The 72,089-nt window shown below is 38.9% G+C and overlaps 2 protein-coding genes across 4 annotated transcripts in view; both read left to right on the plus strand.

Moving 5' to 3' along the window:
- The first annotated feature begins 22,114 nt into the window (after window positions 1-22,114).
- On the plus strand, window positions 22,115-39,165 carry LOC115681113 (histone-lysine N-methyltransferase ATX2). Of its 3 annotated transcripts, XR_008816835.1 has the most exons (27): window positions 22,115-23,103; window positions 23,306-23,357; window positions 23,460-23,534; window positions 23,636-23,855; window positions 24,779-24,902; window positions 25,006-25,110; window positions 25,687-25,892; window positions 26,524-26,616; window positions 27,158-27,255; window positions 28,868-29,038; window positions 29,171-29,314; window positions 29,592-29,639; window positions 29,854-29,971; window positions 30,040-30,105; window positions 30,211-30,272; window positions 30,395-30,451; window positions 31,066-31,134; window positions 31,328-31,526; window positions 31,752-32,027; window positions 33,274-33,335; window positions 33,423-33,500; window positions 34,831-34,926; window positions 35,522-35,625; window positions 35,726-35,871; window positions 36,932-37,258; window positions 37,339-37,467; window positions 38,596-39,165. XR_008816835.1 is itself a non-coding variant. In XM_030604951.2 (25 exons), exons 1-24 carry the CDS (start codon window positions 22,391-22,393, stop codon window positions 35,865-35,867), a joined length of 3,378 nt encoding a protein of 1,125 aa, XP_030460811.1. In that variant the 5' UTR covers window positions 22,115-22,390; the 3' UTR covers window positions 35,868-35,871; window positions 38,596-39,165. The 3 variants fall into 3 exon arrangements, 1 of the variants encoding a protein (XP_030460811.1); XR_008816834.1 differs by lacking the exon at window positions 36,932-37,258; XM_030604951.2 differs by lacking the exons at window positions 36,932-37,258; window positions 37,339-37,467.
- Window positions 39,166-68,525: 29,360 nt separating this feature from the next.
- Window positions 68,526-72,089, plus strand: part of LOC115681095 (aspartic proteinase 39) — an 8,093-nt gene continuing 4,529 nt past the window's right edge. Inside the window, exons 1-5 of the mRNA XM_030604937.2 lie at window positions 68,526-68,939; window positions 69,230-69,359; window positions 69,455-69,702; window positions 70,507-70,734; window positions 72,023-72,089. The exon at window positions 72,023-72,089 is cut by the window's right edge and continues 96 nt beyond it. Coding sequence (XP_030460797.1) covers window positions 68,713-68,939; window positions 69,230-69,359; window positions 69,455-69,702; window positions 70,507-70,734; window positions 72,023-72,089 — 900 coding nt within the window. The 5' untranslated portion in view covers window positions 68,526-68,712. The remainder of the gene's footprint in view (window positions 68,940-69,229; window positions 69,360-69,454; window positions 69,703-70,506; window positions 70,735-72,022) is intronic.

Raw genomic sequence — 72,089 nt, forward strand, 5'->3', positions numbered from 1 at the left:
ATTTTATTGTCAGGACGGTTATTTCGTAACACAACATTAATGAACGAAATGATAGACAATTGTAGGATGGTCTTGCGGTGGTTGACATGGTGATGGTATAATGGCCTCGTAATAATGTCCGCGTCTTTCGAAGTTAACTCTTCTGTAGCTCGTCGACAATTGTTCAATTTCCCACGTGACGTTCCGTTACGTATGCTCGTTAACTAAAGTACAAAATTTTTGGGATGTCACATGTATCCTCTTGGGTATTGGATGTTGTCTACCCAATCGAGGTATGGCTTGCGGTATACAGGCCTCGGTACGCCTCCTTCCATACCCATACGTTGCATCACTAAACAAGCAGCTTGTTCAATCATACGTTGGTCTCTTTGAGGATCTTATGCCTAGTATCCCTTATTAACTTGCGCCTTAGGGGGTGACAATGGTCAAGCCCCCAAGTCCCTAAATACCGCTTGTGGCTTATGGGGTTGGTATCCTGGGCTTATGGGGTTGGTATCCTGGAATTAGCACTGGAATTGTCCTGATATTAATGGGACTAGTCATTGGCATACCACTACTGCGGGCTTGTCGAGCAACCTCCTGGATTGACGGTTAGGGAATGAATCCTTGTGTATCCATTCCTGTGGTGAAAGGGTTAACAGTTACCCTCACTGTGTTTGCATGAGTGACACACTCGGGTACGCGCCCAAGAGAACCCATGGATCCGTTCAAACTTAAATGGTCCCCCAGACCAGTCTGATTCTGATCGCCAGCGGTATCAGTCCTTTGCAAAATTCGAACAAGTTGTGTCGGACCCGAAGTACCAGCAACAGTAGGTAAAGCGAGAGCCATTGTTGGGATGATCCCTAGCACAACTTGACTTCCTTGCACTCCGTTTGATCCGCTCGCTGGTCCAAACTTCAAGGCTAATTCCACAACCAGATTGGTAAATAGAGGGGTGAGAATTCCCGATAGATGATTGGCCATGTGATTAGCCAGTTCATTATGTCGTTCTTCAAACATCCTTCTTATAGTGGCCAACACCGCAGAGTTATGCGCCAATTCTCTCATATGTTCCTTGGTCAAATTCCGAGGAATATCTTCAAAACTTACGCCCACGCCGATATCGACGGCTGGGTTAAGGTTCTGGTTAGATGTATCGGAACGAGCAAGCCTTTCTCCCATACGCTACGGGGGATGAGTTATCCTTGCCGGTGGCAGTACAACTCTCCTTATTCCTTGTCTTCGCCATTGACACTTCCTAGAGACGGAACACAATAGTCCCACCAAGCGTGCCAAAGAGATGTTTCGCCGAGATTGGCCTCGAACGAAAAATCTTTCACCAAAGGGGAAGATCTTCGATTTTTTATGAGTAACCGATCCTGTGTTGTTTCGGAAAGGAAGCGACGAAATCTACTCTAACGGCAATAAAAGTAAAAGGACAGGAGATAAAAAGTGTGCGATAAAATGTAAATTAACGATAGCAATCGAATAAAATGAGATTACAAAGACAAGTGTTCTGTAGTGTATTTGGCACAAGGTCCTTTTAATGCTTGCCTTAAGGCTATTTATAGCTAACGTTGATGAATAACCGATGTCGAACGGTTATCATCTCAACTCTAGATTGTTCTGGAATTTTCAATTTCCTTCCCGATAACTATCTCCTCTTATCCGCAGTATTGTCGGCACCAAATGTGGTAACCACTCTTATCTTTATCCTATCGTCTCGAGCGATTATTGGTGCCGGGTTTTCGGTATCCTGTGTAGCGGGCCTTGTGCGACTTTCTCACCCTAGCTATTGTTTTAGCGATTTGGGCCTAATGTACCATTTCTTTCCTCTAGCCCAATTAGCTAAATTTGAGCGCCAACAAGTACATAAATCTCTCATCTCAAACTCAACACTCAACTGCCTTTTCAGCACATTAATATTAGACATATTTTTAATTGCTATCAACATGTCATCAACATATAATAACAGATATATCAAAGACCCATCCTCCAATCTCCTAAAGTAAACATAGCTATTCATCTAATATTTTTAAGTAGTCCTAACTAGCCATGAAAGCATCAAAACGCTTATACCACTATCTAGGATACCGTTTCAGCCAATATAAAAATTTCTTTAACAAACAAGCATGATCTTCCTTATCCAAAATAGCAAATCCCACTGGCCACCTCACGTTAATCTATTCCAACTCATCGTGAACAAATGATGTTTTCACATCTAACTACTTTAGCTCGAGATCTTGTGCAACAACTAAGGCAAGTAATGTACGAATAGTTATAGTCAATGTTCTACCGTTGTATATACCCCTTCGCGACAAGTTTCGTCTTATACCTCAATGCCTCGACATCGAGAATGCCCCCTTTTTGTTTAAAGACCCATTTTGCTCCCAACATCTTCTAGCTCTTAGGTACCTTAACCGACTCCCATGTCTGATTTCGATGGAGTGATTCCATCTCTTCACTCTTGGCCCTTAACCACTACAACGACTCAGAATTAGCCATTGCCTCAAAATAAGACAAAGGCTCATATGTCTCCACATCGTTACTTACAGTCAATGCATAAGCAATATCTTTATAACCATAAAGTACCGATAGTTTAGTTTGCCTTCTTTGTTTGACCGTGGATATAATGTGTTTGCGGCTGTGCTAGTTGTTGAGTATCACTGACTTCAGGAACTGTGATCTCATTTATAGTCTCTACTTTTGTTACCTTCGAGGTCTCTATAGTCTTAACCTGAAACTCCACCTTATTACTAACACCATGATCTGTTTGCTCTTCTGGTTGTGTCTCAAAACTCCTCATTTGAAGCATTGTAGTCTCGTCGAAGATCACGTCTTTGCTTATTTGAAAATCGAGTGATCTGGATCAGTGCAGCACAGTCGGTAGGCTTTCAGCCCAACTACATAACCCCAAAAAATGCATTTCTTCGCCCTCTGCTCAAGCTTAGCATTGCTTGCATGAGCACATGCAGGACATCTGAATACTCATAATCCGAAGTAATCAATATGTTTCCCCGATCATACTTTCTCAAGAGCCTTCCACTCAATAACAAATGATGAAGGTCAATTAACTAGATAACATGCCATTGTGAAAGCATGCATCGAGCTTGCTCAAGTAAAGTTCTATTCTTACGTTCTACTACGCCATTCTGTTGTGATGTCACATGTACTGTGCAGTGTCTCACACTCCCTTCTCTCTCGTAGAACTCGGTAAAACCTTTATCATTAAATTACATGCCGTTATCGGTTATCAAGCATTTGATTTGTTATCCAACTGCTTCTTAATCAATGGCATAAATTACTTGAACCGATCAAACACATCAAATTTGTTTTTCAAAAAGTATATCCATACTTTTCTCGAATAGTCATAGATAAATATTAGCATATATCGAGCACCTCCTTTCGAAGAAACCGAAGACAGGCCCCAGACGTTTGAATAAATATATTCAACCGATTGCTTGGTCAAATGAAAAATTGTAGTAAATTTAATCTGGCGCTGCTTCCTATAGATGCAGTACTCACATAAGTCTAGCTTGACCTTAAATAACCTCTTCTCACTCAGCATCGCATACCTACATCACTCATGTGCCCTAATCGCATGTGCCATAACTGAATCAAGTTAAAGTCTGATTAACCTGATGAAACTATATCAACTTTGGTTATGATCTCTCCTAGTAGATGATAGTGAGTATTCACTTTCTTCCATTTCATCACTGTCATAGCACCTCAAGAGCTCTTCAGTACTTTACCTTCAGCAGTGTACTTACACTCGATATCATCGAGTGTCCTAGGAGAAATGAGGTTTTTGTTAAGCTCCGGTATATGCCACACGTCTGTCAATGTGCACACCACTCCATCATGCATCCGAATTTGAATTGTCCATATCCCCATAACCTTGAAAGCTACATTATTTCACATCAGAACTCTACCATCATCTGTAGTCTGATAAGTAGTAAATTAATTTCTGTAAGACATCACATGATAAGAAATCCAAAATTTACCATCCATTCATCTCCTGATGAGCCAATAGTCACGCACAATACGACATCTGCATCACCGGTGCTCTCATCAGCAACGTTCACCACATGACTTTTGGCATATTATCTGTCACCTCTATTCTCACCTTCGGACAATCTCTCATGATGTGCCCCTTCTCGTGACATTCAAAGCACTTTACGGATTTACTGCTACTTTATATTCAAAATTCATGGCTTCTAGAGTTGACGTCCACTATAAGTCTTATTAACTTACAAGATAAAGCCACAATAACAATTTATTCAATAGCAAACGAGTTCAATTAATAATCTTGATATACATCATCCAATCCAAATCGAGTTTCATACGTGGGATTAAACACGAGATATAATTTAATAGTATTTGTGTTACAATGGCCAAGTTTAGGGTTTTGGTGACATAAAAAAAAAGTTTGAGATATTTGTGTCACAGTGGACTTCGTTTAGGGTTTTTGTGGTATTTGCCCTATAATTTTTAGTTTTCTAGTAATTTTGACATTTTCTATATCACAAGCAACGTTGGCTAAATTATCATTTATTTCATCTAACAAAATAACATGTATGATAACCATGATTAAAGATTGATTACAAAAACAATTAGCAATGAAATAAATAAGATGACAAAGAAGTGGTGGCCTTTTGTTCTAGGGCACAACAATTTAATTATTCTTGAATTTGATGATGAATAATTAAGTTTTTCAAGGATTACTTAAAAAATAAAATTAAAGTGAAAAAGAAAAGTTAAGACTTATAAGGGGACGCTTAAATGGATTGACAAAGAAATATAGAATAATATCTCAAAATGATGTCCAAATGATACCTTTTATCAAAGATACAATAACACTTATCGATTGATCATACGTGAATTTTACAAAAAAAAAATAAATGTAAGGACTAATTAAAAAAATTTAAGTAGAAAAAGGAAACCTTAAGTTAATAAATGGACACGCAAATGGATTGAAAAAATGTGCGTTTGTTTTGGTGAAAGTGTTTTCCGAGAAAGTGTTTTCCGGACTTTCATTCGTTTGGTTATCCAAAAATGATTTGATCAACCGAAAACACTTTCCGATCAAGGAAAATATTTGTGTAAAAATTTAGAAAAGTGAATTCCCTAATGTGAAAACACTTTTCCGGAATTGATTATCTTAAATTTATTAATATTTTATTTTTCTTTTCTTTTTTCCTTTTTTTTATTTCTTTTCTTTTTTCTTTTTTCTTTTTTCTTTTTTCTTTTTTCTTTTTTCTTTTTTCTTTTTTCCTCCCTCCGCCAATCGCCGACCTCTGCAGCGGCCGGTGACCAACCACAAGCGGGGGCCGGCAACAATCGACCTTAAGCGACGCCAAGCTCGCCAGAACCCGGCGAGCTAAAGTCTCGCGAGCCTGGGTGAGCTCGCCCGAAACCGGCGAACTCTAGTCTCGCCGGAATCTAGTGAACTCGAGCCCTGCAAAGATCTGGCGAGCTCGAGTTCGCCGGCTTAGCACAAGGCCCAACCTCGCTGCCTCCACCTCGCCGCCTCCACCTCACCTCGACCTCGCACGAAACCGGTGAGGTCAAGGCTCAGCCGATCCTGGCGAGCTCGAGCTCGCCTGTGGCTGTCATTGGTCGGTCGCGATGAAGGAAGGTGGAAAAAGAAAAAGAGAAAAGAGAAAAAAAAATTAAAAATTAAAAATTCGAATTTTTTTAAAAAAATAAAGAAAAATTATTAGAAATTTTTTTTTTTGCGTTAGATGAAGTCATGAGATCGAAATCATTTTCCGATAAGATCCAAACATTAGAAAATATTTTCAATCATATATCACCAAATAAAGGAAAACTAATCGTATTCCAGGAAAATGTTCTCTCGGAAAGTATTTTCCTTTAGGGAAAAAACCACCAAAAACCCCAAACTTTTCCACTTGTGACACATTTACCCCGAACTTTTTTTTGTGACACCAAAAACCCCAAACTTTGTTATTTGTGGCACATTTACCCCGATATACATTGTCCATGGGCATTTTCGTCTTTTTAGCTTTTTCTTTTTCTTTTTACTTTTTTTTCTTTCCGGCGAGGGGCCCTCGCCGGCGCCGGCGAGGGCCGCCCTCGCCGGCGTCCGGCGAGGGCCGCCCTCGCGGCGCATCAGCGAGGCTCGCCTCGCTCGCCCGGGCAGGCGAGCCCGAGCCCGGCGCGCCGCGAGGCTCGCCTCGCCCTGGGCGAGCGAGGGCGAGCCTCGCCGGCGTCGGGCGAGCCTCGCCTCGCTCGCCCGAGCGAGGCGAGCCCCGCCCGACACGGAGAGGCTCGCCCTCGCACGGGCGAGCGAGGGCGAGCCTCGCCGGCGTCGGGCGAGCCTCGCCTCGCTCGCCTAGCCGGGCGAGCGAGGCGAGCCTCGCCGGCGCCGGGCGAGCCTCGCCCTCTCGCCCGGGCGAGGGCGAGCCTCGCCCTCTCGCCCGGGCGAGGCGAGCCTCGCCGGCGTCGGGCGAGCCTCGCCTCCTCGCCCGAGGCCGGGCGAGGCTCGCCCGAGCGCCGGCGAGCCTCGCCTCCTCGCCGGGCGAGGCGAGGCTCGCCCGGACGCCGGCGAGCCTCGCCCCGCCCGGGCGAGGAGGGCGAGGCCGGCGAGGCTTGGGCGAGGAGGGCGAGGAGGGCGAGCCTCGCCGGCGTCGGGCGAGCCTCGCCTCGCTCGCCCAGCAAGGGCGAGCCTCGCCCTCCTCGCCCAGCCGGGCGAGGCTCGCCCGACGCCGGCGAGCCTCGCCTCGCTCGCCCGGGCGAGGCGAGGCTCGCCGACGCCGGCGAGCCTCGCCCTCCCTCACCCTCCTCGCCCGGGCGAGGGCGAGGCTCGCCCGACGCCGGCGAGGCTCGCCCTCGCTCGCCGGCGAGGGCGAGCCTCGCCGGCGTCGGGCGGGCTCGCCTCGCCTGGGCGAGCGAGGGCGAGCCTCGCCCGACGCCGGCGAGGGCGGCCCTCGCCCGACGCCGGCGAGGGCCCCCCTCGCCGGAAAGAAAAAAAAAAGTAAAAAGAAAAAGAAAAAGCTAAAAAGACGAAAATGCCCATGGGCAATGTATATCGGGGTAAATGTGTCACAAATAACAAAGTTTGGGGTTTTTGGTGTCACAAAAAAAAGTTCGGGGTAAATGTGTCACAAGTGGGAAAGTTTGGGGTTTTTGGTGATTTTTTCCCATTCCTTTATCATTGAGTTTTCCATAAAACAAACGGACCCTAAAAGATACAATAGATAAGTTTGCTACTACAAAAGGATAGCTCAAGAAATAAAACAAATGAAAGTGAAATTTTTTTATAAAATAAATGAGCATTGAAAGCATGCAAAAGGTGGACAAATAGAAGAAATAAGAGAAAGGGAGAGAAATTGAAAGAAAAAATTGCAACTTTGTATATATGAAAAGGTTAAAGCCATGTCACCAATCAATAATTAACCACCGGCGAATACTAATGACAGGCTTTTCCTATTTATATATCGCATTAATGTATTTAAAGATGTTAATAAGAATTTCGAATTAACTTATATATGTAAAATAAATTGGAGATAAAAAAATAAATTCATAAAATGAATTTAAGGCAAGACAATCCATCCTCTCCTTGAAAAGGTAACTTCCTCCCCCCACATTCAATCTCTAACATATTAAATTTTGGTAAAAGAGGAAATCCATTTGTTGCCTTAAAAGTTGTCTTTTTGAATACGAATTGGATATGAAGCACACAGGATAAGGATGAAGGATAGAATTTGAAACTTAAGAAGTGGAATGTACTCATTTATGGTAGCTTCATATTTTCCTACAACCCTATTACTTGATAAGTTATTCAATATGGATATCATCGCCAAATTGGAAATATGGCTAGAAAGAGTTTCCTCAAATCAAATTTTATGAAAATATTACCTTTTATAGTACTAACAATTATTAACTTTCTTTCATATTGTATGAGATTATTGGCCTTTATAGTATTAACAATTAATGACTTTCCTTGAGATTGGATGAGAATATTTTCCTTCATGGAATTAACAATTATCAACTTCCCTTGCATAGTCATATAAATAAGGAAATCTATGGTATCTTGTTGTTGCCATAAAGATTGTCTTATAAAAAATACCATTTTAGAATATGAAGGGGCAATAGAAAAAAATATAAATAAGCGCTTGGACCAACAGAATGAAAGGAAGCATCCGGGCAATGAAACATAGAATAGTAAGGATGAAAGACATACATCTACTCGGGAAACGGATCATTTTGGGCAGAGCCCTCCTTCCACAATTCGCTTCAAAACCCTAATCCCGAAAGTGTACTTCTCAATTCATGCCCTCACTCGCATCGGATTCATACGCTCGCAGAGAGAGAGAGAGGGGTTAGACAGTTCACATTGACATAGATTCGATGGAGAGAGAAAAACCCACTTCGATTGTGGGGACTTTGGTTTTCTTGGGAAGTTGTTGTCGCTCTTCCGTGGCTAATCCGGCAAGACAATCGGAAGCTACAGAAGAGGACACCAATGTTGACGCAGACACGGCTACGCCAGTTTGCTACGTCTCACTGGACAATGTCTACTCGGCCACGACCCCCTGCCTAACCGCCAGGGGATCGTCCGCACTCATGTGGAAAAAGATTAAGACCCGCAAGCTCCCCTATGTCACCAATCAGTCGGATGGGACTAAAGTCGAGATTAATAGGGTGGATGACCACTTATGTAATGGGGACAACAAGGGTTACAACAGTGGCACTAGCAGTTTTAAAGGTAACATGCCACTCGTCCATGTGTACTCTCGGCACTCTAAACGACCCATTTGCGATGTGGATAAGCCCTCATTTTTTGATATATTGGTCGCTCATATTGAGATTGTGATGCGGGAGTATCACGCTATGTTAATTGATTAAACTTGAAGATGTTGCTTATGCAAGATGTCGATTTAGTGGACAAGTTGTTGATTTTATGATTGTCTATGGACTATCTAGATGCCGATTTACAAGCTTATTGTCGATGCCGATACTACTAATCAACTACCTAGCAACTGGAGGCTCTTCAAAACAATTTCCTTTGCTGTTTGTCGATCTTTCAAGATGTCTATTGAGCTTTCCAGGTTGGAGAACGAATTTAGAGTCTAAGTATAATTTTTTGCATTCAGCCAAGAGTCATTAGTTCTAGTTTTATGAGTCTTAAGTGTGTTGTAGGTTCCAAGAGTCAAAGTTCCAGTTCTTAAGTATTTTAAATGCATTTTCTAGTTCTTAGGTCTTTATTGTGTTTTTTAGTTTCTATGTCGTTAATGTTTAGTAGTTCTAATGACTTTGATGTTTGTCCATGTCCTAGGTCTTAGTCTCTCTATAAATAGAGCCGAATTCTCAAATGTAATGCATAAAATTTGAATATTGTGAATATATGAGATTTGTTTTTGTGAGCAAATATCTATCACTAATTTTTGTATCCTTAGAAGGTGAATTCTCAAATGTATCCTCAGCTAGTGAATTTTCTATAGGCCTTGTGGTGAGCTTCTCCTATTCGAAGTCCTGTATCTTTTGTGGGTGGTTCATCCCGTAAGCCTTGCTGGTGAATTACGTCAATCTTGATCTTCATCTTGGCTTGTGGCCCATCCTATATGCCTCGACTCTGATCGTAATCGATCCCGCATTTGCATTCTTCCATTGACATCACTCAAAACATCAACAACCCATCCCACAACTAGTGGCCGGCGAGGTGACCTTGCCGGCAAGGGAAGAAGGAAAGCAAAAATAAAATAAAAAAAGGAAAAAAATAAAAATAAAATAAAATAATCTTTAAAAAAACTTAAAATTTTTTTTAAAATTGCCACGTCAATGTCGGTCAGCCAAAATTGGCCGGATGGACTGAATTGGCACAAATGCAAAAGGTTTAAAACTTAATTGTTAAAAAAAATTTATGACTGAATTAGCGCAATTGCAATAGATTTAAGATTGTTTTGGTAATTTTCCCTTAAAGCATATAACCTGTAATTTGACAATGTAGATCTTCCATTTGAAAATTTTATAAGTGAAGCATGTGGGTCGTAGGTTTTTTGGCCGTTGGATGCAGATTGGTACGCGGGCAGTGTTCTGGGGTACGATTGAGAGACAAACAAACTACAGTTCCTGTAAAAAAGTTGTCGAATCAACAGTCTCTGGAATGTGGCACAGAATAGACATTTTCTGATAAGAGTCGAATAACATGCAGGTCAAGTATGAGGATGGAGATAAGGAAGATATAGTTCTTGCACATGAGAAGATCAAATTTTATTTGTCTCCCAATGAGATGCGGCACTTGAACCTGAAACACAGCATTAAAAGCATGGATTCTTATGCATGTGGTATGAAGAGGTGATCGTTGTGAGATTTCATGAGATCACTGTCAACTGCTTTAAAAGTTTAAATGGTTAGACAAAGGAACTTGGAAAAATCTAAATTCAGGACCTCTGCTGCTCTGATAGCATATGAGATTTTATGGGATAACTGTTCTAAAAGTTTAAACTATTAGATTGAAACGCAATTTAATATTTGATTATTCTATCGATCAGTGTTAGCTGCCAGCTTGGATGATTGCCAAGAGCCTGAACCTAGGGATATTGTGTGGGCTAAGCTCACTGGTTTGTGCATATTTGTTCTCTTCCTTCTTTTGATGCTGTTTTGCGTGCTTATGCTCTTCTGGCACGATAGAAAGTTTGTTTACGACAAATTTGGTAAAAATCCATTTGGGCATTGTGGATAGGTGAGATGCATTTCGCACATTGTGTCACTGTGATTTTAAGCAACTCCTAAATATCTTGAAACCTTGCACTAGTGTAACAGGACACGATTCAAAAATCCCTCGTTGTCTTCCCCACTGGAGCTGCATTAGTGTAATATAGAAGAAAAAGGAGTGAATTTTTCTAAGCTTAGGTCGCATATACAACGAAGCTCGCAACTGAACCAGACATAGAACCACCACGAACGGCGAGTCAAATATGAAGATTCGAATGCTTCTTCAGAAGGGATACTTGCAAACAATCGAGCAACTGGTTCTTTGTGTAGTCCATCGCCGACATCACCCTCAACCCCCCCCCCCCGAACCCACCATCTCTCTCTATCCAGCGCTAGCAAGTCGCAGAGCATGAGAGAGGAAGAACGCGAGAAGGGCGAGGAGGGGAGATAAAGGACACTAGAGGTGCTAAAAGTTTCGTACGATTCTCACTTTAGTGTCAAAAGTTTTTTCGAATCACTTAAGTGCCACTCTTTAAAAAAAACAATCACTTAAATGACCACTCCGATTTGGATCGCTGGAAATCCAATGTGGTCATATTTTATTAATATCCTTGACCGACGTAACTTGCCGGCGTGCCCAGTCAGCATATTACTAAATGACACAATCTACAAATTTTGCCCAAAATATAAACCCTAAATTGCCAATTCAACATAATTCCCAAATTCCAAACCCTAAATTGCCAATTCAATGAAATTCCCAAATTCGAAACCTTAATCGACCATTTAACCAATTTTCCAAATATAAACCCTAAATCGAAACCCTACTTCGCTTGTCTCCAAAATTAACAGCTCAAAGAGCAAGAGAGGGAGCGAGAGGGAGGCAGATTCGGAGAGATTATGGCGGAAGCAAGAGAGCATGGAGGAGAAGTGAGATCTGTAGGAAGTGGGGACGGAGGTGGTGAAGAGGTTGGTGAGCCAGGGAGAGGAGGAGTGAATGGCTTGGTTGAGGATAAAGAAGAAGGTGGAGGCGACGAAAGCGAGGATGAAGCCGCATGTGAAGGATGCGGTTCCCCTCGTGGCGAAGAAGGAGAGCGGCGACGGCTTCTTGTCGGACATGGTTGGGGAGATCAGGTGATGGACTATCCTCTGTGTCGGGAAGGACGCGTCGGCGAGTGCCATAGGCAAAGATCCCAAAAGAACGAAGAATGCTCTCTCTTTATGTGACAAAGTAGGCAAGTGAGAGAGAAGAAAGAAATGACGTTGGCTCATGCAATGTCATTTAGAATGTTTACGTAGACTGGTTTTTAATAATAAAAAATACCAACTTATTTTATAATTTTTATTATAAAAGTCATGTTTTGGCCGAAATTTCTCGCAGGAGGCACTTAAGTAATCATTTTTTCTCTAATTTGGCACACGATGAAAACTTTTTGGCATAAAAAATGAGTAACGTACAAAACTTTTGACAATTCTCATATCTTGTACCTGAGGAGATAGATAGGTTACAGAGAAAGATGACACAAAATGATGTCAAGTGGCAGTGCCTGAATGTCATTGCGTCTTTTATTATTAACTTTTAGTTCTCCAGTAGTTTTGACGTTTTCTATATAACAAGCAATTTTGACTAAATTACCATTTATAACATAAATAATGTCATTTTAAGTTCTCCTTAGATTGTGATTAATGTTTAATTAGGAAAATAATTAGCAATGTAACATCTGATGGTAACATCGAAGTGATGACAGTTTCTTCTAAGGCGCAACAATTTGATTATTCTTAAATTTTGTTTTAAACAAGTTTTTAAAGGATTAACTTTAAAATGAAATTAAAGTGAAAAAGACCAATTTAAGCCTTATTAAGAGACACGTAAATGGATTGATAAGGAAAAGTAGAATAATATCTCGAAATGATGTTGAAATGATACCTTTTGTCTAAGATACAATAAACTTTTATGGATTTGATTAAACTTGAATTTTACTAACAATATGTGTAAGGATTAATTGATATAATTTAAGTAGAAAAAAGAAACCTTAAGTTAATAAATGGACACACAAACGGATTAAAAACTAAAAAAAAATACAATAGATAAGGTTTCTACTACAAAAGATAGCTCAAGAAATAAAACAAATGAAAGTGAATTTTTCTATAAAATAAATGAGAATTAAAAGCATGCAAATGGTGGACAAATAAAAGAAGGAGTAATACCACAAAAAAATCCAAACCGGTACACTTGTGACAAAATTTACCCTCCGTTAAATGTTACCATCAAATTGCTGAGTTGGATGACACGTGACAGTTGACAGGTGTACCAATTTAGGATTTTATCTCTTTGTTTGTCGCAGATTTATTAATTTATGATTTTTCGTGATACTAATCTAATTTAACGGAAGATAAATTTGTCACAAGTGTAACAGTTTGAGGTTTTTGGTGATCAAAAAATTAGTTTTGGGTAAATTTATTAGATGTATATTAGTTTGGGGATTTTTATGGTAAAAAAATTAGTTTGGGGTAAAATTGTTATAGGTGTATCAATATGGGGTTTTTCGTGGTATTAACCCATAAAAGAATTAAGTAAAAGTAGAGAAATTGAAAAAAGAAAAAAAACTGCAACTTTGTATATATGAAAAGGTTAAAGCTATGCAATCAATTAATAACTAGGTTTAATACCACAAAAAACCCCAAACTAATACATTTGTGACTATTTAGCCCAAACTAATTTTTTGACCCTAAAAACCCAAAACCGTTACACCTGTGACAAATTTACCCTCAATTAGTTTATGTCAAATTTTACTGTCAAATTGCTAAGTTGGATAACACACGGACAGTTGACGGATGTACTAATTTAAGGTTTCATTCCTCTATTTATCACAAGTTTACTAGTTTGTGACTTTTCGCGGTATAAATCTAATTTAAAGGATGGTAAATTTGTCATAAATGTACTAGTTTTTTATATTTGATAGTCAAAAAATTAGTTTGAGGTAAAATTGTCACATGTGTACCAGTTTGAGATTTTTCATGGTATTTGCCCTAATAACTAACCACTAGCCTGATGACCACATTTTCTCTCTATATATCGCATTAATGTATTTAAAGATGTTAATAAGAATTTCGTATTATCTTATATATATGTAAAATAAATTGGAGATCTAGTGAAGGAGGCACACTTGGGCAATAAAATGAATTCATACAGTGAGTTTAAGGTAAGACAACCCATCATCTTCTTGAAAAACTAACTTCCTCGCTCACTCATTCGATCCCTAACGTTAGAAAAATTGGTAAAAGAGGAAATCCATTCGTTACCTTTGTTGATGCTTGATTTTTGGTCCATTTTTTTAAATTTTCTTAAAAATCACAAAATTAGGATTAAGAACCTTGGCCATGCTTAGGAACCTATTTCTAAACCAAAATTAAATTTTTCTGAAATTTACCTTATTTTCTTTTTGGCCAAAATGAGTGGAAAATCAAGAAAAACACCAAATGGAATTAAAAAATTCCATAAAAATATCCATTAGTCTTATTTTAAATCCAATTTCATCACTGTAGCTTCAATTTTGGAAAATTTCAATTGGGAATATGTTTTCCCAAAATTGGGGAAAATCATACACAAATTGAACCAAAAATTCAATTGAGTCCTTTTTAGTCATTTTTAGGCTATAGTGTCTTCACAGCAAATGATTCTGGGACTTTGAATTGCATATTGATCAGTCCAATTTTACAATTTAACAAAATAATTGGAAAACCCCAAAAATCAATTGAAAAATTAGAGATTTTAAGTCCAAATTGGGAATCTTAGTCAATTTGAAATTGTCGAACTAGGAGAGCACCATTCCTAGGGTTAATCAGGCATGGATAACCCAATTTTGGCATCAATTTTTCCCAATCAGGTCATATGAATACTGAATTGAACAAAAGCCCTATTAACCTAAGTTCAAAATTTGGGAATTTTGGGCTTAATTGTGATAAAAATTAGTGTAAGTTCCATATTTGGATGCAAAATGTGCCAAGGAATTCAATTTTTGGGGTTAAATTTGAAAAATGGGGTCAAAATAAGAGTTAATTCGCAAAATTTTAACCAACCCGGGTCTGCCGGGTCATTCGGATCGACCCAACCCAACTAGGGTTGGTCACCTTCTTCACCCGGTTCGCTTTACACGTGAGAAACTTGAAAAAAAATATCTTCGACCGGCTACTTCACCGACTTACCCTGGCCGATTGAGCACGTGTTAAACAAAGTTAACAGTCGGAGAATCTCCAGCTAACATCGGAGATTCGTTATAACGAACTCGAAGGTCGGTGGTAACAAGATTTGGGCGGAAAATCGGGCTAGAAAAGGAAGAAAAAAACATTATCCTGCAGAGAGAAGGTGTTCGACGAAATCATTAAGAGAGATAGAGAGAGAAACAAAGAGAAAAGAAGAGAAACTAAGAGAGATAACGAGTTGAGGTTCCATAGGCTAATCGATTGGCGCCATTGCAGCCGGAATAGCGCCGGCAAATTAGCCTCGCCGATGAACTTCCTCATTGGATATCCAGAAACAAAGGCTAGTCGGTAGACCCTGAAAATCGATCTCGGCCAGTGGATCGTGGACTTTCCCGACGAAACAACGATCTCAAACTGAAGAAACTCCGGAGGATCATCCTGAAGGCTTTTGATCTCTCGGAATTTCTAGTTTGAACCTCAACAAAGAAGGTAAAGTCGGTTTATGATCACTATTTTATAAGGTTCCAGAACATGTGTTTTAGCTTAATCTTGCTTGATCATGCTACTTCCTTCGTGATTTTGAGTTTATGGATGTTTAAAATGTGTTTCTGATCATGTTTTTCATTGTTTGATGCAACTTGGATAACATTTTTGCATTTGACCGAGTCGGCCATTCCCATTTCTCCTCGCGGAGTTCCCAAGTCTTGCCGGAGTACCTCTCGTGACCAATAGCCACTCAAGTTAGTAATCCTCAATTTTTTTTTATGCTTTGTTAGTTGTTTTGACCGATGTAGACGGCTACGGTGAACTAGGTAAGGATTTGAAGGTTAGATTAGCTTGTTTAGGTCAGTGATTGTTTAGTGTATTTGGATCAATTTTTCGCCGGCCGGTGATGGCCTGGCGGCGAATCGGTGAGCTGAGGCTGATAGAGGATGATATAAGCTTGGTGTAGAACCAAAAATCAAGTCTTGGAAGTTATCGGAAGGTCACCGGAGGAGGGTTTGAACCGACGGCCTTGAAAACTTTAACACACAGATGTGCACATCATCTGCTCAACAAATTACCCCAATGAAGAAGGGGTCAAACGGCGCCGTTTCGGCGGTCTGCCCGCCGGGGCGATGGCTGGCGCCAGCGCCGGCGAATTGGTTTGAACCAGTCAGCTCGGTTCAATCCCCTCGGCGGGAAAATTTTTAAAATATATATATAAATCAATAAAAATTCAGAAAAATGTAAAAAACATTTAGAAAAAAATAGAAAAATCTAAAAAATTAAAATAAAAATTGAAAAATTAAAAAAATTGAAAAAATTCGAAAATCAAATAAAGAATTTTCAGAAAATTCAAAATTTTCATAAATTCAGGAAATTCTAAGAAATTTTTCAAAAATTGAAAAATTTCTGAAAATTTCATAAAAATTTAAAAAATTCAGAAAGTCAACCAAAAAATGAAGAAAATTCAGAAGAATTCAAAAAAAAAATTATAAAATTGTAAAATTTTCAAAAAATATAAAAAATTTTGAAAATTTCAAAAATCTCATAAAAATCAGAAAATTTCTCAAAAAACCCAAAAAATGAGAAAAATTCAGAAAATTCCATCAAAATTTGGAAAATCCCAAAATCCATAAAAAAAATTTCAAAATCTCAAAATTTTTGGAAATTTTAGAAAATCAAAAAAATTAATTTTCGGGAAAAGAAATTCTCAAGAAATTTTTTTCCGAGAAAAAATATAAAAAAAAATTCAAAAATTCGCAGAATGGCTTAAAAACCTTGTGGCCACCCATTTTAAGTGAAATTAGAATTTTTTGAAGTACCCAAGTGGCATTTTTAGGAAACTCCTAAGTTTAGGGATTAAAAGGGGTTTCAACCCCTAAAAAAAAAAATCTAAAACTATATAATCCATTGAATAAATAAGCATTTAGGGGTTTACTAGGGTTTGGATGTTTTGGACTGATTTTCCTTTTAGAGACAATTTAGGATTGCTTTGGTTGATTGAAATTGATTGCACGTTTTTTTCAATGATTGATTGATTGCTTCTTTGATTAGGATGGTTAGAGTTAGTGGATAGTCTTTGGAAACTTGTGTGATACGTTAGCATACATTATATCGTAGGTACCAAAGTAATCTCAATTTGGGATTATTAATGTAACAAAGTCCCCTCACTCAGAATCTCTGGTTCGCGGAATCGTGATATTTCTCTCGTATCTCGATTAGGTTTCTAGTCAACTTATCAATAATGACTAATGGCGACTCCAAATTGAAAACTTAGATTGAATAGAAAGATAAAAATTATAACCCGCTGTCACGTGAGGTATGGTCTGGGAGAAACCCCCGTTTGTCTAGTGATGGGATGTCTGTGGGACGTTGGGCGAAATATCTGTATCGGATCTTAATAGCCCATTCGGGGACAGTTTTCCATTCATGATAAATGGAAGTACTTCCTTAGCGCACCAAAAGTGCGGCGCGACAACCTTAAAAGATGTCTTTTTGGATACGAAGTGAAATACATCACACAGGATAAGGACGGAGGATAGAATTTGAGACTCAAGAAGTGGAGATGTACTCATTTATGGTAGCTTCATAGTTTCCTACTATTTCTTCCTAAGTTTTTAATATGGATATCATCCACAAATTGGAAATGTGGCTTGAAAGAGTTTTCTCAAATCAAATTAATTGAAATTATTACCTTCTTGGTACTAACAATTATTAACTTTCTTTCAGAGTGTACGAGGGTATTGCTCTTTATGATATTAACAATTATTAACTTTCCTTGAGATTGGATGGGAGTATTTCCCTTTATGGAATTAACAATTACCGACTCCCCTTGCATGATAAAAAAAAGTGGGGGAAATGTATTCTATCTTCCTATTGCCATAAATTGGAGATCTAGTGAAGTGGGCACACTTGGGCAATAAAATAAATTCATAAAGTGAGTTTAAGGTAAGACAATCCATCCTCTCATTGAAAAATTAGCTTCCTCGCTTCCTCATTCAATCCCAAACGTTATAAAAATTGGTAAAAGAGGAAATTCATTTGTTACCTTGAAAATATGTCTTTTTGGATACGAATTAAATATGAATCACACATGATAAGGACGGAGGATAAAATTTGAAACTCAAGAAGTGAAATGTACTCATTTGTGGTAGTTTTATATTTTCCTACAACCCTATTTCTTGGTAAGTTATTTAATATGTATATCACCCACAAGTCGGAAATATGGCTAGAAATAGTTTTCTCAAATAAGATTATATGAAAATATTACCCTTTATGGTACTAACATTTATTAACTTTCTTTCAAATTGTATGATAGTTTTGCCTTTTATCGTATTAACAATTATTAACTTTCCTTGAGATTTAATGGGATTATTTCCCTTTATGAAATTAACAAATATCAACTTCCCTTGCATAATAATAAAAAGGGGGAAATGTATGGTATCTTCCTTTTGCTATAAATTAGAGATCTAGTGAAATTGCCACACTTGGGTAATCAAATAAATTCATATAGTGAGTTTAAGGTAAGACAATTTCTTGCTCGCTCATTCAATCCCTAGCATTAGAAAAATTGGTAGAAAAAGAAATCCATTTGGTACCTTAAAAGATGTCTTTTTGGATACGAATTGGATATGCATCACGCAAGATAAGGATGGAGGATATAATTTGAAACTCAAGAAGTGGAATTGTACTAATTTATGGTAGCTTCATATTTCCTAGAGTCCTATTTCTTGGTAAGTTATTTAATATGGGTATCACCCACAAATCGAAAATATGGCTAGAAAGAGTTTTCTCTAAGCAGAATGTATGAAATTAACCCTTTATGGTACTAACAATTATTAACTTTCTTTCTGATTGTATGAGAGTATTGCCCTTTATGGTATTGACAATTATTAACTTTCCTTGAGATTGGATGGGAATATTCCCCTTTATGGAATTAACAATTATCAACTTCCCTTGCATGATCATAAAAAAGGGCGAAATTTATGGCATCTTCTTATTACCATAAATTGGAGATTTAGTGAAGAAGGCATACTTGGGCAATAAAATAAATTCATAAAGTGAGTCTAAGGTAAGACAATTCATGGTCTTCTTGAAAAAGTAGCTTCCTCGCTCCCTCATTCAAACCCTAATAGTAGAAAAATTGGTCAAATAGGAAATCCATTTGTTGCCTTAAAATATGTCCTTTTGGATACGAATTGGATATGCATTACATAAGATAAGGACGGAGGATAGAATTTGAAACTAAAAAAGTGGAATGTACTCATTTATGGTAGCTCCATATTCTCCTACGGCCCTATTTCTCGGTAAGTTATTTAATATTGATCTCACCCATAAATCTGAAATATGACTAGAAAGAGTTTTCTCAAATCAGATTGTATGAAAATATTACCCTCTATGGTACTAAAAATTATTAACTTTCTTTCCGATACTAGGAGAATACTACCCTTTACGGTATTAATAATTATTAACTTTCCTTGAGATTTGATGGGAACATTTCCCTATATGGAATTAACAATTATCAACTTGCCTTGCATAATCATAAAAATGGAGAAATGTATGGTATATTCCTATTACCATAAATTAGAGATCTAGTGAAGTAGGCATACTTGGGCAATAAAATAAACTCATAAATTGAGTTTAGGGTAGTATGAAAGAGCAGCTTCCTCGCTCCATCATTCAATCGCTAAGATTAGAAAAATTGGTAAAAGAGAAATCCATTTGTTACCTTAAAAGATGTCTTTTTGGATATGCATCACACAGGATAAGGATGGAGGATAGAATTTGAAACTCAGAAAGTGGAATGTACTCATTTATGGTAGCTCCATACTTTCCCACGGCCCTATTTCTCGGTAAGTTATTTAATATGAATATCACCCATAAATCGGAAATATGACTAGAAAGAGTTTTCTCAAATCAGATTGTATGAAAATATTACCGTCTATGGTACTAAAAATTATTAAATTTCTTTCTGATTGTATGAGAGTACTGACCTTTATGGTATTAACAATTATTAACTTTCCTTGAGATTGGATGAGAATATTTCCCTTTATGGAATTAACAATTATAAACTTCCCTTAAATAATCATAAAAAGGGGGAAATGTATGGTATCTTCCTATTACCATAAATTGGAGATCTAATGAAGTAGGCATACTTGGGTAATAAAATAAATTCATAAAGTGAGTTTAAGGTAAGACAATCCATCCTCTCCATGAAAATATAGCTTCCTCGTTCCATCATTCAATCCCTAGCATTAGAAAAATTGGTAAAAGAGAAAATCCGTTTGTTACCTTAAAAGATGTCTTTTTGGATATGCATCACACAGGATAAGGACGGATGATAGAATTTGAAACTCGAGAAGTGGAATGTTATAGCTTCATATTTTCCTACAATCCTATTTCTCGGTAAGTTATTTAATATGGATATCACCCACAAATTGGAAATATGGCTAGAAAGAGTATTCTCAAATCAAATTGATTGAAATTATTATCCTTTATGGTGTTAACAATTATTAACTTTCTAGATTGTATGAGAGTATTGCTTTTTATGGTATTAACAAATATTAACTTTCCTTGAAATTGGATATGAATATTTCCTTTTACGGAATTAACAATTATCAACTTCCCTTGCAAAATCATAAAAAGGGGGAAATGTTTGGTATCTTCCTTTTTCCATAAATTTTGACTTATAAAAAATAGTTAATATCATGAAAAACCCTAAACCAATACACTTATGACAAATTTACCCAAAACTAATTTTTTTTATCATAAAAAACCCCAAACTGGTACACATGTGATAAATTTACCCCAAACTAATTTTTTAACCACAAAAAACCGACAAATTTACTCTTTGTTAGTTTCCAATAACTTATATTAATACCACGAAAAACCACAAACTAGTACACTTGTGATAAAAGAGGGTAAAACTGTCAACTATTACGTGTTATCTAATTCAACAATTTAACGGTAAAATTTAATAGAAAATATAAAAAAATAAAAATAAGTGCTTGCACCAATAAAATGAAAGGGAGCATCTGTAACGTAGAATAGTAAGGATGAGAGACATACATCTATTTTAAAAAAATTTGCGGACCATAAACATCTATTTTACTCGCATAATATTTAAATTATTCTAATATTCTTCCTCGCGCATGAAACTAACACGTAGCCATATAAATAAGAGAGACAAATAGGGATTTAGAAATTTTTGAACTCTGCAACGGCTACTCCAATATCAACTGAAAATTTTGTGAGACCGTGGCCAACAGTTTCAAAACTCAAGTCGTTAAAACTTAAGCTGGGTCAATGCCTTCGTTCTCTCGAGGTGAAGAAAACCTCATCTTTGTATTGCTCTTTTGTCTTAGAATATTGTTTAAGCTAAAGTAGGCATAATAATCTATGCATTACTTGATGAGGTCAAAGACAAAAGACAATATAAGAAACAGTTGGCGTTTGATAGTCTAAACTTTTTTTACGCTGAATAGGATAAGGGCAAAATGCGACAATAAATATTCAAATATAACATGAATATAGACACCTCGAACCAAGTCGCCATCTTCTTAAGTTGTGCAATCGGGGCCGCCATGGTGGCGCGAACGCTGCTTGGTCGTGCGACCACCGTGACGCTAGGGGCACGACGAGAAACAGAGAGAGGGAACAGGCGACGATGGTCGTCATGCTCGCCACACACATCTCTCTCTCTCTCTCTCTCTCCCAGTGCCTTCACGGCATCCATAACCCTGTACTGTCGCCGTCGTTGGCTATCAAGTGACCGCCAGGACGTCGGTGGTGCGACCAGCAATACAGAGAGGGACACAAAGCGCCGACGGCCGCCATGCTCATTAGACGCGCTTCTCTCTCCCCGATACCTCTGTCCGGATCCAGTCAAGCCGCCGCCACTCGCTCAAACCTGGCAGCCGTCGCCGTCGCCGTCGCCATCACCCCACCAGGGGCCTTTCTCTAGCATCACACATTTCCACAAGCCTTCGGCCACAAATTGATTTTCAAGCGATCCACACACATCAGCCTCAGCATCAAACACATTTTCATGTGGAATAAAAAAAAAGGATCATACACAACCTAATCATACGTTGTTCTAACAAAATCTAATTTTCTCCAAACGATGTTCCAAAACACGAGAAAAGAGGGAAGAGCTCTGCCTCCACACGTGCATGCGATTTTCCTCAGGCGCATCCTGCCGGGGGGAACCGCGACAGTATATAAAAATGAGGAGGAGGAGGAGAAGATTGAGAGTGACTGATCTCTCTCTCTCTCTCTCTCCCTCTCCCTCTCCATTTGCACGCGGCGGGAAACGGATCATTTCGCGCAGAGCTCTCCCTCCACAATCCCCTTCAAAACCCTAATCCCCAAATCCTGCTCCTCGATTCCTCCCCCTTCGCTCGCGTCGGATTCTTTGCGCTCGCAGAGAGCGAGAGAGAGAGAGGGGTAGAGGTAGAGGTAGATTCGGCGAAGAGAGGCGAAACCCACTTCGAATTTGTGGTGAATTTGTGGTCTTTCTCGGGAATTTTGCTGTCGCTCTTCCATGGCTTTTCCGGCGAGAGCCACGGAAGACGACACCAACGTCGACGCCCACACGGCCACCCCGGTCCGCTACGTCTCCCTGGACGAGGTCTACTCCGCGACCACCCCCTGCCTGGCCGCCCGGGGATCGTCCGCGCTAATGTCCAAAAAGATCAAGGCCCGGAAGCTCCCCTCCGTCGCCGAGCAGTCGGACGGGCCGGAAGAGGAGCTCGACGACCGGGCCGGTGATGACCACATGTGCAACGGGGACTGCAAGGCTTATGACGGTGGCTTTCGCGGTTTTCGGAGACGGCCCTCGAAAGGTAATGCGCCGCTTGTCCACGTGTACTGTCGCCGCTCTAAGCGGCCCGATTGGGACGTGGATAAGCCCTCATTGTTCGATTTATTGGTCGCTCGTGCCGAGGCCGCGTTGAAATTGTCTATGAAGACAGAATTTTGTGAGGATTTTGAAATGGATGAGGGCATGGAGGAGGGCATTAATTGCTCTAAATCCAAGTCCGAAACCTCGCCGCGCAAGAAGAGGAAATGTGGTGGTGGCGAGCTCGCAAAATTGGGAGTTCGCTCGAGTGACTTGCACAATATGGGTGGACCTCGGTTGAGAGAGAATCGAAAGCCTAATAGCAACAGTTACTGTGACCAGCGAAAGAGGAAGAAACGCGACTCTAGCGTCAAAGACAACGTTAAAGGTTTGCCCACAAAGAAAAGATGGGTGAGGTTAGTTAATCAAACTTTTCCCTTGATGAGATTAGGTTTTCATATGTGGGTCGATGACATGTTGGAAGTGTTGTTCGGAGTTTGCGTCTTAGGTTATTTAGTTGGGTACTTACTAGTACTGCTATATTGTCATTATCCGGTTATCTGTTTACACTCGTTCTTGGTCAAATTTATTGATGGGTTAAAATTATGGCATGACCAGGTTGTCTTTTGACGATGCCGATCCCAAAATCTTCATTGGTTTGCAATGCAAGGCGAGTATCTCCTTTCACCTTGCAATTAAAGCATATAGCCTGTAATTCGATGATTTAGATCTTCCATTTGAATATTTATTAACTGAAACATGTGGGTCGCAGGTTTTTTGGCCATTGGATGCAGATTGGTACACGGGCAGTATTCTGGGGTACGATTCGGAGACAAACAAACATCATGTAGGGTCACTGCAGTTCCTCTAATAAAAGTTGTCATATTACCAGTCTCTAGAATGTGGCACAGAATAGACATTTTCTGATTAGAGTTGAACAACATGCAGGTCAAGTATGAGGATGGAGATAAGGAAGATATAGTTCTTACAAATGAGAAGATCAAATTTTATTTGTCTCCCAATGAGATGCGGCAGTTGAACCTGAAATACAGCATTAAAAGTATGGATTCTGATGCATGTGATTATGAAGAGATGGTTGTGTTAGCTGCCAGCTTGGATGATTGCCAAGAGCCTGAACCTGGGGATATTGTATGGGCTAAGCTCACTGGTTCGTGCATATTTGTTCTCTCTCTTCTTTTAATGCCATTCTATGTGCTTATGCTTTTCTGGCACGATAGAAAGTTTGATTATGACAAATTTGTTAAAAATCTGTCCTAGGCATTGTGGATAGGTGAGATGCATTTCGCACATTGTATCATTAAGATTTTGAGGAACTCCTGTTTATCTTGAAACCTTGCACTAGTCTTTGACCTAATAAGTTTATTATTACAATTACATTGGATCTGAGTCACGTGGTATGTTCTAAATGGGATGCCTAGAAAAGTTTGCATCCTATACAGGTTCTATTATAGCCAAGGTCATATGTCTAATGTGCTGATCTGAGTTGTAACTTAAAATGGTGCTTGGTTTGTTGGGAAACTAACCTTTAAAAAACCTTGAAATTCTGCTTAAGTTATTAGCGTAGCTATACATTTTAAGTACTTTGTTCTTGTGATATAATCGGTGTGCATTTGTACATGGGTTGACAGTCTATTATAAGGGTCTCCGTCAGTGAAGTTGTTTTATGGGACCAGCCTTATTTGTCAATAGATACGGTAGGAACATTGAATCAAATAGTTGTGATAGGAACATTGAAGCTAGTTCATTGAATCTGAACAATTGTAACTAGTATTTTGACAAGTGTTTACACCTGTTGTTGTCAAGTGTTATTGTGGGAAGGTGTTTGGGCTGTTGGTTGTAAAACATCGGTTTATATTTTCAATGTAATACCTTAATGATGCTATTGCTGATCTTGGCTTGTTTTTTTTGCCTTTTAATACTTCATGTCACGTTTGAGAACTGCGAAGTCTTGCTGTTGGAAAAGCTTAGGTTTGCATGAAGTTCGTATTGTTGTACCTTTGCTATCTTTCTATTCGTTAGATGTTGATTCACTAGTTGCCATATAAACCAATCATATAACTTTTCTGATAGGTCATGCAATGTGGCCTGGGCTTGTAGTGGACGAATCCCACATAAGTGCTCAGGGGATTTTAAATAAAACTTCTGTTGGCAGATCAGTTTCTGTTCAATTTTTCGGTACCCATGATTTTGCAAGGTTTGGAATTTTGTATTCTCAAGGACTATTTTTTCAGTGTCGGATATATATGATTTTGCTCACTGACTTGTCTGTATGTTACTCTGATTTTGCTATTATTCAGGATTAAGACAAAGCAGGTTATTTCCTTTCTCAGAGGACTTCTTTCTTCTTTGCACTTGAAATGCAAGAAACCTCGCTTCATTAGAGCTCTAGAAGAAGCAAAAACGTGAGTTATTCTTGAAGTCTTCCAGTTGAATGTTGCACTTGCAGCGGTTTATCTGAAGTTTTCGTTGATCATGTTATGAGATGTTTGAGTTTTGCACATGATTGTTATAGCTGTACAGATTCTTGTTTGGAATGTTAAATAGAGAAGACAGAATACAGGGTTGTTTGAATGTTGTTGCTATATGTGCACGCTTGCATGCATTTTTCCATCCATTCATACATACATACTGTTGGTGTTTCTCTAACACAAATTGAAGGAAGATAACTTGCTTGAATAAATTAATCAATTTGGACATCTGTTGCTTTTCAGTCAATAAGTCTGACAAAATTGTAGAGTGTCTTGATGGAAAAGTGGTTATTCTGTGGAACTACTTGACAAGACTTTCCTGCTTTTGCATTGAAATGATCCACATACTCGAGAAACTCTTTCCCCCTAGTCTTTCTTATTGTTATACCAGAAATCGTGAAATTTAAGGTGCTTGGGTCAAATGATTTGATTTAGTTTTGACTGAACTTGACACCATTGGATGAGGTTTAAATTTAGTTGGCACTAACTAAGCTGTTCTGCTCCAATCAGATATCTGAGTGAACAAAAACTTCCCAGAAGAATGCTTCTGCTGCAGAGTGGCCGTACCACTGATGATTGTGGAAGTGCTAGTGATGAAGATGGAGAGAGTGGAGATTCGGCTGAAGACTGCATGAGCAATGAAAATAGCCAAAGAAAATTGGAGGGCCTTGGGACCCTTCCATATGTACTGGGAGATCTGCAAGTAGTTAGCCTTGGTAAATGCCACTGCTTCTGACAACATGTTTGCGTTTCTAGTCAAGCGTACTTCTATATTATGAACCATGACTCATGATAGATGTAGAGTGATGGATAATGTCATGGAGTGAATGCATATAAGTTCAAATGCACAATGTTTCTTGTCAATTACTTTAATCATAGCTGCATGAAGTAAATAAGTGGCAAAAAATAACAATTACATTCCTCACTTTTGACCTAATGACCACCTAACATACCTCTACTTTTGCAAATACCACTCACGTGTCTCTAAGCAAAACCCTACATTGAAAAGACCAAATTTTTTCTCCTTGCAAACTCGCTTAGGGTTTGATTGGTTTGGTTTTTGATTGATTTTGAGTGTTTTGGGTGAGTGTGAGAATTTAGGATTTGGGGACTGGCCTTCTTGGAAAGAAAATTGCATTTTTATAAATAGGGACACTAGGATAATTGTGAAGGTGCAAAGTGATATGCTAAGATAAAACTCATCTATTTGGTTTTTCTAAAAGTAGAGGTATGTAAGTGGTCATTTAGTGAAAGGTGAGGTATGTTTTTGGTATTTTACCAAATTTTTATTATCCTTGGGGATTGGGTCATGCATAGTACTTACAAGCTCTTACAATTATTGTTCAGGAAAGATCGTGAGGGACTCAGAATTCTTTCAAGATGGAAAGTACATCTGGCCAGAAGGATATACTGCCGTGAGGAAGTTTACTTCAATTAAGGGTAACATAATTATTTATCATCAACGTAGTTGGTCATTCTACTTTGAGGCTGCTTAGGTCCCTCATCCTCTAAATCACCTTTCTGAAAAATACAAGTATTGAGTTGTACATTTAAAGAAATGTACTTTTTCATAAGAAAACAATATAGCGTCAACAAGTGAGCTATTGATGATAAAGTAGAATCCTAGGGTGCATATAATGATTCAATTGAGTATATAGAAATATAATCCGTGCTTTAGTTTCCAAACTTAACGATATGTAAAGTTGTCTTGTTGACTAATGGAGACTAATGGGCACTTCTTCAACATGTCAAAAGTATTGTGGCTTATCAACAAGCCCATCATTGAAAGTTTTTGAAGAACATTCAGGTGATTGAAAGTGTCCCCAGAGTTGGATGACCAAAAAAAGAGGAACAATGGAACAAGTTAAAAAGGGATCGATTGAATTTGCCCTTACTTTGATTGAATTTAACTACTGTTTTTTTTTTTTTGGTCGAAATTTAACTAACTGCTGTTTATTCACCTTCTATTTGTGTTGTTCAGATCCAAGGGCTCGTGCTTCATATAAAATGGAGGTGTTGAGAGACCCAGAGTTGAAGATCCGACCTCTATTTAGAGTAACTTTAGATAGTGGAGAGCAGGTACATTGTGTTGGATAAAGTTGATTTTGAATTTCATTTGAAAGTTCTCTATTTTGAAAGGAAATAGTATATGGTATGATTTAGTTTTTTTTTTCTTTCATATTCTATTAGCTTGAGCTGGAATTTGCTCAATAGTATAGCATAGGCATATTGTGCACACATCTGCAGCTGTATGAAGAATTAATGCTGTCTCTGATCTTAGTTGGATTCCGAAATCCATAGAACAAAAGTTGGTCAGTGTTGGCCTTGATAGTTACACTGCGACAATACCTTAGATTCCTCATCTCTGGCAGAACATACACTTTTATAGAGTACCTTTTCAAATTCTCTGTTATAACCAACAAGAGGCTTGGAATTGTCTTGTCAAGGATTAGTTTGATATGATAACCCCAATAGATAGATGATTAACAAGTGATCGCCCCTTTTCTTTTTTACTTAGTAGTTGTTGATTTAATGATTTACTGTCCTCATGGGAGCTCTCTTATGGAATAACCTCCTTGCAATCTCATGTTACCTTATAGCTTTTCAGTCCACTTATTCACTTCTTTTCTTTACTTTTCTTGCACTTCCTTTTTGGTGCTAGTTAACCATGTTTGACTTGTTTGACTAGATTCTAGGGTGAGGTGATAGAACTTCTATCTGGTTGACGCCCTTGAAACAAAGTTATCTAGGTTTACTGAACTTTTGTGCATACATTGCTGACCACTATTCCGTGCTACCTGTTTTGACATAGCTGGACAATGACTTTAATTAACAGTGCAATGAACAGGTCCTTAATTACCAGTTTGCACGCTGGGCTGGTTGTGAATGGTTGTGAAAACATAGGTTTTTGGGTGGTCAAATTTGACATTGTGGAATAAAGCATGGTGCATTGTTGATAATTTCAATTAAGTTGTGCTATGATGATATTGAGGTTGTATTAATGGATTATGATGGTTGAATTATGCATACTTTGGTTACATAGATGCCCAACCTCATAGATAGAAGAAACATTACATTTATCAACCATATAATTGCTTTTGGAGGCCTTAATTTATATCTAGATGCGGCTCTTTCCACTTGTCATGATAATTAGACTATACAACTATCTTTTCCCAGCCTCATTTTCATTGTTTCCTACCCTATGCATGGACCTAGCTGCTCGTTTACATTGAGATCGGTTCACTTATCTTGCTTTGTACCACCATTAATAGTTTCTATGTGCAAAATGTCCTTCCAGTGTGAACTGAATACTTTTAGTTATATCTGCTGGGAGTGTATTAAATATAACTGGAAGAGAGTGTGAGAGATTATAAATTTATCGCTGGTTAACATGAGGGATTTAGATACACATTCAATCACTCACTAACATCAGTGATTTACCAGAAAATTTCTCTTTGATTTAGTTGGCTAAAATTTAGTGAGGCTGAATTTGAAATATCACATCTTTCGGTTTTGGTGTTCTTTCTATATCGAATCTTTCACATCCAAACAATTTGTACAATATTCTCCTTTTCTGACTGGGTACATGCTTTCTGCTAGAGACATACTTGGCTATTCTCTGTGTTACTCATCGTTTCCCTAAACTAAGTTACTTGAATTTGATGATTGACATTGGCAATATGTATTCCAGTTTAAAGGGTCTACACCATCTGCTTGCTGGGATAAGATTTACAAAAGATTAAAGAAGGCATGTGGCGGTATGGCTGATGGTTTTAATGCTGAAGCTGGCGTGCAAACGATGTTCAAACATGGTTCACATATGTTTGGTTTCTCTAATCCTAAAGTAGCGAAACTTATACAGGTATGCTGTTCTTCTTCCTAATGACATTATCTTTGCTCCCATTTCAACATCAACATTTTGCTAGTCTGGTTGTTAATTTCATCTGCTTTATTTTGTATCCCAACTTAAACGTGTTTCTGTTTTTATCGACAGTGTTTGTCAAAATCCAGACATTTGACAAAGTTCTCTATGAGCAAATTAGCTTCTGGAAAATTTAGAGATTTCCCAGTTGGATATAGACCTGTTCGTGTTGAGTGGAAAGACCTTGACAAATGCAGTGTTTGTCATATGGATGAGGTGAAGCTTCGTTTTCTTCATCATGGTTAGGCTTTTGCAGCTTAATGGTTCTTTGTGTGCTAATTTTGGTTGTTCCTTACTCGACAGTACTATCTATCAATTTAAATATGGTTAATCATTGTCATTATGTGCCTTCTTTTTGGCTGATTAGCTAGTTTGTAGGATTAAGGCTTCTTCTATGTCAAGCAAATCTATTTAACCCCCTCTTTCATTGTTACTCATGATTTTAACACAATGGATACCTTGGTTTGTTCCTGATAATTGTCTTTAATTTCAGGAGTATGCAAACAATCTTTTCCTCCAATGCGATAAATGCAGAATGATGGTGAGGACCCAAGTGCACTTTGATCTTTTGGCTATGTATTATTGCTAGGGTGTACATGAAGAAGTTCGTATAGAGTTTGATGCTAGCCCATGTTCCTGTTCCACTTTTCACCTAATTTGTCCATTTGTTTTCCTGTGTCGTGATTTGAGCGGAATCTAGATTTTATCACCATTTATTTTCTAATTTTATCGACTCGTTTGTACTATTTGTTCAGGTTCATGCTAAATGCTATGGAGAGCTAGAGCCCGTAGGCGGTGTACTATGGTTATGCAATCTATGTCGCCCAGGGGCTCCTGATCCTTTGCCTCCATGCTGTCTTTGCCCAGTTATAGGTACTACTTAGATTTTTGTCCTATATTGCTACTATTACATGCTAAACTCTGCATTGACTTTTGTGTAGGGGGTGCTATGAAACCCACAACTGACGGCCGATGGGCTCATTTAGCTTGTGCTATGTGGATACCAGGTTTGTGCTATTTGGATTTTCTCCCCTTCTCATTATGGTTGATTGGTCAAAAGTTTATTAAATTAAATTCATGGTTTCATGCCATATGATCCTCTTTTGCTTTAGAAACTTGCTTGTCCGATGTGAAGAGAATGGAGCCCATTGATGGTATCAGTAGAATTAACAAGGTATCTTTGATTTGTTACATTGATTCATGTAGACCTTTTTAGTGAGTTTCTCAAGTGTTATTTTACAAATATAACCAAGTTACGGTCGTTAAGCAAGAGATATTCTCTTGAACTTTTCCTAGGATCGCTGGAAGCTGTTGTGCAGCATCTGTGGCGTACAATATGGCGCCTGTATCCAAGTAAGTCTCCATATGGATGATTATGTTTTGTTACTTAAGTTTGGCCTTTAGAATGGTTTACTACAAGGAAGGAAGTTCTTTGTCAACTTGCATTTCTTCTTTTCATGAGCGCTCACATGAGATAGGCTCTCCTAAGATGCAAATAATCTCTAGTTCTGTGAAATGGGGTGCGCACTCAAAGGATGCAGGCATCAGTTGCTTCTTTTTTCTTACAAAGTAATCTTAACTCTTGCAATTAAGCAAAGTCAAGTTTGTTAAATTAAGGTCCACTCTTTCTCATTTAAGAAGCAGAAGTCCCACACGATATCTAAATGGACGTAATTGTTGAGACTTGCATTGCGTCGAAGGTTTAGATCAATTATCTATCATAAGATCACATTTGAAGTATGCAACAGAAAAAAAAAAAGACGTGAACATAAAAAGAAAAATACTTGCGGAGGTCACGGTGACCCAAATAAAAAAGGACGAAGATGGAAATAAGAGTAGAGGAAAGGTTGTTATTGGGTTGGTGCTTTAGAAGTCTAGTACCTATCAGGTCTTATAATTATAATGTCGAGTTGAATAAAATCTTATTCTTGTCCTCAAGATGACTTACAGAGTGCCTCTGTTGACAGTGCTCAAACAATACTTGTCGAGTAGCATATCATCCGCTGTGTGCAAGAGCAGCTGGTCTTTGTGTCGAGGTACTTTTGATCTTCCCCTGGAATTTTGGTTATTATACACATGCGCAAACTGTCGGCCAGTTAAAACTGGCAAAAGCAAGAAAAGAAACTGCCTACAGAGAAACTTATAAATTCGGGGCCAAATGCTTGCATGAGTCTCATGAAGTTCTGGTAGATCAATGACTTGCTATCTTCTGTCTCTGTTATTTAATAGCTTGAGGATGAGGAAAGGCTTCATCTCCTTTCAATAGATGATGAAGATGAAGAACACTGCATTCGTCTTCTCTCTTTCTGCAAGAAGCACAGACAACCATCTAATGAGCGTCCTGGTTCAGACGAGCACGTCAATCAAGTTGAGCGTCAATGTTCTAACTACAACCCGCCCTCTAATCCATCTGGATGTGCTCGTTGTGGTAAGCGTAGCTTTCCCTACTCTGGTCGTCTGCCAATGGGGCCATGGGTTGGTTAATTGCTCAAGTTGCGTTCTCTTTATGATAGCTTTCTAGGCGATTAGCTTTATGGCATTACTTTTTTCTTTTTACATCTTTTATTAACCCCTACGCATCAAATGTTGGAAATTGCTATAGAAAGTCTATTTTGGGTCGATAAAATTGTTTTCCTTTTACCATGTCTGGCAGAGCCTTACAGCTCTTTTGGGAGAAGAGGACGGAAAGAACCTGAAGCACTTGCTGCTGCATCCTTGAAACGCCTTTTTGTTGAGAACCAGCCTTACTTGGTCGGTGGGTACAGTCAACATTTATTGGCAGGCTTGCCTTCCAATGGAGTCGTCTCCAAGTACTCTTCTCGCCTTCACAAACTAAGGTCCCATCAAGTTGATACTTCTGATAGCGTATCTTCTATGGCGGAGAAGTATAAATTCATGAGGCAGACCTTTAAAAAGAGATTAGCATTTGGTAAGCATAATATTTGGCTTTTTAAGGAAGTGAGGTTAGCTATGGCATTCTTTATTGGTTCTTCCAATACTCGATCTATTCTTCTTTATTGAAGTTCTTCATTTAGCTTGTATCATGAGTGCTGACTCGCAAATTAGACTCTTCACTATCTAGAAGTTACTAGGTTGGAGAATTAATGTCAAAATAGTGCTGGACTGTGCTATGCAGTTAATATGTTAAAGTCTGTATGATTCTAGACATATTTTCTTGCCAGATAGTAGAATGTTCTATCAGAACAGCAGGGAGACTTTGTTTCAGCTATTGTTTAAGTTTATACGAACAATAATTCTGACTACTTTTCAAGTGCTCCCTTATTTTGAAGGAAATATTGCTAACAAGGAACACGATCTTTGCCTAACTTTAGTAATTTTTCTAATTTCGCTGCTTGTTGTGCTTGTCTTCTTATGAGATTAATTGCATTGCTGCATTCTTATTGTCACAACAATGGGAAAAAGGAACAGGGATGCTGAATGTACCTGTTGATGGTATTAGATGTGTGTTTGGCCGATGGTGGGTTAAGGGAGGGACTTTTACCCCTTAACGTATGGCTTCTGAAATAAAATCTGAAACTAGGAAGCTGGACCTAGCATTAAATCTGAAACTGATGGATTCTAGTTAAAAAGAATTATTTTATTTCGTTGTCATCATACTAATAACGAATGATACAACAGTTGAACATATATATCTATATATATTGTTATAGTGGTATCTTTTAGTTTTCACCTTGATTAGAGAAAAAACCAATTTAAAAAAAAAATTGAGTAGAGAGAAAGGAGATCCTCTTAGAAGGGAGGATAAAGAGAAGTGTGAGAAGGAAGATGCATTTGCAAAGCAATGATCAAATGCTAGAAACAAAGAGAAAAGGTAGTTTTGACTGCTTTTGATGCTCCATTTCACCATTACTTAGAGTTTTGGAGATTGTTTTTAAGGTTTGGAATGAAAAAATATATAGTTTTGAATTTCTGCTTGTCATTGTTGGCTCTGTCAAGAGATTTGATCTTCTCTTGCATGATTGCTTAGAATTTTCTCCTATTGCTCTATTAAATATAATGTCTATGTTATCAGAAAGAAAAAAAGTCAGCTCGTTGTAACCTTTATCATCTTCCCTTTCTGCTGTCATAATTAATCTGTTGAGGTTTCCTTAGCGGTTTAACTTATATTCATATATCTCTATGTTGCTGTGGTCGTGGGATGATCATCGCTTTAGGGAAATCAGGAATACATGGATTTGGTATCTTCGCTAAGCAGCCACACAGGGCAGGGGATATGGTATGCAGTTTGTTAATCCGTTTGTAATTCTTTCTTTTATGAACATTTGATTAATGAATTTATGCCAATTTGAAATTCCTTATGTAGGTCATTGAGTACTCAGGCGAACTAGTTCGACCTCCTATAGCCGACAGAAGAGAACATTTCATATACAATTCACTGGTGGTGAGTTCTGACGTGATGTTGTCACTGTACTGCTTTTGCATCAGGGACGTTGGCATTTGATGGATGCTATCACCAGTATAAGTGAATAGAAAACAAAAGAAAATGGAATAGATGAAGATAAACATACTTTAACATACTGCTGTCTGGTTTGCTTGCTACTTGAAGGGGCAAAAAAATTTGGTCAAAGTTGCATTGCTCCATAATGTCCTGGGGTGATGTATTGTTTATCTGTTAAGTTTCTAAAGAAAAACCAAACAATCAAATGAACATCTTGTGGATGGTTGAATAGAGGTGCATCTAGATTGTCTACATGCTGTGACTGTCTTTTCTCGTGTTTGGAGAATCAAAATGCATGTCTTAGACATGACCAAGATTCCGATTGAGTTTTGGCATTGACAGCATTGTAAAGGATGAGGGGCTGTATGAATTCCTCGAATGAGGGTGCTGCATGATGAAGCTAGAATCTGGAGGTTCTCTTTACATTCAGATCTGTTTTTGCAACAATGTCATTACACTGTTTATGATTGTATGTGTGTATGAATGTTCCGTCCTCTACTCTGAAGAACAAATCCATGAATAGGTTTCTGTGCTGATGGTCTTCCAAAAGAGAAATCAAAGCCTTTCGAGTATGAAATGTCAAGAGCGATTGATTTTTTCCTGAGTGTGTTTGCTAAGATCTTCAATTTTCTCCCTTCTAAGCTAAATGGTGTCAGTTTTGTGTCTTTAGAGTTGAGGTATTCTTTTGGCCAAAAAATGGTGAGGTATGCTAATTTTTGGATAAGTATTAGCAACATACTGTCTAGGTGAAATACAGGAGCACACACGGTATAAATGGAAACAGGCACAGTGGGTTCTCCCTCAATCTCTAATTTGAGAGTGAATGTTGTCAAATTTTTGTTTTTCTGCGAACTTCATTAGTACTCCTTAGAGGTACACCACTGAAGGAAAATTCTCTCAGATACAAAAATGCATACTGCATTCTGAGCACAATGGTTCATTTCAGACAACTAAAATGCTTTGCCTCTTTGTATATAGAAAAGTCTCTCAGATTAAAAAACGCATACTGCATTCTGAGCATAATGATTCATTTCAGACAGAACTAAAATGCTTTGGCTCTTTGTATTCAATTCAAGATACATGTTACACTACCTTGCTGATCAGTTAACTTGAAGCAACTTGTTCCTGTTTGTTTGCATGTGTTGGGAGACCTTTGCATTTTTGGTGAAGGCATAGTTGGTTCGTTGTTGAAAGGCCCTCTGCATGCATTGTCTTGACCTTACATGACAGGGGAAACCATTGATCTTTTCTTGTCTTCCACATTTTCATGCAGGGTGCTGGGACATACATGTTCCGAATTGATGATGAACGAGTTATTGATGCCACAAGAGCAGGAAGCATTGCTCATCTGATTAATCATTCGTGTGAGGTGAGCATTTTTCTTCTATATTGCACTTTCTGCCGCTTTATAATTGGATATGTTGAGCATTATAGTTTTTGCTTGTTAATATATGTGAAGTGCTATTTATTTTCGTATAAAAAGGAAGGAAACGGGCTTAAAGGACTTTATTGCTTGATAATAGAACACCAAGTGTTTTCCTCCAAACTAGGGTGATTGTAGGTTTGGTTATCTTATGGCAGGCTAACTAAAATCATGTCTTGTATTAAAGTATATATAAGTTCTTTAAACTTTATTGACATGCCCTCCCCTCCCCCCCCAAGAAAAAAAAAATCAAATTACTTGTCATGAGTACACTAAGCAAGCTTGTGCATTAGTAATGCTAAGATTCAGGATTGTAGCCGAACTGTGGTGTAGATGAATTGAATAATGGTGCATCTAGCGTGCCAACATGTTGGTCACTGTCTTTCTATGTGAGCAGCTGGTCATCTTTTCTACGTCAAGAAAGTTCTCTCTCTCACTATATATGACCAGTTCATGCCATAGGATCAATACAAGATTGTTATGCCATATGTTTGCTGCCTTGGTACTCTTCTGATTTCATCTCTGCTTCACCTTTGTGCAGCCAAATTGTTATTCTAGAGTCATAAGTGTTGACGGTGATGAGCACATTATTATCTTTGCCAAAAGGGATATTGAAAGATGGGAAGAGCTCACCTATGATTACCGGTAATGTGTTTCTTGAATGATCTGCATATGTTTGTTTTCCTCCATGTATTCTACTTCTTACAGTGTTTTTTGTTGCTGATATTCACTCTATAAATCTTAGGTTTTTCTCAATTGACGAACAATTGGCTTGTTACTGTGGCTTCCCTGGATGTCGTGGGGTTGTCAATGACACTGAAGCAGAGGAGCAAGCAGCAAAGCTCTATGTGCCTCGCAGTGATTTGGTTGAGTGGAAAGGAGATTGAAATGGTATGTCAGCTTTTAGAGTTACTCTGGTCTTTTGCATATAAATTTAAGAGTTTACATTATGCTTTTGGAAATGTTGAGACATTCCTTTAGTATTCCCTCCAGTCACAGCACAAGATCATTTTTTTGGGAATATCTAAATTTGATAAACTGGAAATATGTATGGTGGTTATGGATGAAGAAGAAGTTAGATTGGTAAGAACTATTTGTTTTGGCTGACCCCCATTGCCCATTGACTTGTTGTGCTGTAGTTGACCTGTCATCTTTAAATCATGATTTGGTGATCTTCAACATGAAAATAAAGACTTTTTTTGTGCTGAGCAGGAAAATTATAAACTTAGGTTAGTTTGGTGTGGAGTAATGTATTTGTGAAATCCAAAAACTAAATCTATGGTAGCTGCAATTTGGAAAATGCTGCCTTAGTTTAGTTTCAAGCTTCCTCCCGGATGGATTATAATTCTGCCTGATGCAAAAAAGAAGACGGCCAGGGTAGCTGTTGGTGGGCTTAATATATATGAGTATTCAACATCTCTCATCATTTTAAAGTGTGCCTTTGGCAATAAGCCTTCTTTTGAGCTTCTCTTTTTCCCCCTTCTGCATGTAAATCCATTGACGAAAGACTAGATACTAATCAACATCTTTCGCCAGCTTCTCTCATTTTAACCTCCTTATTGCGGTAGTCTTTTATCCTGTGTGTACTCATCTTGTGCTCGTACTTTTTTTTTTTCGTGCTGCATGTCTACCCCCTGCTGCTTTGTTTTTTCTTGAATTTTTGTCCTGTATTGCCGGTCCTGAGTGAAGTCCTATTAAGTTCTTCACCTTACACGAAAATACGCAGCCAAATGAGGATGCTCTTCAATATTCCATCCCTAAGTTGCATGTCCCGGGCCTTACCAAAGGCAAATATATGAGATTGCTTACAAAGATGAGATGGCTCCTGTTTGTGTGTCTCGGTCTCTCCTTACCATCAATTGATGCTCTGTATCTCTGTCCTGCCTATTCCTTTTGTTTGCTTGATCCTATTCACCACAAGATCATGATATTCCTTGGTCTCGAATGGCAGTTCTGGGCAGACTTAATCTTTTTGAGACTAATAGAAATATGGTTCAATAATGCCTTTGTGATGAGGACAAAGCTGGAACCGTAGCTGCATCAGAGTTTTCTATGTCATACAGTTGCTCTTTCCTTTGGCTTTCAGACTGTTCTCAGCCTTCTTGTATGCAAGGGGTTTAATCTTCTAACAGCCTTCCCTGAGATTCATTCAAGGGGTAGATGGCACACTAATTTCAGATCATACTGTCTTGGTTTTTTAGAGTTTCCAATTTTTGGCCTTAATGTGGTACATTTCATGTGACTAGACTTCTGAATGAAGGCTTAAGAAATTAGTCAGGTAGGTAGCTAAGGATTGTGTTTTCTTGAACTTCGACTGTTTTTGAAAGAGCTCATTTTTAATTGATGTTCAATGTACAGGCAGATGCCTAGAGTACTGATTTAGGTGAAGAAGATACAAAAACAAGAAGACTGTTTTCTCTCTTCAGACGATGGTTTCTGGACAAATGCTAGAGATTTCTTTGAGAACAGCCCGGTTGAAGTCAGATGGTATTGGGGAGGGCTTTGGTTTTTGGGGTGGTGCTTTGGCTCTTTGATGGTTTTTGACATCTCAAAAGTTGGAATATCTTAATTTATCAGAGCATCCAGATTTTGCTTTTAGGAAACATTAAATAGATGCTTCTAAAAATGTTGCTTTGAAGGTTTATAAGATCCTAATTTTATATTGACAAGAAAACTTAATTTTAAGACACTTTTTACATAGTTTTGAAGGTTGTCTATTACCTTGAAATATACGTTGCATTTACCTTTGTAGCAATAGTGATGGCACCACATCACATTACCGCATCAAAAGCTACAGCACTACCGAACTATACCTTAACTAGATTATCCTATATACCTAATTATCAATATATTCAGAAATGCCTATTTAATAATACTCTACTGGACTTCTCATCGTTGGGTTGCATAATCCCCAAATAATCTTGAAAGTGAAGCTGATAAATCCGAGAATTTTTAATGTCCTGGGATGGCTGTATTCAGAATTCAAACCATCAATGTGAATTTCCTCTAAGCTTTCTCTTCTCTGGCCATTTGGTCTCTTTGCCAACCAGGCAGAGCTTTAGATGGCCCATTAAGATTGGATTCCCCGACAGTTATGAAGAAGTATTTTGTAGCTAAAGTGCTTCAGCAGATCATATTTGCTGACCAGATGATCCTTTGCTTCCTTATTGATTAAGTGACTAGATTGAGCTACAGACTAGAGTATCCACATATTAAAACCCTGAAATGGGGATCAAGATTAGTTTCCTGATGGACTATCTGAGAAAGTCACTTGAAATCGAAAGCTGGGAAACCAAGAACTTTGGTTTTTCAAATGTAAGCTGGAATTTTCCAACTCTGTCCGCTAGTTGTATGTGTTAATTGCGACTCTTCAGATATAGTCTGATCAACCACCTTTACCTCTGATCGTGCTGTCCTATGGCACTTAAATTCAAAAGCTTAGGATCTGCACTCTTCTCTTTTGCTACATGAATGACTCTACTCACTCTGTTCTCAATTTACCCCCTTTCTTCCATTCTGTCAATGGCTTTTGATGCTATCATTACTGTGTATAAGTCGTTTGTTTGTACATCTAGTTCTTTTGCTGACAACTATATCCCGCTTTCCTTTGTGCAGAAGTTTCTCATTGCCAAAATATGCTCATGAGCCTCATGGAGTGGTTTGCTACCTTTTTCTGGTCTATTGATCTCAGCCTGTCATTTACCGTGGAGGATAGGATATAGTGCTCTTTATTGCCCTCGTCTCATCCTCTACATCATATCTAATTCCTCCTGGTTTGGTGAAAGTCCGTTAGTTCAGCATCTTTTTTCCTTAAGCTGACCTCTCTTGGTCACTCAGGATCTCCTAATTGATTCATAAAGACTCAAATTCCAAGCAGAAAACAGAGGCGATAGGATGTTTTGAGTCACTATCCACATTCTGTTTTCAGCTGCAACCTTCTGCCTGTCTCATTCTCAGGCATCCATTTGACTATGCTAAAGTTTGTAGAATAGTTAATTCAGAGAAGTGTATATAATACAGTGATCATTATGTACAGTTGAAGTCAACTTTCTTCATCAATTTCCTTTTTTCTTCTCTTTATTTTAGATCTTTATGAAAATTGGTGGATGCTGGCTTTATGCTGAAATTGTTATGGATCTGGTCGATTCCTATGAAGTCTAAAGTTGGAGTTAGGTACTTATCATAGTCGAGGTTGTTAAAGAAGAAAATACTTTTCTTTAGCATTTGTTTGGTGAAGTTTGGCTTCAAAGAAAAGCATTGAGGTTTAAAAGAAGAGATGGGGCTCTCTGGATCTATTGGCTTTCAGGACGATTCACATACTTAGTTCTTAAATGAAAGGTTCATTTGTCTTGAACCTTCGCAATTTAATGTTTTGCTCCTAATTAATCGATGAGAGTTGTGCTTTTACTCTCAATAACCTATCCTTTCCTGTATCAGACACATTTTTCGTTGTTTGAACAATGAGCCATCGGATGAAGTATGTACATACCTTTATGCTTTGAGACATATTCGACAGATTGATTGAGAGACCAGTTTACTTGAGTCACAATCCATAGAATCTGAGTTTAGGCCAATGCTGGTTGGTTCACAAAATAGTACCTGTTGAACCTGTTGACAAATAGACCTCTAAAACCCATATACAGTTGGCTTTACTCTACCAAACGCATTACAACCTGTTTTCAAAGTTTGAGCTAACTCATATATCACGTGACCCACTAAATCTGAGTTAAATAATGGATCCATGATCTATTTTGCCACCACCTTTATCGATAATCTTTGGTTCAAGAATCTATAATTTTTCTCTAAAGAATTCACATATGAATATGAGGAGTGTAAAACACTAGTAGTTTCATTTGTATCAAATGCATGTCTATCCAATGGTTGTCTTTTATGATTTGTATTTGCAAGAAAATTGGTAGGCTATTGGAAATTCAACCTTAATATCATATTCAAAATGCAAATATCAAATTCAATGCAGAGAAAATGCGAAACCGGATAAAGTTTAATCCTTACCTTTCTCCAGTTGCCTTGTCAGTGCTAAACCTCGTTTGTTAGTTAAGGACAGTGAACACGTTACAGGGACAGGGTAGATAGATGTCAGTGCTAAACCTTGTTTGTTAGTTTTGAGAACTTGGAAATTATGGTGTGTCCTTTCACAGTGGGTGCAAGGTTCCATAGATAGCCTGTACACCTTGGTCATCCTCTTCCCGGCAAAAGTAATATGTCCATGTTTTTGGCATGGTAAGGAAGTGCCACTGCAGAGAAATTGGAAATGTTAAACCTTAACTAATCTCTCTCTCTCTCTCTCTCTCTCTCTCTCTCTCTCTGATATGTAGTTTCTTGCCGAATCTCATAAAATGCAGTAATTGAGAAGCTTTTGTGCTTTTCATGGAAACTTGCCAATTGGCCATTTGGTCAAGGGGCAAGTGCTTATTTTGCCAAATGAAAATTTTGCCAGAAAAACTCAAGTAAAAACGGTTGTTTAATTCTAAAAAGGAATCATAAATAGTGAATTAAAACCTAAATCACAATGTACTTAGCATTCAATTAAACTACAGAAACAAAATTTGCTTCAAAATGTAGTTTTATTAAAGTAAATCCTAAATTTAACATCACCACTTACAAATGGAGCAAGTAGCCGAATTTGGTTTGCTAAAGTGAATTTCGATTAAAAAAAAACTTTTTTGCCTTTTCTGCATTCCTCAACTTATTCATCTTTTAGTCTTCACTGTACCAAAAATATACCAAGTGGTCTTTGATGTGTGTTTTTCCCGCCGAAATACTCTATTTATGCCAATTATTGGATCTACTATGAAACTTAAATTGTCTAAGAAATTGTTATCTCAAATCCATGTGGCTATCGTTGATTTTATGTTAATCGAAAACTTAATGACTATGTTAAACCCTTATAAAACTTAGATAGTCTAATCTACTTAATGATCTAGATTCAAGTCTATTGAGTTCATCTATATGGTGCAAGGAATCTATATTGATTATACATGACATATATAGTATTTAGAGACAGTCTATTGTGTATAATATTTTGAATTAATACCTTGTGCAAGCATGAGGACCTAACTAGAGAATAAGTATTTTAGATTTTTTTTATTTTTTGGTTTGTAACCCTTAGTGCCGTGAAGTAGATTATCTCTTGACCATATAAGAAAAGGATAAATACCGATAAATGAAGTATTGGAGTGAGATGGCTGGTACTGGTTGGATTCCAGATTTGGTTCTCCTGCTTAATGAATCCGAAACTCATCATTAACCCAATAGTCATGTTTAATTACAAGGAATAGTGGGAATGGAAGAGACTATTACTGAGTTTTCATTGAATCAGAAGGAATGAGCATGACTTACAGAAAAGGTAAATTCTTAAATGGAGGAACATTAATGGCATGATAACAATTAATCATAGAGTGATGTTCCTCTCTTGTATTTTTTTCCTCTTTTCTTTAATTGTTTTGGGTAAGTTCTTAATGATTTTCTCATTGTTGAGGTATGATTCTACCATGTTTCAAATTTTTTAGAAGGGATAATGACAAATGGTCTCTGAATTTTGGCCCAATGTGCAATGTGGTCCTTGAATTTTTAATTTGTTTAATATGGTCCCTGAACTTTAGCCTAATGTTCAATGTGGTCTCTGGACTTTTGGTGCATGTTCAATGTAGTCCCTGAACTATATGACAATGTTCAATGTTGTCTTTCCATTCAAAATTGGGGACAACATTGAATATTTTCATGTAGTTCAGGGACTAAATTGAACAGGTACCAAAAAGTTCAGGGACCATATTGAACAAATTAAAAGTTTAGGGACCACATGACACATTGGGCTAAAGTTCAGGGATCACATTGCATATTGGGCCAATGCTCAAGGACCAATTATGTCATTTTCCCTGTTTAGAAACATCCTGTCATGATTCTGAGGTGTTACCAAACATTGTATCTTAGACAATATTATCATTTCGATTGCTCATTAGTTATTTTGTCCTTTAGTTCCCTTATGATCACATCATTCTGACTAACCAAGAAGAACCTGTAGGTTCTTAAACAAGACTCCAAATCCGTCTTTCTACTTGAAACTTGATGCTAACAGGAAAAGGACAATGTAAAATGTAGGATTGCTTGGTGGATGGATGGGAATTTTGATTCTTAATTGAACATTAGTAAATTAGAATTTTGATTCTTTATCAAACATTTTTAAATGATTTTAAAATTATGTGTATTTAAATGACAGCAAGTGTTGTATTGACCATTAATATTAATTAACTTTTGCTGGTTGTCTCTCATAAGTTCATTTGTTTAATTATTTGGTAACCTATGTTATGTGAAAGAAATGTTTCTTCTTTGACATACTCAGAGCTTGACACATAGTCTAATTCAGATCATTGGAGGTAAAAAACATACAGGCCTTGTCTCTTTTGAGTTTTATGTATGTGTGTTTGTATGTATGTATTGTTGATGTATAGCACTAAAATCCCACATGAAGCAATTCTGGTTGATCGGGAACCTCATTAAACTTGACTCATTGCTATTCATAAGGAGGGCCTCGTTCCATGCTACTTCTCGAGTAATATTTGCAATTTGTTGAGCTTTCAATTAAAGTCCTAGAGCGTGTAAAAGAAAACAATTATTTGATTGGCGAAGTTGTATAGAGGAGAAACCTTAAAAGGAGCTTGAGCTTTCAACTAGATGCTTAGAGCTTGTAAAAGAATAATGAGGATTTGATTGCAAAGTCAAACAAAGAGGAAACCTTAAAAGGACAATGCTATTGCTGAGTGTGCTAGAAAAATGAATGAGCAATGTTAAGTGATTGAGAATGGTAGCTACATTGCAGTTTCAATTATGGGTCCGTTTTTATGAATTTGAAAAGCAAAATGTACTTTTTTTGCTTTTTCATAAAAAATATAAAACGTTATTCTAATTTCAGGAAACATGAAAAATTAACATGAATCTACATGTCAAATTTTGTATATTGTGAAATTATCAGGTCTTCTGATTAAAATAAGTCAAAGTGCATGAGCTGTAAGATTTAGAAAAGCAAAATGTAAAATGTAAAAGTCCTTCCACGCATATTGTGAAATATCTAGTGTCTAGGGAAAATCAAAGGGGCCATATTTCTGCCCCTGGATGACGGTCATACTACATTAGGGGTTAAAGTATAATAGTATTAGGATGGCTACATATAAAGAAGTGGAATCAGTGAGATTGTTTTAAAGAGTCAAATTAAAATTGGAAAATTGTTCTTGTTAAGAGCATGCATGCAAGAAAATAAAGTTTCAAGAGACAAATTAAAATCAGTAATATGTTCTTGTTAAGAGAATCCATGCTAGAAGATTCTGTTTATCATCTAGATAAGCTGATATGCTTTACATGTGCTTTCGTTTGTATCGTGTGAATTCTTATTAAGATGCTGAAGAAAGTAGATGAGTTGGTGTAGAATTTGCTTGTATAGGGAGGAGCATGATTCTGCAAGCGAAGAGTTTTTGGCTAAGTCAACTGACAACAAAATATATGAACTGTAAGTTCTTTGAAAGTATGAGTTCAAATGAATCTTGATAAGATATGAAGACCGGGTTATGTCAAAGAGAACCTCCTAATTTCTTGGATCTATCTTTCAAAATGTTGCAGAAATCAACAGAAGTATCACCCATAGGGTACAAGTAAGATAGATGAAATGGATAAGTGTTTCTGTTGTTCTGTATGACCATTGATGCGACTTAAGCTTAAGAGAAAATTTAATAGGATGACCATTAAGGCCAACTATGCTTTATGGCATGGAGGGCTGGATGGTCAAACACCCAAATTTGCACAAAGTGATTAAAGGAGATGAGAACTCTTCATTGGGTGTGCAGGCACGCCAAAAAAGACAACTAGAAATTAATAAGTTGGGCAAAATTAGTTGGGCATCAATGGAGGATAAAATGAGATAAGTTCATTTAAAATGGCTTGGTCATGTTGAACGAACATTTTTGGAGGCTGCAGTGAAGAGTTACAATCGGAGATGGAGACTTGGGTTTAAACTGACAGCGGAAGGCCTAAAGAGGGGAGAGACCTGATGAGGAAAGATATGGAGCATCTACATAGATTGTGCATAAGGATTCATGTCGGAGTCGAGCATACCTAGTGGGAAAAGGCTTAGTTTGCTGTTGAGTGATATCTACATCTTACGGTGCTAATTTGTAAAAGGATACTACGACTATTAAGTTGAACACCTGTAAATTTACTTCAACTGTACAAATGATCACTGTATTTTGCGTACACTGGTCTAGATAAATAATTCTAGAAATTTTTAGAAGTCACATGGTTGCCTGAGTATGAGGCCAGTAGCAAGTTACAAGCCGAAAACAAAATATGAATAGCGAACCAAATCTAATTCACGCCTTTGCATGGAGTTTAACTCATAGTAAACCATTAGGAGATCCCGAGGGACCAAGAAAGGTCAGCTTAAGGAAGAAGATGCGAACAATTGGACTTTCAAAGAACTAGGTTAACTTAGATTCAAGATCAATAGACTGGGGAAGGTAGCAGACCAATCCATGAGGCTTATGGGCATATTTGGGCTGTTGCTCTTTCTGATTTCTCGTCAACTTGAAAAGAGAGGAACAGGCGGGCCTTTGAAAGAGAGGAGTCCTCTGTTTTTATGATTATTGAAAATTGGTTGAAAGTTTTACACTTTTAGCATTATAAAAACTTATGTGTGGATGTGGATGCTTTGATCAACATCGGAAATGCTTTGTCTTGTAATTGAGCCCTTCTTTTCATTGGCTATAGTCTTTTTTTTTTTGGTAAGGAGCATTGGCTATAGTCTTTTAAAAGACTTCATTGGCTATAGTCTTTTAACTCCAAAAACTGACAAAATCTTTGAAATTTGGAAGAAATTGAAGGAACCATCATTTGCAGTTTTTAGAGAAGCAGAGAAGGCCATGGCGCCCTTGTAATCTCCAGCCAAGCTATTCTGTTGCTTAAAGTTGGACCCCATTCTGACCAAGCTCGCTGCTTGCAATCACAATCATCTCATCCAATTCCATCAATCAGTAAGAAGTACATTAAGGATCAAATTCCAACCTAAAAAGCCTCTTTGGATCCTAGGGTAAAGTGTTCAAATTATTATATCATCATTTACCTGCTTTGGAGTACAGCTGGGTATTAATTGCAGGGGCTTGAGCCTTATTCAGTCTATCTGAGTGATAGTTTGGCCCTAGCTTATTTATTAATCTGCTGATGCAACACATCAGATTGTCTTTGGTGAATGCCTTTGGCATAAGGATAGTATTGACTGGGGTACATGCCGTGGAAATATAACTAATCCACCACCCGCATTTTGCCCTTTTTAACACTCTGTTGTAGGAACTATTGCAAAGGAATATATCTGATGGAGCATAGCAATTCAATGTCATACTTCAAAGATTACAACTAAGAAGGTTGTCCAGATAACCCTGAATGTATAACTAGCCTAAAAAATGGATGTCGATCCTATCACTTATGGTTCTAATATTAGGGACTCGTCAGGAAATGCAACTGATCGCTATCTTTCAGCATAAATTTGTCAATTCTCCATCTTCTACCAGATGTGCAGAAAACCAAAATCATAATTTTTTTTTTTATCTTTGCTTATTTGTGACTGTCATGTACTTTCATTAATGTGAGTTGTTTGACGTGATTGTTGGGATATAAATTTGTTCATTTACTTGTTTGTCATATAAAGTGTGAGCCTGTTATAACTAAACGTAGGGTTGCTGTATTGTGGCTTGTTGTGATGGCTTCAAGTCATGGAAATGGCCTTTTTCCAGTGCATCTGTAAAGGGGTGTACAACTTGTAACCTTTCTTACACGACATACATTGGAGCAATCGATTGAGACCCGTTTAGCTTGTATTGAACAAACATATTTACATGCCTGCCTTCTCATTTTAAATTTTCGGGTGAAGAGCATTTCAAGGGCACACACCCCAATCCACTGTACTTCTGCTATTCAATTTTTACAGTAGTCTCAAACTCTTACGCTCAGAAAGTCGCATAGGAAGACCCATGGAAAGAGAAAATTAGTAGAAAAAGGGAACAAATTGGTTTTAGAGGTTATCCTTGTAAGGCTCAAATAAAAGATGCAAAGAGTGATACAGGATGCAAAGTTTAGTTGTATGCATATTACTCGATGTCAATTGTTTTTGCCCTCTTTGAATACTTGCAGGTGGTTTCTCTTCAAATTCTATTAGCTCAAGTGTTTTAAAGTTGATCGCTCAGTGAAATTAAATTCATTATGTTTTGGCATTCTTGAGTGCTTGTTTTGAATCTTAGCTTTAGCATTGTGATTAAAGCTGGTATCAACTGTCAAATCAACCCTTGGGAAGTGTTGACACAATCTATGTTCAAATAAAGATTCAGTGCCTAGCCATTCTATTGTATGACTTGATAAAAGGGTCAGGTAAATAGGTCACAAGAAAAATTAACCGGAATTTACGTCACATCCTTATTAATGAGATTCTAGGTATATAGCATATACAATGAAAGAAATATTAGCATGTAGATTCCCTTAAGCAATCAAACAGTACAGGAAGGGCGGGCATTGTATACCCCTCATTAAATATAATATCATCGACTTTACCTTGATTACTTTCACCCACACCATTCTGCGCTTCCCTAGCCCCATAAGAAAAGAAGATTCAGCTTCATATGCTTTGAAACATGAATGGCTGATGGTCTTGGCTGGCGATTAATGTTCAGTGCAGTGGCAATGATCAATGGCTGGTAGACAGACATTTACCAGCCATTTGCGATCAATAGTCATTAGAAGGCGGCTGGTGGTATCAAGGGGAGACAGGCGATGTGGCTCTGGCTGGCACAAATTGAAAAACTAATGGTCTGTGACTGCAACTGTCATGTTGGTAAATCAATGAGAGGTGATTTCCGAAAGCTGCACATGGGCATGCAAAGGTAATTTTTTTGAAATTTACATTTGTGAAGTCTGCTATTCGGGCGCCAGTTTCTTTCTACTTCTGAGTGCTGGGAACATGTTAAAAAATGTAAAGGCATCACTTCTTCCCAATTGGAATATAGTATACCTCTCTCATGGCCTTCATAGAATGACTAGTGCAGTTTAGTATTTGGTTCAACTCGATAATGTGAGAATATGCTATTTTTTCTTCAATCTAGGTTTGTACTAACAACTGTAATATGCTATTTTTTCTGCGATCTAAATTTGTACTAATAACTGTTTGGCTGATATGCAAAGCATTTAGAGTATTGTAGTCAGCAGTTTAGATAAAGTAAATGTTTCAATTAAGATTTTGAGTTGCTTTTCATCTCATTCTTTACTTTCTTTCAACAAGCAAAAGAGCACACGCTTTGCATATGGAGAGAACTTAAAATTTGATCAATGTAGGACAATTTTAAAAATTTGGTTGATCTAGGAAAATGAACTCATATTTTTGATAAATACGAAATGGATTTAAGCAAAGATAAGTTTTTAAATCTAAGTTTGAAAAGTGTTAAAGATTTAAGGGATCATGATTTAAAGCAATAAAGATTTAATTCAATTTTGAATTACAATTTTGTCTCTCATTGAATACCATACGGATATTATCCATTTTAATAAACATATATGGGGTTTCATAATATTTATTTGGGGTTTCATGGAATTTATTGGTAAAAGTTTGAGGTTAAAACCATCTTTGAGTTTGCTTTATCTTATAGAGTGATCAAGAGTTGCATCTAGGGACAAGCTTTTTGCTTTAGTTTGTCAATTGGTATGAATGATGCAAGAGCGTAGAACTATTTTTAATTCTCTTGACACTGTTCACGAGTTACTATAGCAGATTTTTTGTTTTGTTTCTTAGAGTCTTTTTGTGCCTCTACTTGAGTTTAAAAAATCCTTTATTAGGTATACTTTCTTAGGTTATAAATGGAGAATCTATGCCTTTATTAGTCTCTGACGGTTGTTTTCAGCTTAGAGTATTCGTAATCAAATAAAGTTCCTTCAAATATAGTTGTTTTTTCTATCCCCTGGCCTTGAAGCTCAGGAGATGATCTTTTAGATTGTAATTTCTTTTGAGTTGTGTTCTTGTTTGTTTCTTTCAATTTGTTCATGGAACCAATACTTCCTTAGAATTCTTTAACCAACATCAGACTGGTATTAGAGCCAAAAGATCCAACTTTTTTCCATGGATGCAAGTTCCTAGGCTCAAGCCAACTTAATAGATTGCTGAGATCCCAACAAGAATTGAAAGACTTGCTGTAAAAGTGAAAAACCTACGATAAGATCGTGTAGGAACCCAAGAAAGGTGTTAGAAAGGTGATGGAGAGCCCTTAAATCTATTGAAATGAGGTATTGAGGAGGAAGAATACCCTTTTTACGAGACTACTAACTTGTTTTACAATCCCATGCAACATGAGCATCATAAACCAAGTAAATGAGAACAGCGGTTGGCAAGAAAACTAGATCTAATTGTTGGAATCAAGAAGGAGGTTCTGGATTTTCATAGAAAGATGCATGCGGGGTATCTGCATGAGTGGAATTGATTATTGAGAATTTTTTCGACTAGAAACCCATGGCTAATGTGAGAAAAAGCATCCTTCATGGAATAATAAGCTAAGGAAGTTGACGAAATCAATCTTTTCTTGAAACTTTGAAAGAGGAAGGCTCAACAATTAAATGGCATGTCGCAGGATAAGGAATTACATGAGATGACGCTGAAGAAGAGATGGATGATGAGCAAAGTCACATATTAATTGTGCATGAAAGCCTTGGGATTGTCATTGCCATGAATGAGGAGAAGACTACTATAATCACTCAAGCAAGCAAGATAGCAGATAAAATTTGTGTTCCTTTTGTAAGGATTAGGTCATGTGGTTTATCAATGTCTGATTAGAATTTGTGCCAAAGACAGAAGAACCACCTGGACATGGTCAAGAAGATATAAAATGGGGGAAGAATAATGCTGTTAAAGCCTCTTTATGTTTATTGTTAATGTTATTGGGCATAATTAGTTGGGCCTAGTTTATTTATCTAGTTGTCTTACGGTTGAGGTCCATCTCTTCCCTATATATATTGTATCTCTTTCTCTTTTCAAAGAAGAAGAAATTATTCTTTCTCTCAACATGGTATCAGAGCGTGAAGCCGTAACCTAGCGCCCCTTCCTTTGAAACCTGCTGCCATCTTCTTCTTCCTAGCAACCGTCCCTACCTTCCTCCTCTTCGCTCTCAACCTGTAGCCTCTCCATCTCCAGCAACCTCCGGTACCTGTTGGCTGCTACTCTTCTCCCTACTGTTGCTGTTGGCAGCCCCTTCTTCCTCCCATTGCTGTCGGCAGCCTTCATGCATCGTGCAGTGATAGCCTAGACCTCTCCATGCCCTGTCCAGTGCTTTCCGAGAGCCTCCCTGCTACCGACCAGCCTTGATATTTTCTGGATCATTCTTTATATGATCTAAATCCTGTTTTTTTATACAACCTATCATCCGAGACCATGTCAGAGACAGAAAAAGCTTCGGACTCTCTTGGAGATTTGAGCCGTAGTGCTCCTGGTGTTTATCCCTCTTTTCCGACAAATCCCATCAAGTTAGATGGCTCCAACTATCTGATTTGGTCTCGCTCTTGTTACCTTACCATTGTTTCACGTGGTCTTACTAGCTACCTTACCGGAGAGAGCGTGCAACCTACTATCGGAGATGATGCTATCCGCAAGTGGATCTCCGAGAATGCCTTGGTTATGGCTTACCTTGTCAATTCAATGACTGACTCTATCGCCCGTGGCTACTTATTTTTTGACACAGCAGCCAAGATTTGGGAGGCTGCTAAGGACACTTATTCTCAAGTGGGCAATGATGCCCAAATCTATGAACTCCAGCAAAAAATTCATGAAACCAAGCAAAGGGAGCTGTCCTTATCTCAATATTATTCTGAGTTACGTAGTCTATGGCATGAACTGGATTTTTATGATGATTTTCATCCTACCAACCCTCTTGATGCTGCTGCCTTTCGGAAAAGGGTGGACAAATTTCGTGTTTTTGAGTTCCTAGCAGGTCTTAATATGGAGTACGATCAGATTAGGGCCCAAATCTTGTGTCGTGTGCCTTTCCCGACCTTGGAACAATCCTATGCCGTGATCCATCTAGAGGAGAAGCGTCGGAGCGCGATGCATCAACCCGTTGTCCCAAAGCGCTCTGCCCTTTATACTATTGCTGGAAGCGAATCTCGCAGTCGTTCTGGAAATGACAAACAGATTGTGAAGTGTGATTATTATGGAAAAGAACGTCACACCCGTGAAACTTGTTACAAACTTCATGGACGCCCTTCCAATGCTGGCCGTGGCCACGGACGGGGCCGTACCGGGCCTCAGGTGCACTTAAGTGAAGCCCCAGGTCAGCAACTAGCTGCTCCATCAGACTCTTTATCTGCTGCTGAGTTGACTAGTCTGCGCCTCCTCTTAGCACGCAACGTAGACAACCCTAGCACCTCCACATCATCGACCTCGGGCACTTTGACCTCTAATTTCGCACAGTCAGGTAGTTTTTTCGGTGGTTTATGTAAATCTTCTTGGCTGTGGATCCTTGATTCAGGTGCCACGCATCATATGACCGAAGATATTACGTTTTTGGCTGATTATTCTCGTCCTCCTAAACCTGATTGTGTTACTGTTGTTGATGGTTCTTTAGCCCCTATCGCCGGCCAGGGCTCGGTGTCTATTACCTGTGATATTACTCTATCATCTGTTTTACATGTTCCTACGGTTTACACTAATCTCGTATCAATTGGTTCCCTGACTCGTGATCTGAAGTGCTAAGTGGTTTTTTTCCCATCTTATTGTATTGTTCAGGACTTGGCAATGGGACGGGAGATTGGTCGTGGTAGAGTAGAGGGGGGCTTATATGTGTTCGATTCACCACCATCAGCTCATCTTGTCACTCCAACTTCCTCGGCTACCCTATCTGAGCTCCATGTTTGGCATCGCCGTTTGGGACATCCACCGCTTGGAACTTTAATAAAGATTTTTCCAGATTTAGTTGACAAATGCAGTAGTCAAAATTTCTTTTGTGATTCTTGTGTTCTAGCAAAACAAACTCGTGTCACTTATTCTTCTATTAATAATAAAAGTGATGCACCTTTTGCTCTTGTGCATTCGGACGTTTGGGGCCCTGCTCGTGTTTCCTCCATTTCAGGTCACCGTTGGTTTGTGACATTTATTGATTGTTGTACCCGCACTACTTGGGTTTATTTACTGCATCAGAAGAGTGATGTTTTCCAATGCTTTCAGCAGTTTTTGGCAATGATTCAGACACAATTTGATGGCAAACTTCATATTCTTCGAAGTGACAATGGGACGGAGTACACCAGATCAGCTTTTCAGGCTTTTTTACATGACCGTGGTATTCTCCATCAGACGCGCTGTGTTAATACTCCTGCGCAAAATGGTGTGGCGGAACGCAAGAATCGCCACCTCTTAGAGGTGGCTTGTTCCTTCATGTTTGCCATGAATGTTCCAGCTCAATATTGGAGTGATGCTATTTTGAGTGCAGCTTATTTGATCAATCACCTCCCATCACGCATTCTCCAATATCGCTCTCCCATTGAGGCTCTTACCGGTTCCCATAAGTTTTTGGTCCCTCCGAAGGTGTTTGGGTGTGAATGTTTTGCTCGTATTGCTCACCCGGCCAGTAAGCTTGCCCCTCGCAGTATCAGGTGTATTTTTTTGGCCTATTCTCCCACGCAGAAAGGCTACAAGTGCTATTGCCCTTCCACTCGGCGCTATTTTATTTCCATGGATGTTATCTTTCATGAGTCTCGGCCGTTTTACTCGCGGACACCTCTTCAGGGGGAGTCTACTCATGGTGAAGATGTGTCCTCCAGTTTGGATGTGATACCCTTGCAGGGGGAGTTAATTTCTGACATTTCTGGTAAAAAATCAGATGCTACAGCTACTGCCAATACAGAAAACACAGCCCCACCAGCAGCTCCAGTAGACTCAGCTAGTGCTAAAAGTCCTGATTCTGTCAATACAGAAAATTTAGCAAAAGCCTCTCAGATTCAGGAACAGTTTCGGTACCCGATTGTGTTCCACCGACAGAATTTTCGTGAAGCCCCCTCTATCACTACTCTACTCTTCAAACAATCTCCTCCTGCTAGTCGTATAACCGCAGTTTCGGGTAATGGTACCTCCTCTCAGATTATTGATAATGATGATACAACTAATGACTTACCAATTGCACTTAGGAAAGGCAAACGTTCATGTACGCATCATCCCATATCCAATGCTGTGCCATATGATAGATTGTCTTCATCTTACCGTGCCTTTTATTTATCTCTGTTGTCCACAGCTGTCCCCAGAACATGGCAAGAGGCCCTAGCTAACGAAAAGTGGAAGGAGGCTATGTTAGAAGAGTTGAGAGCTCTTAAGAAAAATGGTACTTGGGAGTTAGTTCATCTTCCCCGAGAAAAAAGTACCGTTGGATCCAAGTGGGTATTTGTTGTCAAACAAAAGGCCGATGGAACCATTGACCGCTACAAAGCTCGTTTGGTGGCCAAGGGGTACACCCAAATCTATGGCCTTGATTATACTGAGACATTCGCACCGGTTGCCAAGATGAACACTATTGGAGTTTTTATCTCATGTGCTGTCAATCTTAGATGGGACTTACAGCAGCTGGATGTGAAGAATGCCTTCCTTCACGGGGAACTTGAAGAAGAGGTGTATATGGACATTCCCCCAAGTTATTTTGGCCCGGAGACAGAAGGTCGAGTGTGCAAACTCAAGAAGGCATTATATGGCTTAAAATAGTCCCCTAGAGCCTGGTTTGGGCGATTTCAAAGGGCTATGATTGTTTTTGGTTATACTCAGAGTAATGCTGATCATACCTTATTCATCAAACGATCAGGTACTCAGATTGTTGTTCTCATTGTATACGTCGATGATATTGTAGTGACAGGGAATGATGCAGTCGAAATTTCTCGTCTTAAACAATATCTGGGGAGAGAATTCGAAATTAAAGACCTAGGAGCTCTTCGGTATTTTCTAGGTATCGAAGTCGCTCGATCTGAAAAAGGAGTATTTCTCTCCCAATTGAAGTATATTATGGATCTTTTGGCTGAGGTTGGGATGCTTGGATGCAAGCCATTTGAAACCCCTATTGAGGCCAATGGCCACTTGCGATCTAAAGAGGAAAGCACATCGTTGGTAACTTACGATAAAGGAAGTTACCAACGATTGGTAGGTCACCTAGTTTATCTCTCCCATACTCGACCTGATATAGCATATGCAGTGAGCTTGGCGAGTCAATACATGCACGATCCATACTCCTCGCACCTTGAGGCGGTTCATAGGATTCTTCGTTATTTGAAATCTGCTCCAGGGAAAGGGATTTTATTTGCACCCCATGGTCATCTTTCTGTGGAGTCTTATACGGATGCTGATTGGGCTGGATCTTTGGATGATAGACGATCTACTTCCGGTTACTGTAATCTTGTTGGAGGTAACCTAGTCACCTGGCGCAGTAAAAAGCAAGCTGTGGTTTCCCGCTCAAGTGCCGAGGCAGAATTTCGTGCTATAACTCAAGGAGTTTGTGAACTACTTTGGCTTAAGACCCTTCTCGTTGATCTCGGAGTTGCTGTTCCACAGCCAATGCGACTTTATTGTGACAGCAAGTTTGCTATAAGCATTGCTCATAATCCGGTACAACATGATCGCACCAAGCACGTGGAGATTGATCGTCATTTTATAAAGGAAAAATTGGACAACAACCTCATCAACTTGTCCTTTGTTGTCTCTACGGATCAGCTTGCTGACATCTTCACCAAAGGCTTGAACGGGCGCACGTTTCATACCATTCTCTGCAAGTTGGGCATATCCAATATCTATGCTCCAACTTGAGGGGGAGTGTTAAAGCCTCTTTATGTTTATTGTTAATGTTATTGGGCCTAATTAGTTGAGCCTAGTTTATTTATCTAGTTGTCTTAGGGTTGAGGTCCATCTCTTCCCTATATATATTGTATCTCTTTCTCTTTTCAAAGAAGAAGAAAATATTCTTTCTCTCAACAAATGCTAACCATATGATCACCCAAGCTGATGGTGTTGATTGTTTGCATCACTGTCAAGATACGATGAAGTCAACGTTGCAGTTGAAGAAAGTAATCGACAATATCAAGATGTAGAAGACTGACGTTGACAATGCAAAGTGTACATCAGAGGTGATGAAATTTGTAATAAAGTTGACTTCTTACCAAAGGAACGAATTGATATTGTTGTTGATGCATGAATGTGAAATTTTGTGGAACCAATGCCAACTATTCTAATAGTTTAAGTTATTAAACAAAGATGTGGTTTAGTATTTAAATATCTTCACACTTCCCATTACGTGTAGGTGGGACTTTGACCAAAGTTCAAGCTCCCTGTTCGCAAAATTCATGTACCATTATTAGTCCGGTCTACATAATGAATAGACATACTCACCCTTATACTATTTCCTATTCCTAAGACTCCCCCTCAAGCTGGAGTATAAAGATCATGTATGCCAGCTTGTTATATATATACTTGACTTGTGGACCACGGAGAGCTTCAATGAATACATCAGGTCATTGATCACTAGTCCTAACAAATGCAGTCATGATTTCCTGAGACTAGCTTTTCTTGAACAAAGTATCTCTATATGTTTCGTCCTTTCAAGAAAAAACAGAATTTGAAGCTATATCTATAGATGCCTAATTATTACAAGACAATTTCATGGGCTGTGATTGTGTCATACCCAATTCCTTCAACAATTGCTTCTTCCAAATTAGCTCACAAGTGGTTATGACCATAGCTCTATATTCAGCTTTCACACCAGAACGAGCTACAACGTTATGTTCTTGCATTTCCATGAGACCAAATGTCCTCCGTTGAACACGCAATACCAGCCCAGTCAGCATCAGTGTAGCCAATTACCTGAGTGTGGTATCTATACCCATATAATAGTCCTTTGCCTGGTGCGACTTTAACATACTTTACAATTCGAACCACTGCTTCCCAGTGAATTTTGCCAGTGAATCCATTTCATGACTCTAACTTGATATTCAATTAGTGTCACAGGACCCACCGTTTGGCTGCTGAAACAACCTGGCTCATGCTCACCCTTAACATGGATTGTGTCTTGATAATACGTTTCAACCTCGACAACACCCCTATATCCATAGGTTGCAGTCAACTTTCAGATACTCCACGCTAGTTCAAATATGCTTTTCCCGCTGCAAAGCTTGCACAGCCTGCACTGGGTATATTATTTATGTCATCACATTCCACTCAGTTTTTGACAACTAACTATAGCTTAAGAACAAATAATTCATAATCTAGGTTAGTGCCTTTTGACTTCGACAGAGATGGGAAGGTGAAATAATGGAACAAAGAGCACAACAAGGTCAAACTAGAATAGTTTTGGAGCTGGATCAGAATGGTCGTGTTCTAGGGTTTGGAGACATCTAAATGCTGTAAAAAAGATGTGGGTTGTGAGAGCTCAGCTGTAAGTTGCTCATAAAGCTATACAGATTTCAAAATTCGGAACTTCATTCAGAAAATTATGCTAGCAAATGTGAACTGAATAAGACATAATATGCATTTTTATTACAAATTTTGCAAGTGATGACCCAGCTGCCAATAGGGAAGCGGATATTATGTTGCGCTTTTTACTATCCCGTCGTCCTTACTTAAATTGTTTTGGCTCCGACACATAATTTTTTTCGGCTGATGGTTGAAATAAATGTATGTGACATTCACTATCTTTCACTGCACAAGCATTTATGTGGATAATCTTTTTGTCTGGCACTTATCATTTCTGAATGTTATTCTTGTTAGGCTGTGCATATTGAGTTAGCTTCTTTCAACTCAAGACTATGGTGCTCGTGCCTGTCTACCACCATCATTGGATTGAATTGCCAAGGACACATTTTAACGAGAAATGAGCATGGTGCAGCTGAAGGCACCCAGATTCTTCCGCATACGATATTCTTTACAAAGACTAGCTTTGGGAGTTTGATCTTTTTGGATTCGGTTTCTACTTCTGCAGTTTCCATTCAGAAAACATATTCACGAAAAATTTTGCCCGCACAGGGATCATCATTGGCTTTGGACATCTGCAATGCTCTGCAACTTTTGAAGAGTTTTACCTTCCACCCATCATGTTTGCTGAGAAATGTGTGATTGAACTCCTCATTTTTGTCTTAAACATTTTCGTAATCAATGAGTTTGTTCACTCGTCCAAATTTAAGCTTTTTTTTATGCGCATCCAAAAAGGGTTTATCAAATTTCAAACTTTTCTTGTAGTTGTGGGTTCGAAGCCCAAAGTAGTTTTGAAACTAGATTGTACTTGTACGTCATGAAAATGAAAGGTACAAAATGTGGGTGAGAATCCGTCTGGAGTGCAAATATTATTTTGATTAAGAAACTGAATTTTTCCCTTGATCAGCAGCGTCTTCATGCGTTTAACCCTTACATGTACTTTTGCTCAAACTAATCCGTGTTGGTTGCAGGGACTTCGAGAAGATCATATTAGGCCCGGGGCCGAAACTCGGCTCGAGAGCTGGATGCCACCTGATCAGACCGGTTTTCGGGTCCAGTAAGTGAGCGTTCAGCTCATGACTAGAGGGTTCAGTAAGGTGTCCATGCATGTCTTAAGATCTGTTTACTTCGACATAAGTCGGAATATGTCGGGCTTCGACTTGAAGCTTGATTCGTTATTCGGACATTCTCGGTATATCGGATCACTTAAGTGCCATCGTTGCCGGAAATTATTTTTTATTAATTTCTCGCCAGCGTACCGAATCAGCATATATAGCCCCCAAAACGATGTCGTCTATGCGTTTTTTCCTGAAATATAAAATCCTAAACCACAATTTGCAAGACAATTCCCAAATTGAAAACCTTAGATTGACCACAACCCCCATTTTCGATTTGACCCCCAATGCAGATGGACATATGTTATGGTATAATTGTTGGGATTTTGGAACAAAAATCCCATAGAATTGAATGAGAAGTGTGTGGTTGAAAGTGTCCCACATAGGGTGAAGAGAGATAGGAGATGGGTTCAAATAGTTGAGCCTCACAAATGGGTTTGGACCCCAAGGGGTACCCCACTTTTGTGGAAGAGAGAGGACCTACGTCAAGCTAGGTCGGTCCAACCCCCCGCGCGTGCGCCGCCGTCCGTCCGGCTCGGTTCCGGGTCCACTCTCTATCGGTTTTTATTTTTTCCGAACAGACACGTTTAGAATTTATTTATTTTTTTATTTTTTGGACAAATAAACATGTCTGTTCGTGAGGTTCAGTTCGCCCGAACGGAAAACCGAAGCCCTTCGCGACTGTTCACGAACCGAACCGGTTCAAGTAAACATTCGCTACTGTTCACGAAAATCCGCAACTCTTCATTTTTCGCCACTTGAATAAGACCGAACAGTTTAGTTCGGAATAGACATCACTTCGTGGCATTCATTTTTCGCGACGCACTCTAGACATTTTTCACTTCATCAACTTGTGCGATTGTTCTGCAAAATTGCGTTCGAAGGAGTCCTTCGGATACGTACCGCTTTGGAGGAACGAGATCCGTTCTATCTTGGGAGATGATTGTCCACTATCCTCGGGTACTGATTGAGGGGCCAAATTCGTCTTAAGGACACGACGTTAATTCGTTGGGCTCGGATCAACATTCTGCTTATTTGGTTGTACTGCTTTCAGGTTAGTTTTCCTAACGTTTGATTTTAATCTCTGATATACGAACTTAGCCGAACAACAATCTTAAGACAAATTTGCGTTGAATTGTTATTCTGTTTTCGAATTTTCTTCGGTTCTGTTCGTATATTCTTATGTGTTGTTCGTTGAGTTTTTCTATCCAATATCGGTTTGCCGTTTCTTTAAGTCGAACCTTTGTTTTTTGTATGTTCGCTTAGTTTTTGCCGAATTTCTATCACATCGTTCAATTCTGCTTGTGTCGAAATTCTATTACAATATTCGGAAATTTTCGTATTCAGAATACGATTCTGTTCATACAATTTTTCGTTACAATTTTTCGATTCTATTCGTGAACAAATTTTTTCATTTCTGTTCGTATTGAAATTCTCAATTCTGTTCATGACCAATCGATTCTGTTCATAGTCATATATTTCCGATTCTGTTCGTGAATATGTTATGTGTTTATATTTCAGAAATGGCTTCGGCTTCGACTCCGGTTAATCCTATTCCGAATCACAGAGAAAAGCCAGAAAAGTTCAATGGTACGGATTTCAAGAGATGGCAACAAAAGATGTTGTTCTATCTCACGACCTTGAACCTGGCTAGATTCCTCAATGAGGATGGTCCTAAATTGGACGTTGGAGAGACAAATAAAGAAAAGCTCGCTGCTGTGGATGCATGGAATCATTCTGACTTCCTGTGTCGTAACTATGTCCTCAACGGTCTGGACAATACTCTCTATAACGTCTATAGTCCGCTAAAAACGGCTAAGGAGTTATGGGATAGTCTGGACAAGAAATACAAAACCGAAGATGCCGGATTGAAGAAATTCATTGTCGGTAAATTTCTGGACTTCAAGATGGTTGATTCAAAGACCGTCTTAAGTCAGGTTCAAGAGCTTCAAGTGATTATGCATGATATTCATGCTGAAGGAATGACTCTAAGTGAGACATTTCAAGTGGCTGCCTTCATTGAAAAACTGCCATCATCCTGGAGAGATTTCAAGAATTATCTCAAACACAAGAGAAAGGAGTTGTCACTTGAAGACTTGATTGTTCGGTTGAGGATAGAGGAAGACAATAGAAATTCCGAGAAGAAAGTTGGCAGCAATTTGGCGGTCTCAAGAGCCAATGTTGTTGAAGAAGGATCAAAACCCAACAAGAAGAGGAAAATGCCTAGCAAGTCGGAGAGGGATTCACCCAAGGCCGAAGAAGTTCGTTGGCAAGTGCTTCAAGCGTGGCAAGTCCGGACATCGAGCCAAAGCTCCAGAGCCAAGAAAAGACAGAAAACTCAGGCTAATGTGGTGAAAGAAATTTCCAATGGTGTTGATGATATCAATCTAACTGCCATGATATCCGAGTGTAATATGGTGGGAAACCCCAAGGAGTGGTGGATTGATACTGGAGCAATTCGTCATATCTGTGCAAACAGATCGATGTTCTCGTCCTACACAAGTGTGGGGGGTGATGAAAAACTTTATATGGGTAATTCATCAACCTCTAAGGTTGAAGGTGTTGGAAAGGTTGCTCTAAAGATGACATCTGGGAAAGTTGTGACACTAAATAATGTGCTACATGTGCTAGACATACGCAAGAATTTAGTGTCCGGATCTCTTCTTAGCAAGAATGGCTTCAAGCTGGTTTTTGTATCCGATAAGTTTGTACTCTCCAAGAATGAGATGTATGTAGGAAAGGGTTACCTTAGTGATGGTCTTTTCAAGTTGAATGTAATGACTGTTGTACCCAATGATGTTATGAATAAAGTTGTTTCTGCTTATGTGCTTGAGTTTCCTAATTTATGGCATGCTAGATTAGGACACGTTAACTATAAGTCGATAAAGAAATTAATGAATATGGGACTGTTGCCGAAATTTGATTGTTCAAGTGAGAAATGCCAAGTGTGTGTTGAATCTAAATTTTCTAAGCCTCCTTTTCATTCTGTAGACAATAGAGTCTTAGAACCTTTAGATTTGATACACATAGATATATGCGATATGAAATCAATACCGTCAAGAGGTGGTAATAAGTATTTTATCACATTTATAGATGACTGCTCGAGGTATTGTTATGTTTATTTGCTTAGTAGCAAAGATGAGGCTGTGAATGCTTTTAGAATTTATAAGTCCGAAGTTGAAACTCAGTTGAATAAGAAAGTTAAAATGATAAGAAGTGACAGAGGAGGTGAATATGAATTTCCTTTTGAGGAAATTTGTACTGAGTTTGGTATCGTTAACCAAATGACTCCTCCTTATACGCCGCAATCTAATGGAGTGGCGGAAAGGAAAAATCGGTCTTTAAAGGAAACAATGAATACATTGTTGAATAGTTCCGGTTTACCACAGAATTTGTGGGGGGAAGCTGTTTTGACGGCGAATTTTATTTTAAATAGAGTACCCCACAGAAAGACACAACAAACTCCCTATGAGAAATGGAAAGGCAGAATGCCTAACTTGAATTATTTCAAAGTGTGGGGGTGTTTGGCTAAAGTTGCGGTTCCTAAGCCTAAAAAGGTTAAGATAGGACCAAAGACTGTTGACTGTGTATTTATTGGATATGCTCAGAATAGCAATGCATGTCGTTTTCTTGTTCACAAGTCAGAGATCCCAGATATACATGTTAATACGATCATTGAATCAAGGGACGCTTCGTTCTTTGAAAATATATTTCCGTATAACATAGTATATGAGCCAATTGATAATAACAAGAGGCCTCGAGATACTATATCTAGAAGTGATCCAATGGAGGATGAACCTAGACGTAGTAAAAGACAAAGGACTTCCACGTCTTTTGGACCTGATTTCTTAACGTATCTGTTAGAGAATGAGCCTCGGATATTCAAAGAAGCTGTGACTTCGCCAGAAGCCCCGTTCTGGAAAGAAGCTATCAATAGTGAAGTTGAATCCATATTGTCAAACCATACATGGGAATTGGTTGACCTTCCTCCTGGTAAAAAACCACTACAATGTAAGTGGATTTTCAAGAGGAAAATGAAAGCGGATGGTGCTATTGATAAATATAAGGCTAGGCTTGTAGTAAAAGGATACAAGCAACGAGAAGGTCTTGATTATTTTGATACTTATTCACCTGTTACTAGAATTACATCCATAAGGATGCTAATTGCCATAGCAGCGGTATATAAGCTTGAAATCCATCAAATGGACGTTAAGACGGCCTTCTTAAACGGGGATTTGGAAGAAGAAATATATTTGGAACAACCCGAAGGGTTCATTGTTCCAGGACAAGAGAAGAAAGTATGTTGGCTTATCAAGTCACTCTATGGATTGAAACAAGCACCAAAACAATGGCATGCTAAATTCGACCAAGTCATGTTGTCGAATGGTTTCAAGATCAATGAGTGTGATAAATGTGTATATGTTAAGAACACTCATAATGATTTTGCCATTTTGTGCTTATATATAGACGACATGCTTATAATGGACAGCGATAGTGAGGTTGTTAAGGCGACCAAACGCATGCTCACAAGTAAATTTGATATGAAAGATATGGGGGTTGCAGATATTATTTTAGGAGTTAAAATCCATAAAACATGTGGAGGATTAGCTCTATCACAATCCCATTATATTGAGACGATTCTTGGAAAGTGCAAGAATCTAGATATTGTACCAGTAAAGACTTCGATAAATGTTAATTTACATCTTTCGAAGAATACTGGTGAAAGTAAGGCTCAAAATGAGTATGCTAGTATACTAGGCAATTTAATGTATGTCATGAACTGTACTAGGCCGGACATAGCTTGTGCGGTTAGCAAGCTAAGTCGATTTACAGTTAGTCCAAATGAAAATCATTGGAAAGCAATAAAACGTTTATTGGGCTACTTAAAGCATACTCAAGATTATGCTTTGCATTACACAGAATATCCAGCGGTACTTGAAGGATACTGTGATGCAAATTGGATAACCGACACTAAAGACACAAAATCGACAAGTGGATATGTATTCACACTTGGGGGAGCGGCAGTGTCTTGGAAATCATCCAAACAAACTTGTATTGCTAGATCCACTATGGAATCAGAATTTATTGCTTTGGATAAAGCCGGTGAAGAAGCAGAGTGGTTTCGAAATTTCTTGGAAGATATTCCTAATTGGCCTAAACCAGTGCCCGCCGTTTGTATACATTGTGACAGTCAAGCGGCAATAGGAAGGGCAAGGAATGTCATGTATAACGGTAAGTCTCGGCACATACGTCGAAGACATGACACAGTAAGACAACTTCTTTCTAGTGGAATTATCACCATTGACTATGTGAAGTCAAAAGATAATGTTGCGGATCCATTGACAAAAGGCCTAAATAGAGAGATGGTTGCAAAAACATCAAGGGGAATGGGTTTAATGCCTATAAACAAGTCATCATAGCGGAAACCCTACCTAGTTGACTGGAGATCCCAAGATCTAGGTTCAAAGGGACAACTAAGTTATGAAGACAGTGTAGAGTACTGTCAAATTTTTACTCATTCCCGGATGAAGACGGTACTAATATGTGAAGGTTAAGCAAAAGCTTTTAATGATTCTGAATTGAGTATGTGATATACTATATGTTCAGAAATCACCTATGTGAGTGTGAAGTGAGGGCTGCTTCTGTGAGAATTGAAAAGGCCGAATTCTCTAAAACACTCATGAAACCAGGCGGTGTTCATGGCCAAAACGAACACAACAGTGAGAACCAATTTTGTTCGAGAAACAGTTGTGTGATTTCTATTGTCTAGGCTTACATCAAAGGTCGACAGTTCAAAGACATCAAGTTTACTGATTGACTGAGTAAGTCCGATAGGTTTCACTAAGGAAAGTTCAAAGTCTCAGACTACTTATCCTGATGCAACGTTTTCTCATGGAATAATCGCACATTGCATTTCATGCATACACGAAGAGTCATGATATCTGAACTTCTCATTCATGTGGGGGATTGTTGGGATTTTGGAACCAAAATCCCATAGAATTGAATGAGAAGTGTGTGGTTGAAAGTGTCCCACATAGGGTGAAGAGAGATGGGAGATGGGTTCAAATAGTTGAGCCTCACAAATGGGTTTGGGCCCCAAGGGGTACCCCACTTTTGTGGAAGAGAGAGGACCTACGTCAAGCTAGGTCGGTCCACCCCCGCGCGCGCGCCGCCGCCGTCCGTCCGGCTCGGTTCCGGGTCCACTCTCTATCGGTTTTTATTTTTTCCGAACAGACACGTTGTTTAGAATTTATTTATTTATTTTATTTTTTGGACAAATAAACATGTCTGTTCGTGAGGTTCGGTTCGCCCGAACGGAAAACCGAAGCCCTTCGCGACTGTTCACGAACCGAACCGGTTCAAGTGAACCTTCGCTACTGTTCACGAAAATCCGCAACTCTTCATTTTTCGCCACTTGAATAAGACCGAACAGTTTAGTTCGGAATAGACATCACTTCGTGGCATTCATTTTTCGCGACGCACTCTAGACATTTTTCACTTCATCAACTTGTGCGATTGTTCTGCAAAATTGCGTTCGAAGGAGTCCTCCGGATATGTACCGCTTTGGAGGAACAAGATCGGTTCTATCCTGGAAGACAATTGTCCAATATCCTCGGGTACTGATTGAGAGGCCAAATTCGTCTTAAGGACACGATGTTAATTCGTTGGGCTCGGATCAACATTCTGCTTATTTGGTTGTACTGCTTTCAGGTTAGTTTTCCTAACGTTTGATTTTAATCTCTGATATACGAACTTAACCGAACAACAATAATGAACGAGCTTAAGGGCAAATTATAACTTTTTCAAACCTTTTCGATTTGCCCCCCACGTCGTCTCGATCTCTTGCTTATCAGAATTGAGGCCGCAGTATTATCTTGTCGATGAAGCAAATCCTAGTCGCAGTTGGTAGGCCAGTTGGAAAAAGAAGCTCCTAGAAGTGTGGACGAAGCCAGCGAGGGAGTAATGAACGAGCTTGAGGCATTTCACAGTCCTTAGCCAAGAAGCAAAGGCAGAATAGAGGACCCACATGCGGTGATGGATATGGCCTGGAAAGTGCGATTGTTGGTCACAAACGGCGATCAAACTAAAGAGCTAACGATGGTGATCGGCGCCGGCGATGGTGATCGGCGCCGGCAAAGAAGGATCGAGCAAACGCAAAGCACCTCGGTCAACTCTAATCAGTAAAACAAAGCAGAGCAGAGGCATGGTCGCGAAGATGACGGAAATCATGCAACGGTGGATGCTGATGTGAAAACTCAGGAGGAGGGGCCGACCCAGTTGGCAGTAAGTTGTCGGGGTCGGAGAAGATATCTTGCTTCAGGACTTGGAGGGCGACGTAGGAATCGCGGAGGCGGCGGTCCTCGAAGGAGATGGATGGGTCGACGGCAACGCTCTCGTCGCGGTCGCCGAACTTATCGAGATAGTGGAGGAGGCGGCGGTGCTTGGCGTGGCGGTTCCATAGGCGGCGGTGGAGAGGATGGCGAAGGAGAAGAAGACAAATAAGATGTCAAAAAGGAATTTGGAGGAGCCACGTCCTTTTACACAATTATCCGTCCAAATGAACTGGTCTTTTAATAAAAAAATGACACCTCAGATAAAATTTTTAATTATAAAAGTCATGTAATTTCTCTACCCAAAATTTTTCGCTTGAAGCACTTAAGTAATCTTTTTTTCTCCGATTTGGTACTTCAGTGAACCGGCAAAAATTTTTGGCACTAAAGTGAGTGCCGTGCATAACTTTTGACACTTCTAGTATCTTTTTCTCCTAGACATTTCTTTTTTAATTCGCATTATACTTAGGATAAAACTTTAATCATTTCATGCATGTCTTTAATTTTAAAAACCAAAATATCAGAAAATTTCAAGTTTTAAGAAATAGCATGCTATTACATTCTAGATCTGCATCACGTTGCATATAGCTAGAAATCTTGCATAGCATAATTGCCCATTTCGCATGCATTCATTCTGGAAATCATATCAAACAAGTATTCATAAATAAATTTTTATTCACATTTAGAAGAATCATATTTGTGATAGTTATTCGTGCTTCATATAGAATAGGAAGGGGAAAAGTGTAAGAAAAGTCATAAACCTTTTACATTGATGTCAATTGAGTCCTAAACCTTTTTTAGTGCCAATTGAGGCATAAACCTTTTGTTTTTGTGTCAATTCAGTCCTTTCGGCTAATTTTGGCCAGATTTTGCCGACATGGACGTCGGCTGGTCACTGGCGCTGATGTGGATAACTTTTAATAATATTTTAAAGGGATAATGACACAAACAGTCCTTGAATTTTGATTCAATGTGCAATTTGATCCCTAAATTTTTAATTTATTCAATATAGTCTCTGAACTTTAACCCAATATTCAATGTGGTCCCTGATCTTTTATTTTATTCAATGTCATCCCTAAACTTTTGGTACATATTCAATTCAGTCCCTAAACTATATGAAAATGTTCAATATAGTCCATAAGCTTGAATTAATGAAAAGGATTGCATTGAACATTTTCATATAGTTCAGGGACTAAATTGAACATGTACCAAAAATTCGGGGATGATATTGAACAAATTAAAAGTTCAGGGACTACATTAAACAAATTAAAAGTTCAGGGACCAAATTGCACATTGAGTCAAAGTTCAAGTACTGTTTGTGTCATTTTGCCTATTTTAAATTTTTTGAATTTTTTTTTCTTTTTCTTTCCTCCCCTCCCTCCTTCCCCTAGCCAGTCGCCAGTGAAAAAAAAAGAAAAAGAAAATAAATAAATAAAAATTCAAAAAATATTAAAAATATTATTTAAAATTATCCACGTCAGCGCCAGTGACCAGTCGACGTTCACGTCAGTAAAATCCGATCAAAATTAGCCGAAAGGGCTGAATTGGCACAAAAATCAAAGGTTTATGACTTAATTGACATCAAAAAAAGATTTATGACTCAATTGGCACCAATGCAAAATGTTTAAGATTTTTCTGACACTTTTCTCTCCTTTCTTTCACCCACACAAGCACGTTCTCCTCCGTGCACTCATTTTAATTATTTCTTATTTTTTTATTTTTTTTTATTTTTCTTTCTCTTTTTTCTTTCCTTTTTAAAAAATCAAAATTTTTATTTTTATTTTCTCTTTTTCTTTTTTTTCTTTCTTTCTTTTTTCCTTTCCTTCTTTTTCTTTTTTCTTCTTTCTCAACCGATCGTCGACCATGGCGATAGACCACAGAGTCATGGCAAGCTCGCTCAAGGTCGATGAGGTCGAGCTCACCCGAGACCGGAGAGCTCGCTCACAGGGACTCGCGAGGCTTCAAGCCTTGCTAGATCAGGCAAGCTCGCCGCAACTCGTGAGGCCTCAAGCTCGCAAGTCGACGGTGAGCAAGCTCAACCTTGCGGAAATGTGGTGAGGCTTAAGCTTGGCTGAGGGCGGTCGCTGTGGTCGACAACCAGCAAAAGAAAAAAATAATAAAAAATCGATTTAAAAAAATAAAAAATTATTGAAAGCAGTGTATGAAGGAAAATCAAATTAGATTTTTCATACCAAACGGCGGAACATATCTTCCAGGTCTTTTTCAGATTTCAGCCGAACATCAAAAAATTATCATTTTCCTGAAAAATAGCTTTCTCGAAAACATTTTCCAGAAACGTCACATTTTTCGCGAAACGAACGAAGCCGTTTCCTAATTTTTACATGTCATTCTACGTTAGATAACATTTTAAGTATCATAAATTACCATTTAGAATTTTGCATACTAAGCAAGTATACTCCATATTCTTCTACAGATTTGCATTGAAGGAAAGTGATTTTCCATTGGCATGCATAGCATTCCATTTAAGGTCGGTGATATTTATTTGCCATTTTTAGAATTTAGTTGTGAAAAGTAGAGTATTTTAGAATTCATGTCCATACGGGAAAATTACCTTAAAAGTCCTTAACTTATTGTATTTATATCAATTCAATTATAAACTTTTCAATTTAGCCAATTTAGTTATAAACCTTTTGTCGATTTGCCAATTTTGGTTGGAAATCTCTAACATGGAGAATTTTTCTATATTATTTTTTAAATTTTATGATTTTTTTTATTTTTATTTTTTTGAAGAAAATGAAAAAGAATAATAGTAATAATAAATTCATAAAGATTAAAAACACCAAAAACTTAGAAAAATTGTCTACATCAGTATCGGTCATGCCACGTAGGACGACTAGAGTTGACTAAATTGCCACGTCAGTAATTTCCGGTCAAAATCGGCAAATTGTCAAAAATTTTAAGAATACATTGACACAATTGAAAGATTTAGAACTAAATTGGCAAATCATCAAAATGTTTAGGACTAAATCGGCCAAATTAAAAGGTTTAGGACGGGATTGAACTGACATAAGTGCAATAAGTTAGAACTTTTTTGTTAATTTTCCCTTTCCATGCACGTCACATTTTGTTTACATGGTTGCGCTAGTTCATTTTAGGAAATATTTTTATCTTGTCTTAGAATTTAGTTTCCTATTGTGGGCATTATGGCAAATGGAGGTTCTGCCTTATTATTATTAATTTCTTTCACTGTATTATATTGATCCATGTTAAGAAACTAAATTACACCAAAATTGCCTGTTAAGGCTTTCCTTAAAAGAGAACAACGATACCAATCCATGACCTTTAGTTTTATCTAATTTAATAAAGTTTTTGTAATCAGATTCTCTTATTCACAGAGATGAAGAGATCTCCTGTGCTTCACCCGGTTCCTAGTCGGCCTAGTAAATAAGTTAATGGCAGCTCTAAAACAGTATTATATTAATGAGAGAAATCAAGTTGCTACGGTCGATAGGGTTGCGGAAAACCTCGTGTGAAGTGTAAGCGCCACCTCGCAAGAGAATTATTTACGCCCACCTAATTACCCGTTAACTCTCTTGGGATTCAAATAGAGAGGGTCGCGATAAATCCGAATCATCAATCCATGTCTTATAACCCCACTTATCCATGTGCACGGTTCGGTCCGGACGACAAGATTTTGGCCGTCCCTATCTTTTTTTCTACCCATAACTTTGATCTTTCCAAATGGGGCAACTTTGAGAGTGAACGTGATAATCATCACGGACCCATTATTTACGGGAAAATTATCCAAAAAGTCCTAAATTTATGTCCTAAACATTTCAAGTTTGCCAATTGAATCATAAACCTTTTCACTTCTTGTCAATTGAGTCTATCCGGTCAATTTTGACGGGAAATTGTTGACGTGGACGCCGGCCTGGCCACGTGGCGCTAACGTGGACATTTTAAAATAATATTTTAATAATTTCCTAAATTTTATGGTTCCTTTTTTTTTCCTTTTCTTTATTATTTTTTTTTTGGGTTTTGGAGTTAGGGCCGACCACCCTCGCCGGCCCACCCTCGCCGACTCTGGGTGAGGGGGTTGCGACCCTCGCCAGCTCTGAATTGGCAAACTTGAAAGGTTTAGGACTGAATCGACAAAAGTGTCCAGCCACCCTCGCCGGCTCTGAGCGAGGACGCCGCGGCCCTTTTCAGCTCTGAATTGGCAAATTTGAAAAGTTTGTGACTCAATTGACAAAAAAATAATATATTTAAGACTTTTTGGACAACTTTTCGCATTATTAGCACCCTGAATCGAGCACCCATTGCATTCCATCCCAATTAACGAAACACAAATAAAAATTTGTTGCCCCTCAAAAACAAAAGAAAGAAAGAAAGAAAGAAAGAAAGAAGAAGAAGAAGAGAGAGAGAGAGAGAGAGAGAGAGAGTGGGATTTCAAAGGACAGCAGCTGACTTTACAAACAAACAAATAAAAATGTCATCTTTACGGGTTTGGGAAGTTTGAGGTCATGATGGTCCTGCCCAACCTCGTTGAATCATCCTCCTTCCCCCTCTCTCTCTCTCTCTCTCTCTCTCTCTCTCCAAAGCCAGCACAAAAAAACACGGCCTTTCTCTTTCTCTCTCCTCCTGTCCTCTCTCTCTCTCCCTCTCTCTCTCTCTCTCTCTGCGCGCAGAAATTCAGAGCCCGAGGAGGAGGAGGAGGAAGAACAGGAAGGTGGTGGAGGGTGGTGTGGATCGGCGTATACCCAATATTTGAATTGTGGAAGCTGAGGTCGATATACCCCCCTTCCCTCCAATGTTACCCGCCCTCCTCTTCCTGACGTGGGTCCTCGCGGCGAGCTCCAGCTCCTCCCCCGCCGCCGCCACCGCCGCCAACTACGGCGTCTTCAGCCTCAAGTACCGGTACTCCGGGCAGGTGAAGTCCCTCAGCGTCCTCAAGGCCCACGACACCCAGCGCCAGCTCCGCATCCTCGCCGGCGTCGATCTCCCCCTGGGCGGCATCGGCCGCCCCGATGCCATCGGGTAACGAGTTTTCCCGTTTGCCCCCCCCCCCCCCCCCCTCTTTGTCTTGGGTTACCCTTCGTCGGATGGGTTTCTTGGAATTTTCCGTCCCTCCGGTCGGCTTCTGCCGGCGGTCGTTGTTGTTGACTTGCGCGACTCCCTATTAGGAGCTGGTGATACGCGATTTGGTGTGTGTTCTTGCGTAAGGAAAGCTCGGTGTCTTGATGATCAGACAGGGCTTAGTCATGTATAGGGGCCAATTCCTTTCCAGTTTTGTGTGGGAACTGATTTCTTGGTCTGGATTGTTTTAGGCTTTATTATGCGAAAATCGGGATTGGAACCCCTGCGAGGGACTACTATGTACAAATCGATACGGGGAGTGATCTCATGTGGGTCAATTGTATTCAGTGCAGAGAGTGCCCCAAAAGAAGCTCCCTCGGCGTACGTAGATGCTTTCGTCTCGCAGCTGTTCCTTTGTTCTAGCATTTCTCGACTCGACGATTCTTTGATCTGATTCATTGTCTTTATTCTATTAGATAGACCTCACGCTGTATGATATAGAGGACTCGGACACTGGTAAACTGGTCTCCTGTGATAACCCGTTTTGCATAGAGATTAGCGGAGGTCCCTTGACAGGTTGCACCGCTAATATGTCTTGTCCATATATTGAGATATATGGCGATGGGAGCTCCACCGCCGGATACTTTGTAAAGGATGTGGTACAATATGCTCAGGTATCTGGAGATCTCCGGACAACAACCGCAAATGGAAGCGTTATATTCGGGTCAGTTTCTTCTTCCCCGTAATTTGATCACCACGTAAGTAATATGCTAGACTGCTAGTAGGGTTATTGGTCCTTCAGCTGGATAGGAGCATCCTATGCCATAATTTCTAGAACTTGTCACTAGAAGAGGGGTCCTCGGTACATAATAAATAGTTACCTTGATGCATATTCAGTGACTGCTTGCATTTTCCTAGTCTTGGGAGATACCATGTTGGTGGCAGATCAAGGTAGCAAATTATTCACTTGCACTGTCTTTTCTATGAAGTATGGAAAATATATTTCAGGACAGGTCCCCTTGTCTTTGATGGTTGTGGAAATCATTTTACGTGGAAGTTCAATAATTGTTTCGGAATAGGGATTTAGCTTTCTTGAGATGATGCCTTAGATTATGTCCGTTTTTAGCTGAAAGCATACTCTAGTTCTTAAAAATCAGATATTCTGATGCATGCCTCTTTTGTACAGGGGCGGCACCCCCTCAGTACCCTTTCAATGAATTTTGTCTTAACATTAAAAGAAGAATGTGTCTTCTGTTTTTGTGCTTCTATAGCTAATTGACTGTTGAGACGGATGTATACTTTTGCTTTTAAACTACCTGTCTCAGTACCATTATAGGTGTAGTGGCATATATCGGGAGAAATAGCGTAAAGTAAGGGGTATCACGGACAAAGTAGCAATTGACTGAGTGTTTTGGTGGTTGGTGAGTGGAGGGGGTGTTACATATAAGTTACAGTGAGGAATTTGTTGAAAGGTCTAATACATGCTCAGTTCAGTCTTTAAAATGGTTTTGCTGTTTGTGACGTATAGGTGTGGTGAGAGACAATCTGGAGATTTAGGTTCAGAGAATGAAGAGGCACTTGATGGGATCCTTGGTTTTGGAAAATCAAATTCATCAATGATTTCACAGCTAGCTTCATCTGGAGATGTCAAAAAGATGTTTGCTCACTGTTTAGATGGTACAAATGGCGGTGGTATCTTCGCGATCGGACATGTTGTTCAACCAAAAGTGAATACAACTCCTATGGTTCCCGACCAGTATGTTTTCTTCTCCTCTTCTTTTGGGTGCTTTGATGCATTTCCAAGTTGCATATCTTTTAAAACGTCTTTATTTAAATTTTAGTTATACTTTTCTCTTTGAGTGGTTTCCTCCTTTATACTCTTTCCTTCGTATTAAATTGTTTAACTTCTCTAGATAACTCTTAGTATCACTGGCCAAAAAACCCCTGATATTTGTGGATAACTTTTTGTCCTTGTCCAAATTTTAAGTCTTGCTGATTTAATTTAAGTGAAAAAGGTAACTCTAGAAGGACTTCTCGATTTGGTACTACGATCACTTGGCACGTATATGATGTTAAAGCAATTGTTAAAGAGCTTCTAGCATAATTCTAGTGTGCTGGCCCAGGGCAAGACTTTGCCCCGAGTTTTGTGGACCATAGTTTCTTACCCAAGTGGAGTCATGAGGCTCACTGTTTAGGTGCTATGTGCCGGCTCAATCATGTAACCATAGAATTGATCCGCCGTGCTCAAGGCCACCCTGATATCAGATGAGAATGGAGTTCATACATGGATTACTCAGTTTCCTCGGAAGAAGTTTTGTCTTGCTATAAATATACCCTATTATGGGCCCGTTTGGTTCGGCTTTTCAAATGCAACTTGGGGGAATGCAAATACCTTTAGGTGAAAGCCACTTGGGGAAATGCAAGTGGTGTTTGGTAAAAAAAAATTTGTGAAGCTACTTTGGCCTAAGTAGTGTTTGGTAAATTTTTTTTTTGCAAAGGGCTTTGGCAATTTTTATTCTTAATATTCCGGTTTTGCCCCTATTACTATTCATCTTCTTCACCGGCAAGGGTGGCCGGCGAGCTGGCCGGCGACGGCGGATCTGGCTGGCGAAGGCCCGGCGAGGGGCCGGCGAGGTCGCCTGACCTAGGCGACGGCCGCCTGGGGTCGGGCGACCGCCCAGGCGACCTCGCCGGCCCTTCGCCGGCCACCCTCGCCGGCCACGTGAAGAAGATGAACAGTGACAGGGCAAAACCGGAAAATTGAAATTTGAGTGAGGGCAATTTGGGAAGGAAAAATAAGCTTCAGCATTCCAATGGCATTCCAAATGCTGGCTTTCGGCTTTCCGAGTCCGGAAAGCCGAACCAAACGGTTCAGCATTTTGGGAAGGGGCTTTCGAGGCCGAAAGCCCCTTCCCAAAGCTGAACCAAACGGGGCCTATGTCATTGGTTTTGCTTATGGTGTTGTTTCTGGATGCCAACTTTAGTCCAGTAATTTTAACACATGCTAAGTCAAGTTTATATAATCTCTTCCCTAATATTTACAGGCCACATTACAGTGTCAACATGACTGCAGTTCAAGTCGGTCTTCAGTTCCTAAATCTTACAACAGAT

Source organism: Syzygium oleosum, unplaced genomic scaffold, assembly GCF_021117445.2.
Source record: "Syzygium oleosum isolate NSW1041296 unplaced genomic scaffold, Sole_v2.1 Sole_v2.01, whole genome shotgun sequence".
Classification (NCBI taxonomy): domain Eukaryota; kingdom Viridiplantae; phylum Streptophyta; class Magnoliopsida; order Myrtales; family Myrtaceae; genus Syzygium; species Syzygium oleosum.

What these genes read in the sequence shown, in the direction of transcription:
- LOC115681113 (XM_030604951.2), top strand. Translation starts at nt 22,391, where the DNA reads ATGGCTTTTCCGGCGAGAGCCACGGAAGACGACACCAACGTCGACGCC. An exon ending in TGTATGGGCTAAGCTCACTG is followed by an intron (nt 23,856 to 24,778) that starts GTTCGTGCATAT and finishes CTTTTCTGATAG; the next exon opens with GTCATGCAATGTGGCCTGGG. An exon ending in CAGCTGGTCTTTGTGTCGAG is followed by an intron (nt 31,135 to 31,327) that starts GTACTTTTGATC and finishes GTTATTTAATAG; the next exon opens with CTTGAGGATGAGGAAAGGCT.